The 71,878-nt window shown below is 43.6% G+C and overlaps 3 protein-coding genes and 1 long non-coding RNA gene across 4 annotated transcripts in view; all 4 read left to right on the top strand.

The window, feature by feature from the left end:
• Nucleotides 1-16,041: 16,041 nt before the first annotated feature.
• LOC309346643 lies at nt 16,042-17,093 on the top strand. Its single transcript, XR_014158717.1, has 2 exons — nt 16,042-16,286; nt 16,696-17,093. It is a non-coding gene; the product is annotated as an uncharacterized lncRNA (long non-coding RNA).
• A 5,293-nt stretch (nt 17,094-22,386) lies between these two features.
• On the top strand, nt 22,387-31,183 carry LOC309347215 (phospholipase A2 inhibitor NAI-like; the record flags this gene model as incomplete). The annotated part of the gene is made up of 5 exons (XM_081871555.1): nt 22,387-22,574; nt 23,492-23,614; nt 27,098-27,250; nt 28,799-28,945; nt 30,948-31,183. The coding sequence occupies exons 1-5, from the start codon at nt 22,523-22,525 to the stop codon at nt 31,181-31,183; spliced, it is 711 nt and encodes a 236-aa protein (XP_081727681.1). The 5' UTR covers nt 22,387-22,522.
• Nucleotides 31,184-36,904: 5,721 nt separating this feature from the next.
• On the top strand, nt 36,905-54,903 carry LOC309346072 (phospholipase A2 inhibitor NAI-like). Its single transcript, XM_081869749.1, has 5 exons — nt 36,905-37,161; nt 38,413-38,535; nt 45,572-45,724; nt 53,620-53,766; nt 54,672-54,903. The coding sequence occupies exons 1-5, from the start codon at nt 37,110-37,112 to the stop codon at nt 54,827-54,829; spliced, it is 633 nt and encodes a 210-aa protein (XP_081725875.1). The 5' UTR covers nt 36,905-37,109; the 3' UTR covers nt 54,830-54,903.
• A 14,388-nt stretch (nt 54,904-69,291) lies between these two features.
• Nucleotides 69,292-71,878, top strand: part of LOC309347744 (phospholipase A2 inhibitor gamma subunit B-like) — a gene marked incomplete at both ends in the record, with an annotated part of 3,067 nt that continues 480 nt past the window's right edge. Inside the window, 2 exons of the mRNA XM_081872515.1 lie at nt 69,292-69,427; nt 71,543-71,689. Coding sequence (XP_081728641.1) covers nt 69,292-69,427; nt 71,543-71,689 — 283 coding nt within the window. The remainder of the gene's footprint in view (nt 69,428-71,542; nt 71,690-71,878) is intronic.

A 71,878-nucleotide genomic window follows, 5' to 3' on the forward strand; every position in this document is an offset into this window, starting at 1 on the left:
TCAGTTGGTACATCACTTGCATATTTATTTCCCCCCACAAATCGTGTGTCTCTAAAGTCAGTCAAGTTGGAGTGTTCAATGAAGCTGAATATTCATTCATTTCTTTCTTTGTTTGTTTGTTGCTCTTCACAGCCTCACACACGCTTGAGGTGATGGGTGGTGTTTTTCTACCTCGGTTCCACCACCACCACCAAACTCTCCTTGGGGGTTGTTTTATACATGGATGGTGAATGCACAGGGGTTCGGGTTCAGGCTGTGGAGCGGGCATCCTGGGCTCGAGTTCCCTGTGGGTTTGGGCTTAGGCTTGGGTTCCAGCCTGATTTTTAAATTTTGTGTTCAAAAACATAGGGGTCGTCTTATACATGGGGGCGTCTTATGCACGGAAAAAATACAGCATACCGCCTGAGCCTAGATGGAGCGAGTGCAGAGCATTCACATCCCACGTGGGTCCTGATCCTCCCACTGCTGTAACCTCAGATCCCAAGAGACCCCAGAAAACATCACATCTGACCCGCTCTTCAGCATGAAACAGTTTGCCTGCCTTGTGCTCTACCCACCCCCCCACCCCTGCCACTCCAGCTTGCAAAAGGGGCACTTTTTTCCTGTTCACTTAGCTCATCTCCCACTGGAATTTTGTCTCTCCCTCCTGAAACACTGGCCTTTTGTCTCTGCTATCTCTCACCTCTGGGAGGGCTTTTCTGTGGTCCAGTGAATTCATGGCCTTCTTAAAGGGTTAATGGCTCAGCCATTCCAGTGATTACTCCTCTATGGTTTTTCTGCCAGTTGGCTTCCTACACACAGGAAAAAATAGTTTAAACTTCCAGTCCCCACTAACCCAGGAATTTAGGGGTTCGCCTAAATTCCAAACCTTTACTGGATCCAGATGCTTTAGGAGAGTCTTTCTCCAAAACATATAATATTATTTGAGGACAGAACTGCCAAAAGACTAGTTACAGAAAGGTTTTATTTGTACAAAAGAGTGAGTGGAGAATGCCTTGTTTTTCCAAATCAGGTTTGACTTTGCAGCCCAAACAGACACCAAACTGTTTCCAACCAAACAGTTTAGCCTAAATCAGGGCTAATCCCATGATAAGGAATGCCCTCTCTGATGAAGTGCATCTTCCTCTCTCATTATTGATTTTCAGGAGGAATCTTTAAAATCTCTATTCACCCAGGCATTTGAAGGCTGAATCACTGCTCCTTGGAGGCTTGAACTTATTAGCTGGGCTGGTTTGTTACTGTTTTCAGTATCCAACTTCTAATACCTTCTAATACCTCTTCCCTATGAATACCATCTATTTATCCTGCTTCCTGCTCTTTAACAAGTTGCTGATCTGTAACCAGGGCTGGATCTAGACACATCAAAGAAGTGTTTCACTTTAAAGCATTGTAAATTTAAACAAGGAAAACAGGTCGGGGGGAAATGGGACCCCACGTTGCCATTTGGTGGCACAATGTTATATTGCACATACAACGCATATAAATCACGTTTTCTTTATCAGTCTAGATGAGTTCCAGATCCGACTTCTTTATCCAGTAACACCTAAGCATAGGAATCTTCCATGCGGAACACTGTGAAAAAGCATTTAAGCATTCAGCCTGCACTCCTTTGCTAGGAATGGTGGGATATAAATTTTAAAAATGAAATATATATAGTCCATGAAGATAATAAAGGGGCTGCATAGTTTGTCAAAGTTTCCCCACTTTTGATTTCATGAAACTCCAGATACAGAAGCATATAGGAGCCACAGAAAGATGATAAATAGATAGATAGATGATGATAGATGATAGATAGATAGATAGATAGATAGATAGATAGATAGATAGATAGATAGATGATAGAGATAGATAGATAGATGATAGATAGATAGATAGATAGATAGATAGATAGATAGATAGATGATAGATAGATGATAGATAGATAGATAGATAGATAGATAGATAGATAGATGATAGATAGATAGATGATAGATAGACAGACAGACACATAGACTTATGGGGGAATTACTTTAGAAAAATAATTTGTTGAGCCTTCTTTGTAAAAACATTTGAATCACAGCATGGAAGCTAATTGTTCTGGCAATGTTTCATTGAATGCTTAGCCCTGCCAAATCCACAAGATGTTCCTGAGACATTGTAGACTTTTAATAATTCTTAATTAACTTAGTTATCTTAATTAACTTAGATTTGCTAAATGACCTCTCTGTAGAAGCTACTGTTCCTAAAATTCCCTCCACTTAGGACTGGAATTGAACAGGTGGCACAGTTTTGAATTGTTCCAAAAAAGGGGTAATCGTTTCAGGTATGCATTCAACAGCATCATTTCCACATCTGTTGAGTGTGTGTCAACCGCATGGTGAAAAAAATGCTGTTGAGCATTGTTCTTGTAGCTTTGCTTGTGCACCATTGCCTTTTCCAGTCATATTTGACCCATTATCATAGGCTTGAGTTCCACAATCAGGGAGAGTAATAGCATGTTCTTTCAGTGTTTCATTCATTGTTATCAACTGAGTAATTTCTCCCCCCCCCTTTTGTTGCTACTGTCTGCAAACTTGAGAAATTTCTCTTGAACTGCATACTGTGTTTCTTTCAAAAGTACATATCTCAAAAGAACTGTTTGTTCAATATGGGAAGAATCTGGTGTGGAATAATATTAATGCAAAGTACTTTGCAGATTGCCTTTCAAGCAAAATGTGCTGTTTCACAAAATTCAAGCATTCTGTAATAAATCATTTTGTGAGTCAGGGGACAGATAATGAACTTGAAGCCACTCACTCCTTTTCTGTGACTCCTCTACACTTGGCACATGTCCCTAAAGGATGGGGTCCTGCCTGGAGAGTAGTTCACTGAGTCCTTAAAAGTTTCCATTGTTTGAATCATCAATTCGATATGATGAACCACAAAAACCAGCCTCTTACCTGTAGTTCTCCATTACTGCTTTGAAATTTCAGAATGCAGGTATCTTTGGGGAATGTTTGAGGCAGAAAGAAGTGACCATTCATAATATATGTTTCTATTTCCTTTCGAGATGGAAACTTGCCTGTGATACTTCCCATCGCAAAGTCTATGCTTCTCACCTTCCATATTCACTTCCACATATGTCTGTGTCATAGAGCCTGCCGGTCACTTAATTAAATAGTTCAAAGTTGAAGTTAACTCTTTCTTGGCAAACCACGATTTTCAATGCAACAAGAGCTCCCAAAATAATTTGAGTTGTGCTCAGGGGTCAGAAAAGGCCCAAATTAAAAAAACACGGCATTGAATAATTATGCTATTTTCTATTGACAGTATCATTAAAACAGAGCACTGGGAAATATCTTCCGTGAGAAGATTTTTGGTTGAGTGGTTCTTTTTGTGTTTTACTTTTATTATACTTTTACCAATATAATTTGAGTCCATGCAAACAACAACTCTCCTAAATTTACCAGATGTAGTCAGTTCTTTGTCTGTTCATGATGATAATGGCAGCAATGAGCTGCTTCGTCCTCCTCTGCTTGAAGACAGATCACTGTCAGTGCCAGCACCTGCTGCCCTTCACATACCAATGGCAACCCCCTCAGTCGGTGGCGCATGTCACCTGCAGGAGAGCCAAGACAAGTCCTCCTTCTCAACTCTTTCACTGGGACTCCAGCACCACCTCTTTGGATCACCCTTCTCTGACTGAAGGCAGGCTCTTTGGATTGCCTGGAAGAAGTAAGTGGGTGCATGTTGACAGAAGAGAAAGTGAGCAAAGGAATATATAGTCTTATATAGTCTTACACTAGTGGCGCCCGCCCTGTGGAACACCCTCCCATCAGATGTCAAGGAAATAAACAACTACCGTGGTACCTCTAGTTATGAACTTAATTCGTTCTGGAGGTCTGTTCTTAACTTGAAACTGTTCTTAACCTGAGATACCACGTTAGCTAATGGGGCCTCCCACTGCTGCCGCACTGCCACCGCACGATTTCTGTTCTCATCCTGAAGCAAAGTTCTTAACCCGAGGTACTATTTCTGGGTTAGCGGAGTCTGTAACCTGAAGCATCTGTAACCTGAAGCGTCTGTAACCCGGGGTACCACTGTATCTGAAGGCAGCCCTGTTTAGGGAAGTTTTTAATGTTTGAAGATTTTATTCTGTTTTTAATATTCTGATGGAAGCCACCCAGAGTGGTTGGGGAAACCCAGCCAGATGGGTGGGGTATATATAAATTATTATATTATTGACCCTAAGCAGAGGTATGATGTACCATCTGACCCCCCTCTCCTGGGCCCTGTGGAGAGGCATGCAGTGGCTGCATTTGGACCCCAGGCCAGAGGTTTCACTAAAGGGCTCCATAGTCTTCCAATTTTCTCTCTCTTTTGCCTTTCCTTACTCAGCCAAATGAACAGCTTGGTGATTTTTTTTTTTTGGCGGGGGGGAGAATTGTGAAACCGTGCTTCTTTAGCAAGTACATTATGAATCCAGTCGTCTTCAGCAGGTACACTGGGTGAGCACCATTTCGAAGCAATCAAGATTTTGGCTAATGTTAGATTTCCCATGAGCTTCAACTGGCCAGAGCTTACATCAGCCTGCTGAACCAGGCCCTGTTCTCACAATGGCCAACCAGGTGCCTGTGAAAAGTCTAAAAGCAGGGATGCTAGTCAGAAAGGCTAAGTTTTTCTCACATTGTTGGAGGCAGTATGCTTCTATCAACTGCTGGGAATCGCAGGTGTGGAAAGCCTGCTTTTGCACTCAGGTCCTAATAGTAGGCTTGGTCTGAATTGATGGCTGAATCAGGGGTGTAGGGAGCTACAAGAATTGTTCCATCTCAGTGCTTGAGGTGGAACTTAAAGGACTGCACACTCCTTAAGGTATTTTGGGCTCACGTGGTTCAGGAATTTTTGGAAATACAAGGAAGTACAGTCAAACCTCAGAAGTCAAATGTAATCGGTTCCGGAAGGTTGTTCGACTTCCGGAACGTTTGATTTCTGAGGTGGGGCTTCCAATTGCCTCTTACAATCTGAGGAACGTTCAAAAACCTTCCACTTACTTCTGGGTTTTCAACATTTGGGAGCCAAAACGTTCAACAGTGGAGCAGCTCAAGAACCAAGGTTTGACTGTACTTTGAATGTGGCCTGGCAACAAACTGTCTCAGCAGCGTAGTGACATTTTCCCAGTAGCCTGCTGCTATGAGGAGTGTAGCTCTTGTGTTCTGCATTAGCTGCAGCCACCATACCTGATACAAGAGCAGCCCCACTGCATGTTGCCATAATCAAGTCTTGAAGTTACCACTACATGAACCACTGTGTCCAGGCTGCCAAGCAACTGACCTATCTCCAAGCCCCAGAAATCACTCATTCACAAGGCCTCCAGTTTTTCATGGTTCAAGCTCAGTTTGTTGGCTGCCATGCACCAGGGCAGCGAAGCAGCAATCCAGAGTTTGCAGAATGGAGATTCTAGGGTTGGGTATCTTCAACATATGGATGAGACTTCACTCGAAAACTCCAAAAGACTGTTCCCAACAGCTTGATGTTGAATATCCACTGCAAACCCTCCAGCATTCCTCAGAAGAAAATAGGGACATTTCTCACTCCCCAGTGACACTCAACACCCCCCCCATTTTTGTCCCCCCCAACCCAACCCATAGCAGTTTCTATCAGAAGATAGAACCACCAATTCACCAACAGGATACACATATACATCCTCCACTGTACTGAGAAAGCCCCTTAATCCCAATTTAATTTTATTTATTCTTTTGTAGATTTACAAAAAGAAAAGCATGCCCCAATAAAGAATTTTTTTTAAGTGGCAACATTAAACATGGACACATAACCTGTAAGACCTCTTTAGGGTCACATGAATTTCAGTGAGTCTTGTATAATGGAGTGCAGCTAGGGCCCCATTTGCATTATGCATTTAAAGCAGTATCATGCCACTTTGAAGAGTCATGGCTTCCCACAAAAGACACTAGGATACTTAGTTTATTAAGGGTGCTGAAAGTTATTAGGAGACCCACGTTGCCCTCACAGAGTGTCAGGGATGGGAAGGAGACCAAGGAGGACGGGTGTATTGGCGGGGAGGTGGGCAGAGGAGGATGATTTGGGGAAAGGGGCTAGTGATTTATGGGGTTCTTGTCTGGAACCCTGTGCCTATTTATTCCATTTTTTTCAAGGAACACCTTTAAAGGTTTTTGTTTATACAAGCCCATTCAGATATGGATACACTCTATTCTCTTTTGCTGTTCAGTCTAATGAGTTTTAAATATTTTAATGGTTTTAAGGGATTTTATTGCGAATATTAATATTTTTTATATTAGTTTTTATTTGGTATTACAAAGTAATGTTTACATTCAAAATCATAAATAAATAAAAATACACAAGATTCTCCTGAATCTTTTTACTTGCCTCTACCCCCCATGGGTTCCATACTTGTCCTTTTCTACTGCATATTTTAAGTCCAATTATTTGATTATCAATTATATATTAAGTCCTTGTTACCTTACAAGTGTTATTTAAGTCCTACTAAAGAGTTCAATTGTTTACAGTGGTCTCCCAAATATGATATAAATTTCCCCCATTCTTTGTTAAAATGTTGATCTTCTTGGTTTCTGATTTTCCCAGTCATCGCCAATCCACTCTGGTAGGGACCTTATCATCTTTCCATCCCCGGGCTAAAAGCATCCTAATGTTAATATTTCTTGTAAACCCCAGCAGTTTTTACTGCAATCAAAAGGCATATAAATTTTGTTTAATAAAAATAATCTTAAAAAATGCACATTAATTTTGTGGGGGCTAGAATGTAGACCCACAGGCCCAGGGGCCAAAGGCACCCCTCCTGGAATCTCTCTCTCTATGGTCCTTGGGATGCTCCTTAGCCACCTCCTCTCCCTAGGCCACACCCCTCACAATCTCCACTTCAGTCTCAGTCTCAGTCAGTTTTATTGCACATAGCCAAAGGCTGCCACAATGTACACAGAATTATTTGACAATTAAAAGAAAATATACTGAATTGATAAAAAAAGACTTACAACATTTATATTATTAAAACATTACATACTCTAAACAGAGCTATAAAAGTACCCCCATGTACAAATAAGAACATTAGACAATAAAATTCATAAGCTAAAATCACTTTAAACTCTACCTGAATGCTTTGGTCTGGCTGGATTGTGGCCCCTAAACTCTTGGTTGCTTGGAGGGAGGACAGAGAGTGGGGTGTGAATGTATCTAGAAAATAGCCTACCATGTAAAGGTGAATTTTACATGTTTCCATTGAAATCCGACCCTCCCAGAAGGTCACCAACTGCTTAGCCTGGAGCCAACTGCTTAGCCTGGCGGAGATGAAAAAATGCCGCCTTTGTTATAGCTGTAATCTGCGCCTCCATAGAAAGGGAGGTATCGAAGATTACACCCAAACTCTTAACGGACGATGCACCCCCGCAAGAGATGGGAGTTGCCCCCTCAATCCCATATCGCCCCGTCCCAGCCAGAGGACCTCTGTCTTCGAAGGATTTAACTTCAACTGGCTCCCACGTAACCATCCAGCCACAGCTTCCAGACATCTGGTCAGTGTGTCTGGGGCTGAGGAATGGAATGCGGAACGAGGGAGGAGCAGCCTAGTTGCAGTAGAAGCCTGAGCTCCGAAGAACATGGAGAAGGAAGGGGCAAGTTCAAAGGGGAAGACACAGACTGACAGTTTAAGCTCGGACTCAGAGGGAGGGCCACCGGAAATAGCCCATCCCATGACGCACAGGCAAGCAAGAATTAATGAGAGGCATGAACAGGAAAGGAAACGAAAGTGGGGCTTTATATGGAGGAAGAGGAAGGGGTGGAACTCAGACTTGGCAACAGCTAATTTGGAAGCAGATGCTGAGCGACTGAGCTCCAGAGTGATTTGTGTGTTTTGAGCAATAAACCTGAGTTAATTGTTGTCTCGCTTCTGTCACCATTACATTGAGGTGAAATGGGGAGTGCTACAGCTGCTGTGCTGTGCTGTGTAACCCCCACCAAAGCATCCCTTTCCTAGGTTGTGTGGCAACTGCACAAAGTGGCATGGCGGCAGCAGGTTTTGGCTAAATCTCATGAGATTTTAGCGAAAGCTCACCGGAAGATGGCGAGAGACCATTTCTCTGCCACCCATGGGATACTAACTCATTGTGAGAAAGACATCTATAAACTGGATTGTGTGCAGTAAAGGGGACTGCACAACCTTCAACAATTAAAGAGAAGAAACATTTAGAACAGGTGCAGAACCTGTGGCCTTCCAGATGTAGGAATGCTGGAGAAATTCCATTCCATTTGCATTTTAACAATATAATTCACACCGGATCTCTGTTATGCTTTGAAATTCACACTTCCTCAAGTTTTGTGGTGCAGTTCTCCAACTAAACAATGTGAAAAATAATGAAAATAAGGTCCATATAATGGCAGGGATAGCACCTTCCGTTTCGCTGCTTGAGACAAAACAGGAAGTGCAGCCCAGCCCTGTACACCCTGACGCATAATCTGAGTGTCGGAGTCAATAAGTGCTTCAGGCAGGACACCTGCATTCTCCTTGCTTTCTCTTTGAAACACGGTTCGTGATCCTGATTGTAACCATCTACAATGTTCATTAGGAAAATGAATATTGCACTGGAACTACAATGTTTGTGTATGGGCAACCAAGGAGGAGATCTGAAACCTCAATGCTATTTATGCTCAGGGACATATAGCGATATATGATTCTATAATTCTAAAAGTACACAGGTACTTAGAATCATATTATTCATCATAGCAGAAGTCATATGCTGGAAGTATAAACCTCCTACTGAAGTGAAACTGTAATTTGCTGTCGGACAATTTCAAACTTAGGTTTTCTAGAAGCATCTTTTAGTTTAAATAATCCAGAATTCTTGGAGAAAGAATGGATTCTCTTGGTATTTCCCCTTTTTCTACCCCTTAAAAAAAATAATCACACAGATAATTGCTTGTAAAAGGAAAAAATAACATTTACTAACTCAGAATACTTGTTGAAGAGTAACAGATATAGCAGCTTTGTCGGGGGGGGGGGCTTAAAATGGTGATCCAGTTACAAAGACATACTTTGGTCAAGATGATGATGGAGTCTGAGCTTTGGAGCTCAGACAAGCAGATGGTTCTACATTGCTGGATGGATGATGATGAGAGAGCAAAGATGGAGAGGAAGTGCCTATGTCCTCCCCCTGACAGGACACAGTGGGAGTGTCTCTCAGAGTTCTTTCTTGGAAACTTACAGGGAAAAACTCGGAGGGCTTCAGCTCCTGTCATGTGCCTCTCTACAAACACGCATTGTTGGTTTTGCTGCATGGTAAATATCTCACACTTCACAGGCATATGGCAGTCCTCTAAGTAGGTGGAGCACACTGTCCACAAGAGAGGCAAGAAAAGTCCACCTTCTCATTCACCTCTTGCCTTGCCCATTCATGCTATCTTTCACCAGGACTTCAGCACCACCTCTCTGGATTCATGGGGAGAGGTAGGCAGGGGCATGTTGGCAGAAGAGGAAGCAGACGGAGGAAGAGGCTTCATGGCATTTTATGTAGTCTTACAAAAATATAAACGCTAGTCTTCACACAATATAGGCAAACATTTCCTGATGTCCCCCTTGTGATCCCAAACAGAAGAACAATGTACTACCTCCCCCGCCCCACACAGGCCCTGTGGAGGGGCACGCAGTGGCTGCATTTGGCCCCCAGGTCAGCGGTTCCCCACTCCTGGTATAGATTACTAAAGGCCTCCATAGTTTCCCGATTTTCATTCTCCTTTGGCTTCCCTTACTCAGCCAAATGAACAGCTTGTTGATTTTAGAAAGAAATTGTGAAAGCATGTTTCTTCAGCAGGTACATTGTGAATCCCCTCGTCTTCAGCAAGTACATTGGATGAGCACCACTTTGAGGCAATCAAAATTTGGGCTAATGTTAGCTTTCCCACAAGCTTCAATTGGCACAGCTTCCATCAGCCTGCTGAACCAGTCCAGCTGTTCCAGAACCCTGTTGTTGCAATGGCCAGCAAGATGCCTGTGCAACCGTCAAAGCAGGACTGGACAGCAACACCAGTTGTCCCCATCCCGTCCCCCCGCTTGTGATTCCCACCAACTGACATCCACAGGAATACTGTCTCCAACACTTGAGGAAGAACATGGCCAAATTGGTTAGTAGGCATTGTTAGCCTTATCCTCCATTATTTTCTTCTAATCCTCAATCAAACACATCCACGTTGCTGCCGAACTTTACTTCTTGAGAGCAAATTCCAGAGTTTAACCATATGCTATTTCAAACAGTACAGTGGACCCTCGGGTTACGTTACCTTTGGGTAATGTATTTTTTGGGTTGAAAACGTAGCAAACCAGGAAGTGGGTTTGCCACTCAAGCACACGCAGAAGCGCTCTGTGCACCTCACACATGTGCAGAAGTGCTCCATGGCGCTGCACACATGTGGAGAACAGGCGCCTCAGGTTATGAAGATTTCGGGATACGGCCAGGCCTCCAGAACAGATCCCATTCATAACCAGAGGTACCATTGTACTTTCTTCCATCTTTCTCAAAGCTTCCAACATTCACTGTTATTGGCTGCCCACAAATTCTAGTACTGTGAGAAAGGAATAAAAGCTTTTCTCTCTCCTGTTGCACTAAAGGCTTCCTGTGAATTGAAAACTGACTAAACCTCAGGTGTGTAGGGAGCTACAAGAATTGCCCCAGTCAAAGGATCTCACTGCTTGAAAGCCATTTCCGAGCTTGGGGAGGAGAGGGGGTTGCGGGCTACCCCCTCCCACACACACGGGGGCTGGCCTTTTGCTCCCGCAAGAATAGGGAATCCCCGGGCATGCCTTCGACCCTGCCTGCCAATCGGCAGGCTGGGGAGGCGGGGCCTAGCCTATTTAAGGCCAGGCACGCCCGAGGACCACCCTCTTTCCCCTTTCCAGCTGAGCGGTTTTCCCATCCCACCCACCCTTTAGGCTTAGCTTAGGCTGACGCTTATTATAAATTGCCAGCATAGGCTAAGCTGCTCTGTGCAGGAGGCAGCTACATTGTTGCGATCCCTCCCGCTGCTGACTACCAGGTCTGCAGCATTACAGGGGAGAATCTATTGATGTAGCAGGTTTCTGAATGACAGGCTTTTAAAGTGTGGTTATTGGGGGAAATACTTTAAAAAATAATAATATAATAAAGGAGTCTTTGGAAATGCTGAGTACTGGTTTCAAAGTCCTGACTGCTGACTGCCTTTGAAATTAATTGGTGCAATTAGCAAACACTGTGGCTTATATTGTTATTTCAGGCAGCCATTACTAAGAATGCCAACCAAAGCGCTGGAAAGGGTAAGGCACCGGCAAAAGGTCCCAGCAAGGGGAAGGCTATTGCCAAAGGGACCAGCAGCAATGCCTTTTCACAGGTGGTATACATTCCTAGTGCGTTTCAGGAACAGCAGCCCCAACACAGCTCCACCGAGGACAGTGCAGGTTCCGGCTTGGAGGAGGAGCACATGGAACCTCAAATTGCTCAGCCAGCGGCCAGTGTGAACCCGGCCAACGTAGAGGTCCAAGAAGGTAAAAGAAAGTCCAAGAAGAAGCACACGTCTGCAAAGAAGAAAAGAAGTAAGCAGTCCGAGACGGAAGACGAGTCAGGTACATCATCCTCTGATTCGGATAGCGAGGGCCCCATGGATGGTTACTGGGGTTTTGGTGAAGGTAATCACGGGATCCCTCTTTGGGCACACGAGAGGAGGGCCAATTCCCATCGTAAGAGCTCAATGGGGTACTGGAATGGAAGGATGGGGTGTTGGTTGAGGATGTTAAGGTTTCCACCAATCAGTCCACCGATTTTATACTGGGGAACCATTTGTCCCAGAAGAGGAATAAGATCCTCAACGGGGACTATGTGGACATGTTTACCCTTCTCCCTCCTACTAAGGTAACGGGGAAAGGTGAAAAGAGGCGCTCTTTTGGTAAGCGGAGGTATAGGACACCTAGGGCAAAGCGCACCTTTGAGAATTGGTTGGATGGGTACCAGGTTTTCATGGGAGATGTTTGTGTGGCTTATCCTTGGCACTCCATGGATTTGGTTGCTTATTTGGCTCATGTGAGGCGGGCTCACACGCTCGCAGGGAAAATTGCCGCTTTAACATATGATGAGAATTTCTGTAGAAATGCTTCTCTCCTGCCTTCCACCCGATGGGATCTAAGGGATCCTAACTACTGGGGCGAGGACGTCAATCCCTACATAAAAAAGAAAAACCAGAATCAGCCAAGGCGGGTAAGACAGAGGCGAAACGGCGCCGGCAGTGCTGGGAGTTCAACAGGGGTGTATGCTCGCGACCCTCCTGTAAGTATCTTCATGAATGTGAGTGGTGCTTGGGAAACCACCCCGCCTCTGTGTGCTATAAGAATAAACAGCAGCCCTTTCGAGGGTGCAGGGGGTTCTTCCACAACAATAACAGAGGTGCCCCCGGATCCTCCCACCAGGGACCCAGTAACCGCCAGTAACTTGTATCTTGGTTTGGCCTCCTCCCCTATCCGTCTTCAGCCCCTCAAAACCCTGCTAGATCAATATCCTGATCGAAAAGCCGCACAATACCTTTGGGAGGGGTTCTCTATGGGGTTCAGAATCCCCGTGGCTTTCCCCCCCCTAACACCAGGGACCCACAAAATCAAAAATCAGTTAGGGAAAGGCCCGAGATAGTCAGGAAAAAGATAGAGAAAGAAATCAGTACAGGTAGGGTAGCAGGTCCCTTTGCCGAACCTCCCTTGGAAGGACTTCACCTATCCCCTCTGGGCATTGTAGCAAAAAAGACCCCAGGGGAATTCCGCATGATCCACAACCTCTCTTACCGAAGGGGAGGCTTGGTCAATGACGCGATCCCCCAGGAACTTTGTACAGTGAAATACGCCTCCTTTGACCAAGCAGTTAAAATGATTCACAGATTCGGGCAAGGGGCACTTCTAGCCAAATGTGACATTGAGTCGGCATTCCGTCTTCTTCCCGTCCATCCAGCTGACTTCCGTTGGTTGGGCTTTAGATTTGAGGGGGGCGTGACTTCCGGGTCGGCGCCATCGCCGAATGGCGGACTCCCTCCGAGCTCCGGAGGGAGCCTGCACGGCAGGGGCTGGGTCCTACCGCACCGGCGATGCGGGGACCCTTAAAAACCACGGCCACGGGGGCCGTGGACATGGAGACTCGGCTGACACCGTCAGCGCCCTCCCGACTCGTGAAGGAGCCTTTTTAAAGGCTACGGATCGGGTGCCGGGGAGAAGCGTGGTGTTTTGAGTCCTCTGCTATCCCTGCCGTGCGAAGCCGCATGCCATTCGGCGGAGAGCGCTGGCTTCTTCCTTTGAAAATTCGGACCTAAAAGAACAACCTGTAAGTAATTGGAACTTGGACTAAAAAGAGGGATAAAAATTTAAAAAATTTCGGAGCGAGCGGGGGAGGCGCAAAAAAGGAAGTCAGCCACCCCCTCCATTGTAGAAGGATCAAAGCAAAGGATCTGATAACTAAGATCGGAGTAACATCATTTTGGCAAGTTTTTAACCTCACGAGTGAAGAATATGAGATTGAGCTGGAGGAGGAAAGTAGAATTCGGACTTAAAAACAACCCCCCCTGGAACCCCGGGAGCGATCGATGACGGAGTTTGGAGAGGAGAAAGGCAAGTTTTGACAGCTGTCAAAGAGCTGTCAAAGCGGAAAATAAGATAGAGACTATGTTACAAGGACTTTGCTGGTTATATTTGTTATAAATTGGATACAAATTGTTTTAAATAAGGATTACAAAGTTACTAGGGCTAATGGATGCGATCTGGAAGAGAACTCAGTTTTTGCAATCCACCTAGAGGAGCCGAGGGATATTACAAGTTTTAGCTGGAAATTGGAACTGAACTGTTTATCTCCTGGGAAACTGCAGAAATGGAACATTATTATGACTACAGAGGCCACTACACCGAAGAAGACAATGGAATCATCTGTTGTGGAATGAAAGGAACTTGACGTAATGTTTTGTTTCTGAATAACAAGCCTCTGTAAAGGAACTAACTTTTGGAATTAGGACATTTGTGCAGGAAAACAGGGACAGAAAGAAATAGAAAGAGGAGTCTGATCAATAAGAACAACAAAATAACAAGAATTGGACCAAGTCAAAAGTGGGGACATTTGGGACATCCAGATTTGACAAGCTTAAGGATTATAATTTGGAGTTTTTCACTCCTGGATATAAAAATCTGGATGGAAAAAATGGGCCTCTCTTTGAGACAGAATCCTTCCATGATTGGACATTCGAAATTAAAGAGGACTGGCAAAGGACTATGATTTAGAGAGACGTGGAAATATCGGACATTGAGGAACATTGGGAACGCAACCGGGAAAAGGGGGGGTGGGAAATGTGGAATCCTTAAAGGCGTAAACTATGTTTTATTTAGGCTATATACATTTATATGGTATTCTAAAGTGGGGAACTCGTGGTGGGAATAAGCCGATTTTAGGGGAATGGAAAATAATGTTGTTGTTTTTTTTTTAAAAAAAAAATTGGGTTAAGGATAACAAGTTTGAATTGAGGAGAAGAACTTGTTGAGATCATTTGAGAGATTTGGAATACAAGGGGGGGAGGGAAGGGGAAGTCCTGAAAGGATGTAATTGGAAAAAGATTTGAAATTGGATGTTTTATTAATTTGTAATTAATTGGAAAATTTTAATAAATATTATTAAAAAAAAAAAAAAAAATAGATTTGAGGGGGGCGTATGTCATTGTCAAAGCAATGCCTATGGGCTGCTCCGTGGCTTGCTCAGCCTTTGAGTTGTTCAGTGCGTTTCTTGATTGGGCCCTACGCTTTAGGACAGGGTCATTGGGCATATCGCGTAACCTGGATGACTTTATTTTGGTGGCAGATAACAGGCAACGATGCTCCGCCCTCTTGGAGGCTTTCACAGCCCTGGCAGGGGAGCTGGGGGTGCCACTGGCCGCCGAGAAAACGGAGGATCCAGCCACTTCCTTGGTCTATCTAGGCATTGAGTTAGACACCATGGCCCAAATGTCTAGGTTGCCCCTGGAAAAACTGTTTGCTCTTAAGGCACTGATACAACAGCTATTGCCCCTAAAGAAGGTTACCCTAAGGCAAATTCAATCCCTGCTAGGTCACCTAAATTTCGCTTGTAGGGTAGTGGCGCCGGGTTGAACCGTTTGCGGCCGCCTGGCCAGATTGTCGGCAGGTCTCAGGGCACCACAGCATAGGGTGCGCCTCTCCAAAGAAGTCAAGGCAGATTTGGGAGTCTGGCTACAATTCCTCGACAAGTACAACGGTATATCCTTATGGCAAGATTCCATGGCACTCAATGCTGACTTCCAAGTCCAATCAGATGCGACAGGGTCCTTGGGTTTTGGAGTTTATTTCAGGGGGCAGTGGTGTGCCCAAAAGTGGCCTGCAGACTGGCAGGGCCAGCCCATTACTCAGGACCTTACATTCTTGGAATTTTTCCCTATTGTAGTGGCAGTACATCTTTGGGCAGAGCAGTTCCGCAATCATAGGGTTTGTTTCAACACAGATAACCAGGCAGTAGTAGCGGTTCTTTCCAGACAGTCTGCGCGATCCACCAGGGTGGGAAACTTGTTATGGTCCTTCGTCCTCCTGTGTCTTGAGCAGAATATATATTTTTCAGCCAAATTCGTACCTGGCATTAATAATGACATCGTGGATGCTCTGTCTCGTTTTCAGATGGAGCGCTTCCGCTCATTAGCACCGGATGTGGAAAAATCATCGATGCCTTTCCCGGAGCATCTCTGGAGTCTTGGGAGGAAGAGGTGATGAAGGGAGTATTCGGTGCAGTTGCCTCTTCCACAATGAGATCATACAATAAAGCGTGGGCTGACTTCCTAAAGTTCGCAATAGAATACCCAGCACGAGGCAGAACTTCATTCCCTCAATGAGGGAGGTCCTCCGCTACTTAGCCCACCTGAAGGAGCTGGGCAGGGCACCAAAGACTCTCAATATTCAGTCCGCAGGGATGTCATATTTTTGTAAAACCTTTTTCGCCACCGACCCATGCGCTGAATTTATAGTGTGCAAGACTTTAGAGGGTTGGGGCCGGCTCCAGCCTCCCAGCTCTGACAAGAGGAGGCCCATAACTTATGATATTCTGACCCAGATTCACAAACAATTACGTGCAATATGCTGGTCAAAATATGAAGCTCGCCTATTCTCTGCCGCTTATTCCATAGCCTTCTTTGGTGCCCTGTACATAAGGGAGGTAGTTTGTGAGGGAGGGGTTGCCCACTGCCAGAGGGGCATCCTCTTAAGTGATCTGACCCTATCAAGGAACGACCTAATCGTTCAAGTAAGGAGCTCTAAGACAGACCAACAGGGTAGGGGGGGTCCTCATCTGGTTACCAGCCACACAAGGTACTGGTCCCTGCCTGGTTAGGGATACAAGGCGTTTCCTCTACTTAAGACCCAATAGCCCCGGCCCCTTTTTGATTCACATGGATGGATCGCTCTTGGCTAGACACCACTTTACATGGGTGATGCGCATGGCTTTGGAGTATGCGGTCTGCCCGCGGCCGAATTTGCGGCTCACTCTTTTCGGATTGGGGCCGCTACCACTGCTGTGCACCTCGGGCTCTCCACAGAGAGGATAAAGGACCTGGGCCGGTGGAAATCTAATGCATACAGAGCTTACGTAAGAAAGAATCTATGACTAGCGGTTGTACTCCTGACCTTGGTTTTTCTGTCTATTTGCTTTTCAGAATTCAGGAAGGTGTGCATTTGGTTGGTGGGCCACAGCATTGTGCATTGGGCCAAGAATCGTGCCATGAGTACCGGGTTGGGGCAAAACTTGAACTTACCTGCAAATGTTGAGCTGGCGTGGATAGCGCGAAGAGGGATGCGCTGGAGCGAATTCAAGCCAGCCGTGATGGCGAGAGCCGCCTCTGAGGGCCCACCTGATGCCCTGGTTATCCAGTTGGGGAAAAATTACCTAGCGTACGACAAAGCTATTGACTTGAGATGGAACATTTTTGACGATTTTGCTGATCTGATGGCGGTTTACCCAAACATTACTATCTTGTGGTCCTCATTGCTCGAGAGGAGGACATGGAGGGATTGTTTGAGCCCGGTTGGAATCAATAAAGCAAGAAAGGTCTTGCAGCAGGCTATGGAGCGTAGAGTGGCGGCTCTAGGCGGGTGCGTCATTGGCCACCCAAGCATCCAGTACAGCAACAAGGCCCTCTACAGATGGGGTGGCGTGCATCTGTCAGATGCTGGAAACGATATTTGGTTGGGGGACATCATAGCAGGGATTAGGAATTGGTTACAGGTTTGAAGGTATTGGCGGCGAGCTTTGCTCGAGTGGCGGTTAGGCATTGGCAGGAGTTGATTGTTATGCAAATGAATGGGGGGAAGGAAGCGCCATCACCTTCCCCCAATGAAAAGGGTAGTCCGGTAGAGGTCTCCGGGGGGCATTGCCTTGTCCGAAACCTAGGGAGGTAAGGGCCTCCGGCACATCCCCGAGCGGTGACACCCATGGGATCCTAGTTGGCGTACTTCAACAGGACTCCCACGGCTTGTGGATAACCCTTCCCGGTCTCCATGCCGGGTAGTCGATAGGAGCCAATGCCTAAGGCCAATACCTTTCAATTCTGTAATCAATAAAAGTTGTGGCCTTTTTATGCCCATTAACCTTAAATAATGTGTCCAGTGTCTTCATTTCACATGGGGGATTGGGCCTTGCCACGCAACCACTGTGTCCAGGTTGCCAAGCAATTGACCTATCTCCAAGACCCAAGGCCTCCAGTTTTTCACGGTTCAAGCTCAGTTTGTTGGCTCTCATGCACCATGGCATCCAAGCACGAACCCAGAATTTCACTCCAAAACTCCAGTTGACTCTTCCCAACAGCTTCATATTGATGTTCAATAGCCACTGCATACCCTCCAACATTCCTCAGATGAAAAATGGACATTTCTCACTCCCCACAACTGACATTCCCCCCATTTTTGACCCCATACCCCCCCACAGCATTTTCAATCAGAAGAATGGCAAGTTCCACAAGCACATCATGAACAGGACACAGCACGTACATCCTCCACTGACCTGAGAATACCCCATTATCCCAGTTTTAATTTATTTCATGGTACATTTACGAAAGAAAAGCATGCACCAATAAATAAATTTTAGAAAGTGGCAACTTTAGACACAAACATAAAAGATTTTTTGGGTAGAAGAAAATCTAGACTCTTTGCACTCCTCCCTCTATGCCGCCCAGGGAGGCCTTGCCCTCCGCTTGACCCTCAGATGCAATGCATTAAGTGGAGAAGAGCCTCAGTTTTAGCAGCCTCTCTTGCTGTAACCTTTGCCATCTCTGCATATTCTATTTTAAAAAAAATGATATTTATTAGAGTTTCAAATAATACATAGAAGCATAAAAAAAATAATTCAAGATTTACAGCCCTTATTTTCAATAACTTTTTTCCGCAACTTCCCCTCGCCTCCCCTTCTTGTATTCCATGTCCAAATATTTGTTCAACAAGTTCTTGTCCCTAAATTTTTAACCTTAATTTGTTATTATATTTAATTCAATTTATATATCAACTTTTGACTTATATACATCAATCATTATACTTAAAGACTTTTTCTAAGATTGACCCAATTTCCCTTCCACGAATTCCCCATTTTTATACTAATAACAACGCAAAAAAAGAAAAAAATAGAAAAAATCAGAATATATTTGTACACCCTTTGGATTTCCAAACCCCACCCTCCCTTCCCCGGTTTCGATCCCCAAACCATTGTCCATTAGGTCCATCTGCTATCAGCCTGGAGACCTCACGTCTGAGGCCCTTAAATCTCTCTCAGTTACTCTCTGCCAGTTTTTTTGAAAGCCCTTTGTATTAAACACCAAGTCTCAGAGGGGCACTATCCTGATAATGTCCATGTTCCTTCCAGCCAGACCTCCATATTTAAAGGTGGAGCTCAAATCTTGTTTCTTAATCCTTTTAAGTCCAAATGTCCCAAAGGCTCCAACTTCCACCTTAATCAGATTTATAGTCCATGGATCTTCAGATCTCCACAGAAGGAGGTCTTTCCATTCCTCATCCTTCAATTCAAACCAAATTTTCATCATCCAGTCCTTATTTTCTTTTATATCCATCTTGACAGGCCTCCGGCTCTCCTTTGCCTTCTGCAGCATTACAGCCCCTCCTTCCTGCTCCTCCTGTTCAGCATATATCTCATTCTCCACTTCCTCAATTTTCTCAAATTTCTTTTCTTGTTCAGCTGCCTGGGCTTTGTACATCAAGTCCTTATCCAACTCAGTAGATTTATTTGCTGTTGACTTCAAGGTTATGGCACTTGTAGACAAAACATGACTTTGCTCTTGCAACTTTTGCAACTTTCCCAAGAGAAAAACAACCTCATCCAGATCAGCTAGTATTTTTCGACCTATTTCCATTCTTGTAATGTCCCTGAACCCCCTCTAGAGGGATTCTGGTTATTCAGTATTCCTTCCACTTCCAACCCAAAAGTCAGGATTTTCAACAATTTATAACTATATTGTAACTAATGTAACCAGCAAGAACATCAGAAACAAAGTTCTCTATTTTTTCCAACTTTGACAGCTAATTTGACAGCTGTCAAAATCTTCTATGTCTCCTCAACAGGCTCCTCTCGCGGATCACTCCCGGGTCCCGGGGGGGGGGGTGGCACTTTAGCTCACAAAGTTAGCTCTTATCCTCCAGCACAATTACTTATATAGTACTATCAATCCGTGCAATTAATAGCTTTATCCAATAAGAAAATGTTCTTTCGACCTTAGTTATTTAGTCCTTGCTTCAAATTGTTTACAAGGCAGGGAGACGGACTTCCTCTTTGCGCCTTCCCCGATCGTGCCGAATTCAAGCAAAAAAACCCTTTCTTTTATAAATCCAATTTCCGTATTACTCACGGGCTTTTACTTTAGGTCCAAATGTTCAAAGAAAGAAGTCAGCACTCTCCGACCATGGCATGCGGCTTCCCTCAGTAGGAGTAGCAGTCGACTCTCAGCACCACGCCTCTCTCCGTCCCCCATTCCGAAGCCTTTAAAAAGGCTCCTTCTCGGGTCAGGGAGGGCGCAGATGGTGCCCGCCGAGTCACCAGGTCCACAGGCCTCAGCTCCTGTGGTTTCTGAGGGTCCCCGCGTCGCCGCCGCGGCAGGACCCGTCTCCTACTGAGCCAATTCCCTCCGGAGCTCGGAGGGAATCCGCCATTAGGCGATGGCGCGAACCCGGAAGTCCCTCCATCTCTGCATATTCTAAGGCTTTCACCATCCATTCTTCCTTTCAGGGTATTCTCACAACTTTCCACCTCTGAGCATAAAGACCCCTTGCCACTATAGCTGCATACATAAACAGAGTTTGGAATTTTGCTGACCAATAACACCTGCCAGAAGGGTTCTGGACTCTTGGAAACATCACTTTGAATCCCCCCCCCATTATATATTATGCCCCCAAAGACCTTAGCCTTCCTACAGGTCTACAACATGTGACAGAATGGCCCTGTGCAATTCTTACATTTCCAACATTTTTTTGGTACATTCTTATATACTCGATCTAAGCTCTTCAGAGTGAAATAACATCGGTACATCATCTTATAATAATTCCCTCTTATAATATGAAGAAGAAGATGGTGAAGGAAGAGGACATGAGCCCAATGTCACTCTCCCCACCCCCTCCATTGTGATTACCAACATCTCAGAGTCCCATTCTTCTTAGAAGAAACAATGTGAAGAATCTAAGCTGACAGTATACATACATAATACAGTGGTACCTCAGGTTAAGCACTTACTTCAGGGTATTCTCACAACTTTCCAGCTTTGAGCATAAAGATCCCTTGATTTGGAATTTTGCTCATCAATATCCCCAGCCAGAAGGTTTCTGAACTCTTGGAAAAGTCAGTCTGATTTTTGATTTTTAAAAAATCATTATATAACATGTCCAAAAAGACCTTACCCTCCTTGCAGGTCCACCCCATGTGACAGAATGACCCCTTGCAATATTTACATTTCCAAAACTTATTAGGTACATTTTTATACATTTGAGCTAACCTCTTTGTGTTGAATGGTTGATTTAAATATTAAGGTTCCTTATTGTTTTACAAGATGGGTATCTCTTTAAAGGCCAGAGTAAATATCATGACCTAGTTTTATAGCTGTGAAACAGTATAGCAGATGCTGTTAAGTTGTGTTAATTAAGCTGTGGCAGCAATTGGATATAGTATACAGTAGTACCTCTGGTTAAGAACTTAATTTGTTCCGGAGGTCCGTTCTTAACCTGAAACTGTTCTTCACCTGAGGTACCACTTTAGCTAATGGGGACTCCCGCTTCCACCGAGCCACTGCCAACTGATTTTTGTTCTCATCCTGAAGCAAAGTTCTTAACCCGAGGTACTATTTCTGAGTTAGCAGAGCCAGTGACCTGAAGCATCAGTAACCCGAGGTACCACTGTACTAACATTGCACCAAGAAAACTCTCCCAGGACATCTGTGGTGCTGCCACTCTCCATCTCTCATTGTCCAAATGCCAAATCCACATCATTCACAATGTCTTTGAGTTTCATTAGCATCACAAGAGAAACCAAAGCAAAGGACGTGGAGCTGTGCTTGTGTATATCCAGTAAAAGATAGTCCCTTAAATCTGCAATCTCCTCTGGACACAGACCTGCAACCCCACCCCCACCTGCTCTTAACTCTGTTGTTGTTTAGTCGTTTAGTCGTGTCCGACTCTTCGTGACCCCCTGGACCAGAGCACCCCAGGCACTCCTGTCACCCACTGCCTCCCACAGTTTGGTCAAATTCATGTTAATGGCTTCGAGAACACTGTCCAACAATCTCGTCTTCTGTCGTACCCTTCTCCTGCCCTCAGTCTATCCCAGCATGAGGGTCTATTAGAGGGAGTCTTCTCTTCTCATGAGGTGGCCAAAGTATCAGAGCCTCAGCTTCAGAATCTGTCCTTCCAGTGAGCACTCAGGGCTGATTTCTTCAGAATGGAGAGGCTTGATCTTTTTGCAGTCCATGGGACTCTCTTAACTCTCAAACTTATTTTAAAAAGCAAGTGGACCAATTCCTTACCCCAAACAAGTGCATTTAATGGGAGTGAGGGGATCCAGGTCACTGTGCATTTTATTACTGTACCACAAAGGAAACTGTGGACAGACATTTGTCCCCCTTTCAAAAAAGTTCATACTGTCAGGGATACTGCCTTGGCTTCCAGAAGCCTAATCCAATTTCAGTGCTGTAACCTGATGGGACCCGTTTCCCCACATCCAGGGTTGAGAAATTGAGACTGGAACAGATTAGGAGGGACGTGTCCTTGGAAGGGGGAAGAGATTTAATTGGTTTTCAACACTGTGCTTTATATTATGGTATAGCATAATTAGAATTCTAGCAATTTATGACACTGTCCTGAATCCATTGTTCCTGGGTGCTGGCAAAGTACTCCTTGCAATCCTCTATAAATTCCTCCAACTAAGCCTTGTCATGCATCAGTTCCTTGCTTGGCCCAGTGCTGTTCTCAAACTCCTTCCTGCCTCTTCAGCTCTCTAGAATGATGAAGACACTCCTGATCTCCTGCCTCCTCTTGGCCCTGCTTCCTCCAGGTGAGCAGAACCACAGCTGCTGTGCTGTTCATCATGATTCCAGGAAGGAATGAAGCGGGGGGGGGGGGGTTGTTGCCAATATTCAATTTTTATTTAACCAAATGTGTACAGAGAGATGTGGCGTCCCCAAGTACATTGGGGGAACAAGAAAGGCAGTAGTTCACTCTTCAATAAACCAGAATCCTGGCTCATATTTAAAGCAAAGAGTAAGTTTCTTGCATTTGTAGAAATTTATGATAGGAGACAATGTATAGGCACTATTCTTCTCATATTTTGGAAGGGAATAACCTGGCCCCCCATGCAAACAATATGTTTCCTGATGTTACACACCACCCGAATCTCTGAGTGGAGTCAGATGCCAGGGGTACCAGATGTGCTTACCAGAGTCTGTCATGTTTGCTGGTGTTGATGGGAGTTGTAGTACAACAACTTCGGAAGGGTTAAAGGTTTTCCCACACCTTCTCTACTCAACCTGCAGGAGTCATCTTGGACAGTCATTCTCTGGTCTATGCAAGGCCCACCCCCATTCAGAATTTAAGAACTACAGAGGGAATATATATAGAAAGCATTATGTAGCTGAACAATGGTCCATCTATTCTAACCTTTTGTTCTTGCCATGGGTCCTATGGGAAGCCCCTAAGTAAGATCTGAGTGCAACAGCTCCCTTTCTGTGGTTTCCAGAAACTAGTATTCAGATGAATAGTGCCTCCAATGTTGCAGAAAAAATATATCACTTGAGGATGGTAACCATGTATTTATCTAGTCCGCTTTTGAAGCTATCCAAGTCAATGGCCTTTGCTACCTCTTGTAAGATGAAGTTTGGAGCAGAAAGTGTTGTGTTCATGTACCTTGACACAGACCTATTCCTCCTACACAGTTACTAATGTTTTCCAAATCCATTTCCCCCCTGTCTGCAGTGGCATCTCTGATATGTGAGTCTTGTTTCGGTCAAGGAAAATATTGCAGAAATGCCACCACTGAGGAGTGTGACGATTCCAGTGACCAGTCCTGCTTGTCTGCCAGTGGAGAAGGCAAACTGTGTAAGTGAGAAGAACTTCCATCCTCTTTGATCACCAAAACGTAAACCCCCTGACTCACTTTCTAAGACCATATCTTAGCCACAAGCCATGGAACATGACTTTTCATAAAGTAGTGTTCTAGGTTCTGCATTGCCTGTAGGAGCAGGGAAGAAATTCAAGTCAGTTCATATTTAAAGGTGCATTTACTCAATTGGCAGAGCAAAACAAAGCCATTCTTCAGAATCTGCCCTTCTCCCATTTTTGCAATCCAGTTGTCCAGCCATGTAATCAATAGACAAATGCACACACTAGGGTAAAGTTTGCATACAATAACGTACAGCAGCTTTTGTAGTTGGAGTCAGTCTGTCAGGTTCCCATCTCCCAGGCCAAGTGAAAAATGACCTGCAAGGGAGAGAGCTAGTTTGCCAGGATTCACAGCCATTATAGTCAACAAACATCCTGCCCCCCCCCCCTCAAGGGGGAAATCATGACTACCTGACTACTTAAATCAGTATGACCCTGCAGATAGGGCCTAAGAGTAAAAATTACATTCACACTAAATGTTGATGGGGGGTGGGGGGAGTTGGCAACTGATATGAAAATGTGGAGATATGAACTTAAAATAAGAAACCAAGAGAAACTGACACTGACATAATAATAATAATTTATTATTTGTACACCGCCCATCTGGCTGGGTTTCCCCAGCCACTCTGGGCGGCTTCCATAGAAACCAAAAATACACTAAAATATCACACGTTAAAAACTTCCCTGAACCGGGCTGACCTATTGCCCCTTCCTAATTGCCTGTGGTACATGCTCCCTTTATGAGCTCCAGCACCGACTCTCATTGGTCCAGTTACAGGGTGGATTTGATTTCAATCATGATTTAAATTATTAGTCAGTAAGACTTCATTTAATTTATTTATTTTTACGGAAAGACTCATTCTTGCTGGTATAATCTTAATATTTACAACGAGATGAAGGTTTCCTTTTTCGAATAATAAATTTTCAGAGTAGTTTTTACAGTTATATCAAAAATTGCTGATTTGGTTATACTATTAGAAATACATTGACAGATAATTATGAAATTTTCGTGAGGTTTAATAAATTAACTGTTTATATTTGGACAATTTTTCTGCTGTACTTTATTGGAAGTGAAAAATAATCATTTAATTAATAACAATTTAAACAATTTATTTAACTAAAACAATAACATTATAGCATATGTATCCATGTTTGTTAACTATTGTGGTTAAATATTTTTTAAAGAAATACATTGGAGGGAGTTATAGCGCACATGAAAAACTTAAAACAAATCCTTATTTCCTGATGAGGATAGCCTTTGAACTATAATGTAACTTAAATAGAAAACTATCTTTAGAAAGATTTTTCCACCAAAAGCATTTTTTTTAAAAAAATACAATTTAAATTTTAAAAGTCCAATTTAAATTTTAAAAATTCTGATTTAAATTTTAAAATCTGATTATTTTGATTTTTTAAAAAAATAATAATTGATTTTAATCCACCCTGTCCAGTTACCTGGGCAGCCACAAAACTTATTTCATTGATGAATTCCTTCCCATGAAACCTCCTGAACTGGTCCCATTCGATAAGGAGAAGGGTGGTAGAAACCTATGGACAGCCAAAGGTTCTCCATTCCTGACTCACATTCAACAAATAAATAAATAAAACTGGAGAAATCTCTTTCTGCTCCAAGCAGGGCCTGCTCAAGACAATTGGATACCTGAGGCAAACCATGAAATGTTCCCCACCCCGCAGACCCGGAAGAAAGGGTGACTGAAGATTCGGCCTGGGCAATTTATTGATATATCGCCCCAGGACCGGTATGAGGGGCAGACCGTGATGACAGCTTCACTCAGCAGTAAATTGGTGGGGGAAACCCTGCCTATTCTGAGTCCCTCTGCCTCCAGCACCCAGCACACTGAGGAAAAACTAAACAAGCTGCAGCCTGGAGCTGGAGGCAGAGGGACTCAGGAGGGGTGGCAGTTTCATGAAAGATATATTGCTAAGTGAAATCACCATCGTGGTCTGTCTCTCATACCGGAAGTGGGACAAAGAAGCTGCATAACGAGGCTTATAAAGATTATTCCTCCCTCCCTCCCTCCTTAAACTGCTTGGGTTAAGAGCACACCGCTGCCCTCGCCTCAGCCAAGCAATTTTGCGGAAACCCCAAATGAGCCAGTAGTGGGGCAGGGGCTCAGTTAAAGTGCTCCTTCTCCCCAGCTACAAGAGCCTGGGTGGAGTGCAGGCTCTGGCCAGAGACAGCCTTGGCTACCACCTGGTGCCTTTTTCAGCACAGGAGGAAAGACAGAGCCCACTCTGCCAATCAAAGGCAGCCAGGCACTGCAGGCAGCCCTGCAAGGCACAAGTAGGGTGGCTTTGCAGCCTGCGCTTTGCGAATGACCACCCCACAAGGAAAGAGGCAGTGTGCCTCCAAGGGCACAAGCGAGGCAGAGGGAGCCTCAGAAAGGAGCTCCGAGGTGGTATTTGATGCGGGTGGCGCTTTTATTTAAACCACAGAGCCTAGGACTTGCTGATCAGAATGTCAGAGGTTCAAATCCCTGCGACGAGGTGAGCTCCCGTTGCTCGGTCCCTGCTCCTGCCAACCTAGCAGTTCGAAAGCACGTCAAAGTACAAGTAGATAAATAGGTCAAGGTAAATAGGTCTGGCGTCAACGTAAATGGCATTTCTGTGCACTGCTCTGGTTCGCCAGAAGTGGCTTAGTCCGCTGGAACATGACCCGGAAGCTGTAAGCCGGCACCCTCGGCCAATAAAGCGAGATGAGCGTCGCAACTCCAGAGTCTGTCACGACTGGACCTAATCGTCAGGGGTCCTTTTACCTTTTAAACTTGTGATGGGGGAAATCTGAAACCAGCGAGATGAACTGTTTGAAAAGGACTGGAGTAGATTTGTACAAAATAAGAATAGACATTGCAAACATTTTAAAACATTTGCAGGATTGATTTAAAATATTTTTTAGGTTATGATTTGATACCTGTTTATAAATATTAGAAGTAAGTCTTTTAAGTATGGAGATAAAGTAAATAGGGTGATTTTGAAATGCAAAATAAAAGTGAATGCATAGGTCAGGGAGGGGGACGGGAGGAAGTCAATGCTCAATTTGAGCAAACATATATGTGATGTAGAAATTTTATTTGGTAGTTATAAACGAAAAAATAAATTTTAATAAACATTATATTAAAATAGAAAAAGGAAGGAGCTCCAAGGTCCCTGTCACGAACAACAGGGACATGGGGTGGCTCAGCTGGGGGAGAGGAACTGACGAGGAGGTGGCAGATCTTGCCTCCAAGGATCAAACCACAGCTTCAAAGGCAGCAGCATCAGGCAATGCTTTTCTTGGTGGTCAGATCCCCTGCCCCTCTGGATGCTGCCACATAAGGTGATCATCAACCCTTGCCTCATGGGTGGACCAGCCCTATCTCCAGGTCTAGTTGTTTCCTATTCCAATTCTTTCTTTTATAGCACTTTTGGGGTCAAGAGTGGTTCTCAAGTCCTGCATCGATACAGAGTTGTGTGAGGAAAACTATGCCAGTGTCTCCATAAGCTCAGCACTGTACCTCCACAGCAAGTCAACCTGCTGCAATACAGATATGTGCAACAGCGGACGTCCTGAATGTAAGTATCATCATCAGGAAAGCTGGTCCCGTAAAACTCAAGTAATGAGAGAGGTCAAAGAAAGACAAACAAGTTTTGGGCAGTATCCTGATGTCAGGGACTGGCTAGACAAGGAGGAGTGGTGGCAGCCAGTCGCTCCAGGAGGTGCCTGAGGGTGACACTAGGAAAGACGATTTATTTGAGCTTTATTTGGGGGGTTGAAAGTCATTCATTATTACTGTTAGAGACTTCTGACAGGAGCTTCACAAGATCATTTTTGATAGCGTGCAAACCCACTCACCATGACAAGGTGATGATCCAGCGAGTGAGAAGGCAGTATGATACCTCTGGATTGGCCAGGCCTTCTACAAACATCTGCAACATGGGCTCCTGTCTTCGCCAACAGAACAGTGCTTTCTAAGAGGATATTTGTATTATTAAACAACATAGCATAGTAAAAGAAAGACTGCAGATAGAACAAAACCAAAATCCATATATCAATAACAAGATTACTTGAACAGCATGCAGCATTCATGAGCAAATATTACAAGGAAGCTTACCAGTTCTACCTTAGTCCTAGAAACATTCCTCACATGATGTTACTCACAGTCCCTCTCCTGCAGCAGCTTCTGATATTTACAACCCTACCCTTTCCTTCAAAGAGCTTAAGGTGTCGTGTCTGGCTCTCCTGCTCACCATTTTAGCCTCAAACACCCGTGTAAAATAAGTCAGGCTAAGGGGCAGTGTCTGGCCCCAGGTCACACAGCAAGTGACGTGGCTCAAGTACAGATTTGACCTCTGGTCTCCTCACACCCTTGTTCCTGATGTACATGTTCACATTCCCTTGTTCCTGATGTAGATCTTCACTCACCCCTCCTTCCTTGGTGGGAGGAGGCACCATTTTGTGGTTCACCTTAGCATTCCCAACACCCTAGTGTAAGCTTTTATTGTAAACGCTATAACAACACTAGGACAAAGAATTCTGGGAGTGGTAGTTTCTTAGGGGTGCTGAGGGTTAATTGGAAAACCCCTATTCCCCTCACAGAGCTATGGATTAGCAAACAAACCCCACACAATAGCTCTTATTAGCTGGCATTTTTTCTTAGGTGAAATCATTATTTTACCAAAACTAATCACATGTTTTCCCAGAAGTGATTTTTAAGGATAAAACTACTAAGAGCTTTCTTTCTCTTTCCCACTCTAAGGAAGAGGGCCATCTTGTAGAATTTTATCATCATTTGTGTGCATCCATGGCTACCATTTTGTCTCTCAGAATGCCCCCCAGTGGTGCTCAGTGCTAAGCCCATTTACTTAAAGTGATATCCCTGTGCTTGAAATGTTTGCTGTGAATGTGGCCCCAGTCAGAAATCTCTTGCACCATGCCTTAATGTATCCCTGGATGAATGGAGCATGGCTGAAGCACTCCACTTGCAGAAGTGCTGGAAGGTAGTAGGCATCCATCTTGGAAGCAGTACAATTCCCACCCCTCACATACAACAAGTTGTGGTTTGCATCTGCAAAAGAAATACATTGACTAATTGCAATGTTGGTGTGGTGATTGTTTTCCAGTGCCTGAGACTGAGACAAGGGAGCCCAATGGGCTGAGGTGCCCGAGTTGCATCAACATCTTTTCAGATGAGTGTGAGAGCAATAAGACGGTCAGCTGCAGAAATGATGAGGATCAATGCTTCTACCTTGGGGCTAGCATGGAATTCGGTGAGTCTCGTATGATTTTGTTAAATAAAAATACATCTTTAAATTTGCATTTTAAATTGGGGGGGAGGGGTAGGATGGAGACCCACATGGCCAGGGGCCAAAGGCATCCCTCTAGGACTCTCTCTCTCTGGCCTTTGGGATCCTCCTTAGCCACACTTCCATTCCCTAGGCCATGCCCCTCAGAAGCCTCACTTCATACCCTACCTGTATGCTTTGGCCTGGCTGGATTGTTGCCCCTGAATCTTGGTTACCGGGAGGGAGAACAGAGAGGGGGGTTTGAATGTATCTAGAAAATAGCCTGCCGTGTAAAGGTGAATTTTACATATGTTTCCATTGGCATGTGGACCTCCCAGAAGGTCACCCAGACTGGAAAAAGGCTCGGTCTGAGAAAAGTTGCCCACCCTTCTGTTTGAGAGAGTGGGATTTGGATTCCAAAAATGTGTGTGTGTGTTTTTCCCAACAGGGGGAAGCAGCATTCTGGGCGCTGTCCGAGGCTGTGCAACAGCTAGTTTGTGTGACTACCTTGATGGGTTGCAAGAGACTGATATTGGATCATTGGGATTTGAGATCATTCAAACAGAGTGCACTGAAGCAATGGGCGATGATGCCACAGAAGACACCACCGTTTCGCCTAGGGGTTGAAGAAGGGGTGGTCTCAGCCTGAGGACTCCCAGGTTTTCTTTCTAGAAGTCTAGAAGCTCCTCCTCAAAGAAAGGTTGTATTTGACTTTCATGCGCAAATGAGGTCATTGAATCATGTCCAAAATAAATATATATGGCAAATCATGTATGTTGTATCATTTTACCAAAAGGAACATTTGTTGGGGAAAATAATAGTGCTTGGAGATGGCAGATAGCTTTGGCAGCGGGCAGGGATGACTTTCAGGTCCTACCTATTTGAATCAATAATTAGTCGACTTTGGGTGGTGCATCCCATTTCTCCACTTAAGGTAAAATGGGGAGAAAAAAGAAATGAAAGGAAGATAAAGTCCCTACCAGAGAAGAATGGCAGACTTTGGGCTGCCTTGCTGTCAAGAGTGGTCTATCCCATTTCGCCACTAGAGGTAAAATGGGGAGTGCAACAGCAGATGTGCTGCACAACCCCCACCAAAGCTAATACTTCAGGAATTTCTTTAAGAATCAATCAATGAGTACAGCATATTTTCTTCTGCAAAACCATGTAAATACTCTAAGGTATTTACTTTAAAGTTTGGTGTGGCCTGTCCCTCTTCTACAAATTCAGATACATTTAAAGTGTCGTTTTGAAATTCCTGGGGGAGATTAATCAATGACAGTCCTATACTGGGACACATTTTAGTCATGTAACAGCTCAGACTGAATGTTGAGGCAGACAATTCGGCCTCACAGTTAAAGAGAGCCAGCAAGCTTTGCCTCCATTTTTTAGGGGGACTCGGGTTTCTCCTGGTTCCACAAAAGTTTGAGTTAACTCTTTCTTAGTAAAAACACAATTTTCACAGAGTGTCAGGCCTAATGAATACAACAGCTCATTTCCTGTGGGTTTTACTCCATGAAATCAGTTGCCAAGGCGAAAGATTAACAAACACCTCGCATCTGCCTAAGTCTCCTCTCCAGGGCTTTTTCCATGACTGAGACGGGGTACAGCTGATCTCACCTCTACTCTTTTCATGTCCCTCCTGGGGTTTGGGTTTTTTTTGGGGGGGGAGTAGCCTGTTGCAGGAGGAGGAGCAGGAGACACCTGTGACCAGAGGCACCAACCTGAGCCCCAGTATGTGGGTGCCCCCCCACAAGCACAACATGATGGTATGACATCACATCATGCCATCACCTGCTGCCCTGCAAGTAGAGATGTGCATTGATGCTCGGAAAAGTTGTATTTATTAGATATTATCCTCCCTTCCTCATGTTTGTAAGTTCAGCAGAGTGTATCCCCTTGCTGCTTAAAAAGTCTTTCCTCCCCCCCCCTTAAAACAATCACACAGATTCTTGCTTGCAAAAGGTAAAGATAACATATACTCATTCAGAATACTTGTTGAAGAGTAACAGATACAGCAGCTTTGTCCAGAGGCTTAAAATGGTGACCCAGTTACAAAGAGATACTTTGGTCAAGCTGATGGTGGAGTATGAGCTTTGGAGCTCAGACAAGCAAATGGTTCTACATTGCTGGAAGAATGATGATGAGAGAGCAAAAAGGAAGAGGAAGTGCCCACACCCTCAACAAACGGGGCACAGTGGGAGTGTCATTCAGAGTTCCTTCTAGGAACCATACAGGAAAATACTCAGAGGGCTTCAGCTCCTCTCATTTGCGTGGACAGGCGGAGTCCCCAGATCCCGAGTGGTCCCCCCGTCATGTGGAATAACGACTCTAGACAACGTGCTATGGGATTAAATTGGCCACAACTTTATTAAATTTCAAATGTGGGTAGACCTTGGCTCAGGCATTGGGCGTTCTCCCTCCCTAGTCCCCAGCCGGGGACCTAGGGAGCATCAGGGTTATCCAGTGTGTGTGGGGGGGGATGGGCCGGCTCTGGAGAACATATGTTCAAGCAGAGATAGCCGCCCCCGTTATGCCGCCGCAGGGGAGAGCAATGACGACCTTTCGGCGTACGGCCAAAGCCTCCCTTCAAAAACCCCTTTAACGGGGAACCCTGGTATCGCCGCCGCAAAGAGGAAGATGGACTAAAGGATTCCGCCCAAGGCCTGATACCGCCAAAGTTGTGACGTTTTGCTACGGGAAAGGCGAAACCTGCCAATGCAGGGAAATTCCTTTCCGGCCCTTTAACAGCGACCTTATCGTAGCAGCGCCCGCATACCTGTGGAGACAGGTTAACCTGCAAAACCTATGAAGAAAAGTTAACCTGCAAAAGAAGACATTAACTGAGGGTGGGTAGGGTGGGAGAAGCTCTGGAGCCAAGTGAGGATTAACAATTAAGATCCACCCTCTATTGTGTGGGCAGGTAATCCCTCCCCTTACCTGGCCTGGTTTCCCTGGCAACACTTCCCCCAGGTGGGATTGGACAACTCGCTGGGGTAGGCGGGGACCTCCAGGTATCCCACCTGAGGGAAGGCAAAGCCTATGCTGATGGGGCCACTCCAGATCCAGGGCTGCACGCGTCCACGCAAAAGGCGCCCCCCGTTTTAAGTGGGGAGCGGTCATTGCCTATCTAGCAAACAGGCATTGTTGGTTTTGCTGCATGGTAAATATCCCACACTTCACAGGCAGGTGGCAGTCCCCTCATAGAGCAGAGCACATAGTTCACAGGAGAGGCAAGGAAAGTCCGCCTTCTCATTCACCTCTCACCATGCCCAGTCACGCTACCTTTCACCAGGACTTCAGCACCAATTCTCTATTTCCATGGGGTCAAGAAAGCAGCGGCATATTGACAGAAGAGGAAGCAGAGGGAGGAAGAGGCCCCGTGGCATTTTATGTAGTCAAAATATAAATGCTAGTCTTCACACAATATATGCAAATATATGCATTATGTTATGGTTTTCAGAACTCATAGGGTTAAGGAGTTCTGTGTGACGTCTGTCCATTCTGACGTGTGATTTGGAAGGTGGGAGGAGTTTTTCCTTGTTGTCTTTTTGTCTTCGAGAGAGATGGCAGCCATAGCCATGAGTGCTAGAAGTCCGGGAGTGTCTGTCTGAGAGATGTCGTTTTGTTATTTTACTACTGCAATAAAGGACTGATAAATAAACACACTAATGCTTGGTGTGTTTGCATGGATCTAAATGAAAGAGAAGCAACAGTTTTCCGCTGTGTTTTACTCTGCACTAGTGGCGAACGGAAGCAGATCGGCGCAGCTGAGGGGGAAACGTGCCGGACCAAGAACGCTGTAAGCAGGGGCTAATTGGGATCGTAAAGCAATTAGCCACGTCACGCCACAATTAATTAAGAGCCCAGTCACGCTACCTTTCACCAGGACTTCAGCACCAATTCTCTATTTCCATGGGGTCAAGAAAGCAGCGGCATGTTGACAGAAGAGGAAGCAGAGGGAGGAAGAGGCCCCGTGGCATTTTATGTAGTCAAAATATAAATGCTAGTCTTCACACAATATATGCAAACATTTTCTGATGTCCCCCTTGTGATCCCAAACAGGGATGTACTACCTCCCCCCCCCATAGGCCCTGTGGAGGGGCATGCAGTGGCTGCATTTGGCCCCCAGGCCAGTGATTCCCCACTCCTGGTATAGATTACTCAAGGCCGCCATAGTTTCCCGTTTTTCTCTCTCCTTTGGCTTCCCTTACTCAGACAAATGAACAGCTTGGTGATTTTAGAAAGAAATTGTGAAACCATGTTTCTTCAGCAGAAGTGCTCCACAGCACCGCACACATGTGCAGAAAGGGGGCCTCAGGTTATGAAGATTTTGGGATATGGCCAGGCCTCCGGAAAAGATCCCATTCGTAACCACTGTACTTTCTTCCATCTTTCTCTTTTTAAAAAAAAAAAAAATATTAACAGGCCAATCACATCACATTATTCAAATCACATTGGTTCCGAATTATACAGCCAAATTTTAAATTTTTGAAGATACCCATATATCAAGCTCCGCATGAGTCCAAAATTCCGGATAAGTCCAGACATCACTTATTTTACTGCATTAATTAATCAGTTCTATCCAGTTCAATCCGGATAGTCCTTTATTACTTTTTTTCCCATCTTGTTGTAGTCGTACATTCCTTTCTTTGCGATCTCTGATGATTCTCACAAGCAGGCTGAAAGCTGGCATCTCTGTGTGGGTTCTCTTCAGAAGCTATATCAGCCCAGGACAACCTCTGTTTGACACTTCCGTAAACAAAATTAATCTTCGGTTTGTCCTTTATTTTTCCAGGCTAGCCAAATAAATCAAATAGATCAGGGGGCTCTGTCAGGTCAAACTTTCAATTCCGTCACTCCTTCTCTTTCCAACATTCCTGATTCTCCTCCCCCATCTTTCTTTCTCCGGCAGCCTGTCCTCACCGTTCACCAATTTCTCTCCTTTTGTATTCCACATTCCCACACAGTTCTTAAAATCCTGCTTATGATTCTTAACAAATGCAATGATCTTGTTTCTTTCTGGGGTGAAGGGTTATTTTTATCACATCATATAAAGAAGAAAAAAGGGTTTTCCCTCCACCCACCCCCCTTTGTTCCAAACATACAGTCTCTTGGTGGTGACACATCAAAAGATTTACTTATCCGTCCGTCGCTCCCGGTTGCAGAGATCCATTACTCAGCAGCCTTAGCGTCGAGCTTTGCTTGATAAATGTGCTTCAGCCTCATTTCCAATCATCTGTTTCCAATTATAATTCTGAGCTGAAGCAACCAGCACACGCTAATTGGAATCGGCGTCAGGAAGAGCTGACTTCACTGAGGGCTCGTGCCAAGTGTTCAGCACCCCCATCTCTCGGATCAGGGGGTGCATTGTGAACACCGCTGGCAAGACAGGGTCCCACCACATCCTGGGGGAAGGGAAGGCTGCCTACTTCCCATAGCAGCCCCTAAATTACCTCGTGTGGGTCAGAGAGATGTTATTGTCGGCCATCTTCCAACGCGCCACCTGGTGGCCCTCCTTTCTTCCATCTTTCTCAAATCTTCTGGCATTCACTGCCATTGGCTGCCCACAAATTCTAGTGTTATAAGAAAGGAATAACAGCTTTTCTCTGTCCTGTTGCACTAATGGCTTCCTGTGAATTGAAGGCTGACTAAACCTCAGATGTGTAGGGAGCTGCAAGAATTGCCCCATCAAATTGCCCCATCCCTGCTTGAGGTGTAGCATAAGGGTTTGCACACTCCTCGAGGCCCTTTGGGCTCACATTGCTCAGGAATCTGTGGAAATAGACATAAGCACCTTGAATGTTACCTGGCAGCAAATTGGCAACCAGTGCCAATTTCTCAGCAACAGAGTGACATGTGGCCAGTAGTCTGCTGCTATGAGCACTCTGGCTGTTGTGTTCTGCAATAGCTGCAGCTTCTGGACCTGATACAAAGACAGCCCCACTGCATACTGCCAATGTCAAGTCTTTAGGTTACCAGTGCATGAACCCCTGTGTCCAGGCTGCCAAGCAATTGACCTATCTCCAAGACCCAGAAATCACTTAGTCATAAGCCTCTAGTTTTTCATGGGTCAAGCTCAGTTTATAGGCTGTTATGCACCATGGCATCCAGGCACCAATCCAGAGTTTGTGTTACGGAGTTTCTAGAGTTGGGTATCTTCAACATATGGAAGACACTTCACTCCAGAACTCCAAATGACTGTTCCCAACACCTTCATATTGATGTTCAATAGCCACTGCATACCGTCCAGCATTCCTCAGATGAAAATAGGGACATTTCTCACTCCCCACAACTGACACTCCCACCATTTTTGTCCCCCCATGCCCACATACAGCATCTTCTGTCAGAAGAATGGCAAGTTCCACAACCACATCATGCACAGGACACAGCACGTACAGCCTCCACTGATCAAAGAAAACCTCATAATCCCAATTTTATTTTATTTCATGCTTTGGTACATTTACAAAAAGAAAAGCATGCATTAATAAATAAATTTTAGAAGGTGGCAACATTAGACAAACACACACACACACACACATATATATATATACACACACAGTGGTACCTCGGGTTAAATATGCTTCAGGTTACATACGCTTCAGGTTACAGAATCTGCTAACCCAGAAATATTACCTCGGTTTAAGAACTTTGCTTCAGGATGAGAACAGCAGCAGCAAAATGCTCCATTAGCTAAAGTAATGCTTCAGGTTAAGAACAGTTCCAAGTTAAGAACGGACCTCCGGAACAAATTAAGTACGTAACCAGAGGTACCACTCTGTGTGTGGGGGGGGGGAGGGGGGAATCTAGACTCCTTTCACTCCCCCCTCCATGCCGTCCAGGGAGGCTTTGCCCTCTGCCTACCCCTCAGATCCAATGCATTACGTGGGGAAGGGCCTCAGTTGTAGTAGCCTCTCCTCCTTTACCTTTGCCATCTCTGCTAATAATAATAATAATAATAATAATAATAATAATAATAATAATAATAATTTAATAATCATTTATTATTTATACCCCACCCATTTGGCAGGGTTTCCCCAGCCACTCTGGGCGGCTTCCAGCAGAATATTAAAACACAATTCTAAGGCTTTCACCATCCATTCTTCCTTTCAGGGTATTCTCACAACTTTCCACCTCTGAGCATAAAGACCCCTTGCCACTGTCGCTGCATATCTAAATACAGCTGCATATATAAGGCAAATGACGTGGAGCTGAGCTTGTGTATATCCAGCCCCAGTAAAAGATAGTTCCTTAAATACACAAGCTACTCTGGACAAAGACCTGCATTTCCCCATCCCACCTGCTCTTAAATGTAGCCAACTTATTTTAAAGAGCAAGTGGACCAATTCTTTAGCCCAAAAACAAGTGCATTTAACGGGACAGAGGAAATCTAGATTGTAAGTCACTGTGCATTTTATTACTGTACAACAAAGGAAACTGGAAAGACACTTACCAAAAATAAATAAATTCGTGATTCTGACTATCAGAGAAATCTGGCAAAATTGCCTGGACTTCTGGAAATCTAATCCAATTTCACTGCTGAGCTTTGAATTCTGGTGTCACCTGATGGGGCTTCACTTCCTGGGTGGTGAAATTGAGGGTGCCACAGGTTAAAGGGGGGACATGTCATTTGAGCTCTTGGAAGGGGGAAGAGATTGATTTACCCCAAATGCAACTGAATTTAATGGGAGTGAGGGGATCCGGGTCACTGTGCATTTTATTACTGTACCAAAAAGGAAACTGTTGACAGACATTTGTCCCCCTTTCAAAAAAGTTCATGCTGTCAGGGAAACCGCCTTGGCTTCCAGAAACCTAATCCAATTTCAGTGCTGTAACCTGATGGGACTCATTTCCCCACATGCAGGATTGAGAAATTGAGGCTGGCACAGATTAGGAGGGACGTGTCCTTGGAGTTCTTGGAAGGGGGAAGAGATTTAATTGCTTTTCAACACTGTGCTTTATATTATGGTATAGCACAATTAGAATTCTAGCAATTTGTTGCACTGCCCTGAATCCATTGTTCCTGGGTGCTGGCAAATTGCTTCTTGAAATCCTCTACAAATTCCTCCAACTAAGCCTCAGTTCCTTGCTTGTTCTCAGACTCAGTTCAGTGCTGTTCTCGAACTCCTTCTTGGCTCTTCAGCCCTCAGGAATGATGAAGAAACTCCTGATCTCCTGCCTCCTCTTGACCCTTCTGAATCCAGGTGAGCAGAACCACAGCTGCTGTGCTGTTCATCCTGTTTCCAGGAAGGAACTAAGTGGGGGGTCAGCCATTAAAGCAGGAGAAGAAAGGAACAAGGACTTGTGCTTCCTTTGAAAGGGAGAGGAATAAAGGATATGTTCAAGCTACAAGGGATCTTCAATCAGGATAGTTTGTTCCCAATATTTGTTTTTATTTAACCAAATACATACTGAGAGGTGCAGTATCCCCAAGTCCATTGGGGGAGCAATGGGGGCAGTTGCCCATTCTTTGATAAACCAGAATCCTAGGTTTCATCTACAACAAAGAGTATGTTTCTTGAACTTTTTTCCTGTTTGCTTACCTCATCGTCCACTCAAATTCTACCCCTTCCTCCTGAAATTTTGTTCTCAATATTAAATTTTACCAAATGCATACAGAGGCGTGGCATCCCCAAGTACATTGGGGGAGCAAAAGAGGCAGTAGTTCACTCTTCAATAAACCAGAATCCTACCTTAAATTTAAAGCATTTTTTCAAAGAGGGCCAGATTTGATGAAGAGAAAAGCCGTTGGGGCTGACCAAAGGGCCAACCAAAGTTGTTAACCTTTTATTTTGGAGCGGAATTATCCTGCCCCCACCCCATGCAATCTTTTAGTTTGCTGGTATTACACACCACCCCAATCTCTGAGTGGAGTCCAAGGTTCCAGGGGTACCAGATGTGCTTACCAGAGTCTGTCATGTTTGCTGGTACTGATGGGAGTTGTAGTACAACAACTTAAGGACGGTTAAAGGTTTCTCCACACCTTCTCTACTGGTCCTCTCCCTCAGCCTGCAGGAGCTATCTTGGACAATCATTCTCTGGTCTATGCAAGGCCCACCCCCATTCAGAGTATAAGATCTACTGAAGGAATATATATAGAAAGCATTATGTAGCTGAATAATGGTCCATCTAGTCTAGCATCTTGTTCTTGCCATGGGTCCTATGGGAAGCCCGTAAGAAAGATCTGAGTGCAACAGCTCCCTTTCTGCAGTTTCCAGTAACTAGTATTCAGACAAATAGTGCCTCCAATGTTGGAGGAAAAAATATATCAATAGAGGATAGTAAACATGAATTTATCCAGTCCACTTTTGAAGCTATCGAAGTCGGTAGCCTTTGCTGCCTCTCGTAAGATGGCGTTTGTAGCAGAAAGTGTTGTGTTCATGTACCTTAACGCAGACCTATTTCTCCTACACAGTTACTAAAGTTTTCTAAACCCATTTCCCCCCTGTCTGCAGTGGCGTCTCTGACATGTGAGTCTTGTTGGAATGAAGGAAAAGATTGCAAAAACGCCACCACTGAGGAGTGTGACGAGTCCAGTGATCAGTCCTGCATGTCTGCCCTTGGAGTAGGCAAACTGTGTAAGTGAGAAGAACCTTCAACCTCTTTGAGCACCAAAACGTAAACCCCCTGACTCACTTTCAAAAGCCATATCTTAGCAACAAGCCATGGAACATGACTTTTCATAAAGTAGTGTTCTAGGTTCTGCATTGCCTGTAGGAGCAGGGAAGAAATTCAAGTCAGTTCATATTTAAAGCTACGTTTACTCAATTGGCAGAGCAAAACAAAGCCATCCTTCAGAATCTGCCCTTCTCCCATTTTTGCAGTTCACCTGTCCAGCCATGTAATCAATAGACAAATGCACATACTAGGGTAAAGTGTGCATATAAGAAGCTAAACCAAGTCAATCAACAGTCACCTAATTCATAAGAAGAGCTAAAAATAAAGATAGAAAAGATGGATATCAGTAACAGCAATGAAACAAGCCAAACAATACCCCAACCCAAGTTTCGGTTCAGAAGCCTCAGCTTTTGTAGTTGGAGTCAGTCTGTTGGTTCCCATCTCCCAGGCCTGCAAGGCAGAGAGCTAGTTCGCCAGGATTCACAGCCAATATGGTCAACAAACATCCCCCCCACCCCCATGGGGGAAACCATGACTGCTTAAATCAGTATGACCCTGCAGACAGGGCCTAAGAGTGAAAATAACATTAACACGAAATGTTGATGGGGGTGGGGGAGTTGGAAACTGATATGAAAATGTGGAGAAATGAACTTCCCATGAAACCTCCTGAACTGATCCCATTCAATAAGGAGAAGGGTGGTAGAAACCTCTGGACAGCCAAAGGTTCTCCATTCCTGACTCACATTCAACAAATAGATGAAACTGGAGAAATCTCTTTCTGCTCCAAGCAGGGCCTGCTCAACACAACTGGATACCTGAGGCAAACCATAAAATGCTCCCCACCCCGCAGACCTGGAAGAAAGGGTGACTGAAGATTAGGCCTGGGCGATTTATTGATATATCACCCCAGGACCGGTATGAAGGGCAGACCGTAATGACAGCTTCACTCAGCAGTAAATTGGTGGGGGAAACCCTGCCTATTCTGAGTCCCTCTGCCTCCAGCACACCGAGGAAAAACTAAACAAGCTGCAGCCTGGAGCAGGAGGGGTGGCAGTTTCATGAAAGATATATCGCTAAGTGAAATCACCATCATGGTCTGTCTCTCATACCGGCAGTGGGAGAAAGAAGCTGCATGACGAGGCTTATAAAGGTTATTCCTCCCTCCCTCCCTCCTTAAACTGCTTGGGTTAAGAGCACACCGCTGCCCTCGCCTCAGCCAAGCAATTTTGCAAAAACCACAAATGACCACTGGCTCACATGAGCCAGTAGTGGGGCGGGGGCTCAGTTAAAGTGCTCTCCCTCCCCAGCTGCAAGAGCCTGGGTGGAGTGCAGGCTCCAGGCAGAGACAGCCTTGGCTGCCACCTGGCTGCCTTTTTCAGCACAGGAGGAAAGACTGAGCCCAGTCTGCCAGTCAAAGGCAGCCAGGCAGTGCAGGCAGCCCTGCAAGGCACAGGTAGGGTGGCTTTGAATCCTGCGCTTTGCGAATGACCACCCCACAAGGAAAGAGGCAGTGTGCCTGCACGGACACCCGTGAGGCGGAGGGAGCCTCAGAAAGGAGCTCCGAGGTGGTATTTGATTAAATGTATAGAATTCAAGATAAGGAATATTGAAAATGTAAGGAGAGGGAAGGGAACTTCTTTCATATGTGGTGGGTGCGTCCTAAGATTAAAGCCTACTGGGATGTGATATATAATGAACTGAAAAAGATTTTCAAAAATCATTTTAGTAAAAAAAACTAGAGGCTTTTTTATTAGGGATAATAGGTGAAAAAATTCCCCAAAAGACATAAATATATTTATGTATGCTACCGCGGCAGAAAGGATACTTTTAGCCCAGAAATGGAAGCAGCAGGAACTTCCAACGTTGGAAGAATGATAGACAAAGATGATTGAATACGCCAAGCTGGCGAGACTGACGGGGGAAATCCGAAACCAGCGAGACAAAGTGTTTGAAAAGGACTGGAGTAAATTTGTACAATATATGAATGAACATTACAAACTTTTTAAAACATTTACAGGATTGATTTAAAATATTTTGTTAGGTTATGATTTGATACCTGGATATAAATATTAGAAGTACAGTGGTGCCCCGCAAGACGAATGCCTCGCAAGACGGAAAACCCGCTAGACGAAAGGGTTTTCCGTTTTTTGTTGTGTTTTTTTAATAAAATTTTAATTGGGTTTTCACATTTTATAATAACAAACAACACTTATGACTTCCCCCCACCCCCCCTCATACATCCCACTTCCCCAATTTAATTCAGCAAGTTCTTATTCCTTTCTCTAAACATTCTCATTATTTTCCAACTTAGTTCTTCTTATTAGGCCTAATATTATTACCCTATTTTCTTATATACAATAAATCCTTTTTCTAAGATCAATCAAGATTTTTAAACCATAAATTTCCCCTTTTTAAATTGAAATATAAATCAGCTTTACAATAACCAAAAGTCACAGAATTTTCAAGAGTCTGTTTTCCCCCCTCCCTCACTGCCCGGGTATCTGTCCCTTCCCCAATAACTATCCTCTCATGGAACTCCTAGCCCGGATTCCTCACATCCACGGCTCTCATGTCCATCTGAGTCTGTCTCTGGCTTTTCTGTTGATAGTCCTTTTTGCTGGTCTTCAGATCTCGAAGGAAGTCAGTCGCAGTTGCTTCATCTTCTCTCAGTTCAAACCTAATTAAAGAAACTTGTTGCCAAGGTTCTGCCAGAAGTCCCCCAGATTCCAAGTCGTCAAGGCCAGAAAAGAGGAGGAAGTCCCAGTTATATTTCTTTACTTCTTTAATTTTCAACATTATATAGTTTCCGGGGGCTTCCTCCTTAACTTTTCTCTTCAATCTCATCTCTTCATAATTTGTAATCCAAAAGGTTTCTTTGTTCCCTGGCAACATGGATTTCCACAGTTTCCCTTCTCCAACTTCTCCGACTTCCTTTTCCACCAACTCCAAAGATGTCATTTCTAGGTCAGCTGCAGAGTCTTTCAAAAACAAATCTTTAGTTCCATCAACCGAGTTGTTTGTTTCAAAAATCAAGGTCGTGTATTGTTCTTGCAAAATTCCCACAAGAAAAGAAGCTCTCTCTATTTGTGCTAGTAGTTTTCCTTCTGCAGCCATTGTAATGTCACTGGTTTCCCCTAGGGGGATTGCCATTGTTCAAAGTTCTCCACCAGCAATCCTTTACCCTGTTGTTTATTTACTTTGTTTCAAGTCAGATCTGCTTATATGTAACACTTTTAAACCAAAGCGATTTTAAAATGCTGGCGGGCGGCAGCGCTGCCGCCTGCCAGCATTTTAAAATCGCCCCGGGACAGCGGATGAATTCTCCGCTGTCCCGGGAAGGCAGGCGGGGGGAAGCAAAGACTCCCCCCCCGCCGGCCTTCAGATGAGGTCCGGGGACAGACTGTCCCCGGACCTGGTCTGAAGGCGGTTTCCATAGGAACGCATTGATTGATTTTCAATGCATTCCTATGGGATTTCGTGCTTCGCAAGACGAAAAATTCGCTAGACGACAAAAATTGCGGAACGAATTAATTTCGTCTTGCGAGGCACCACTGTAAGTCTTTTAAGTATGGAGATAAAGTAAACAGGGTGATTTAGAAATGAGAAGATAAAAGTGATTGCATATGGAAGTCAGGGAGGGGGACGGGAGGAAGTCAATGCTCAATTTGAGCAAACATATATGTGATGTAGAAATTTTATTTGGTAGTTATAAAGGAAAAAAGAAATTTTATTAAACACTACATTAAAAAAGAAAAAGGAAGGAGCTCCAAGATCCCTGCAACAAACAACAGGGACATGGGGTGGCTCAGCTGGGGGAGAGGAACTGACGAGGAGGTGGCAGATCTTGCCTCCAAGGATCATGCCACAGCTTCAAAGGCAGCAGCATCATAGAATCATAGAGTTGGAAGAGACCACAAGGGCCATCAAGTCTAACCCCCTGCCAAGAAGGAAACACCATCAGAGCACTCCTGACATATGGTTGTCAAGCCTCTGCTTAAAGACCTCCAAAGAAGGAGACTCCACCACACTCCTTGGCAGCAAATTCCACTGTCAAACAGCTCTTACTGTCAGGAAGTTCTTCCTAATGTTTAGGTGGAATCTTCTTTCTTGTAGTTTGGATCCATTGCTCTGTGTCCGCTTATCTGGAGCAGCAGAAAACAACCTTTCTCCCTCCTCTATGTGACATCCTTTTATATATTTGAACATGGCTATCATATCACCCCTTAACCTCCTCTTCTCCAGGCTAAACATGCCCAGCTCCCTTAGCCGTTCCTCATAAGGCATCGTTTCCAGGCCTTTGACCATTTTGGTTGCCCTCCTCTGGACACGTTCCAGTTTGTCAGTGTCCTTCTTGAACTGTGGTGCCCAGAACTGGACACAGTACTCCAGGTGAGGTCTGACCAGAGCAGAATACAGTGGCACTATTACTTCCCTTGATCTAGATGCTATACTCCTATTGATGCAGCCCAGAATTGCATTGGCTTTTTTAGCTGCCGCATTACACTGTTGGCTCATGTCAAGTTTGTGGTCAACCAAGACTCCTAGATCCTTTTCACATGTACTGCTCTCAAGCCAGGTGTCACCCATCTTGTATTTGTGCCTCTCATTTTGTTTTTTGCCCAAGTGCAATACTTTACATTTCTCCCTGTTAAAATTCATCTTGTTTGTTTTGGCCCAGTTCTCTAATCTGTCAAGGTCGTTTTGAAGTGTGATCCTGTCCTCGGGGGTGTTAGCCACCCCTCCCAGTTTGGTGTCATCTGCAAATTTGATCAGGATGCCCTTGAGTCCATCATCCAAGTCGTTGATAAAGATGTTGAATAAGACCGGGCCCAAGACAGAACCCTGTGGCACCCCACTAGTCACTCTTCTCCAGGATGAAGAGGAACCATTGATGAGCACCCTTTGGGTTCGGTCAGTCAGCCAGTTACAAATCCACTGAGTGGTAGCATAGTCAAGACCACATTTTACCAGCTTCTTTACAAGAATATCATGGGGCACCTTGTCAAATGCCTTGCTGAAATCAAGGTAGGCTACATCCACTGTGTTCCCTTCATCTACCAGGGTTGTAATTCTGTCAAAAAACGAGATCAGGTTAGTCTGACATGGTTTATTTTTCAGAAATCCATGCTGACTATTGGTGATCACAGCATTCCTTTCTAGGTGCTCACAGACTGTTTGCTTAATGATCTGCTCCAGAATCTTCCCTGGTATTGATGTCAGACTGACTGGGCGGTAATTATTTGGGTCCTCGCTTTCCCCCTTTTTGAAAATAGGGACAACATTTGCCCTCCTCCAGTCTGCCGGGACTTCGCCTGTTCTCCAGGAATTCTCAAAGATGACTGCCAGTGGTTCTGAGATCACATCTGCCAGTTCTTTTAATACTCTTGGATGCAGTTCATCTGGCCCTGGAGACTTGAATACATCTAGACTAGCCAAGTATTCCTGTACTATCTCCTTAGTTAGTCTGGGCTGTGTTTCCTCTGCTGAATCATTTGCTCCAAATTCTTCAGGTTGGGCATTGTTTTCTTTATCGGAGAAGACTGAAGCAAAGAAGGCATTGAGGAGTTCAGCCCTTTCTGTGTCCCCTGTTTGCATTTCACCATCTTCTCCTCTGAGTGACACCACTGTTTCTTTGTTCTTCCTTTTGCTATGAACATACCCATAAAAGCCTTTTTATGTTGCTTTTAACCTCTCTAGCAAGCCTGAGTTCATTCTGTGCTTTAGCTTTTCTGACTTTGTGTCTACACGTACTGGCTATTTGTTTGAATTCCTCTTTGGTGGTTTCCCCCCTTTTCCATTTTTTGTCTTAATTCAGTTAAAAGTTCTTTAGATAGCCACCCTGGCTTCTTTAAGCACCCTCCATGTTTCTGTCTCATTGGTATTGCCTGAAGTTGTGCTTTTACTATCTCCCTCTTAACAAACTCCCAGCCATCATGAACTCCCTTTCCTTTTAGTATTACTGTTCATGGGATCTCACCCAGCACTTCCCTAAGTTTTATGAAGTCGGCTTTCTTAAAGTCAAGAAATTGAGTCCTAGTATGCTTGGCTGCTCCTTTCCGCTGTATAGTAAACTTCAGAAGAGCATGATCACTCGCGCCTAATGATCCTTCCACTTCTACCCCACTAACCAGGTCATCAACATGGGTTAGGACCAGATCTAAAATGGCTGTTCCTCTTGTTGCTTCTCCCACTTTCTGGACAATGAAGTTGTCTGCAAGGCCAGTGAGGAATCTGTTTGACCTTATGCTCTTGGCTGAGTTTGACATCCAGCAAATATCCGGGTAATTGAAGTCCCCCATTACTACTATCTCCCTTCCTTTTGCATGCTTGGCCATCTGTTCCAGGAAGGCATCATCTATGTCCTACATTTGGCTTGGGGATCTATAGTAAACGCCCACAATGAGGTCACTCTTATTCTTCTCTCCCTTAATTTTGACCCAAATGCTCTCACTTTGGCTTTGAGGTTCTAAATCTTGGATCTCTTCACAGGTATACACATCCCTGACATATAAAGCCACTCCTCCTCCTTTCTCGTCTGGTCTGTTTCTCTGAAATATATTATATCCCTCCATTATTACATTCCAATCGTGGGACTTATCCCACCAGGTTTCAGTGATGCCTATTATGTCATATTCAGGCAATGCTTTTCTTGGCAGTCAGATCGCATGCCCCTGTGGATCCTGCCACATAAAGGTAAAGGGACCCCTGACCATTAGGTCCAGTCGTGACCGACTTTGGGGTTGCGGCACTCAACTCGCTTTACTGGCCAAGGGAGCCGGCGTACAGGGTCCGGGTCATGTGCCAGCATGACTAAGCCGCTTCTGGCATACCAGAGCAGCGTATGGAAACACCGTTTACCTTCCCACCGGAGTGGTACCTATTTATCTAATTGCACTTTGACGTGCTTTTAAACTGCTAGGTGGGCAGGAGCCTCATGGGTGGACCAGCCCTATCTCCAGGTCTAGTTATTTCCTTTTCCAATTTTTTCTTTTATAGCACTTTTGGGGTCAACAATGGTTATCAAGTCCTGCATCGATACAGAGTTGTGCGATGCAGACTATGCCAGTTCCTCCATAACCTCATCAATGTACATCCACAGCAAGATATCCTGCTGCAAGACAGATATGTGCAACAGCGGACCTCCTGAAAGTAAGTATCATCATCAGGAAAGGTGCTACTGGAAGGAATTTTTTTATTTTGTTTTGATCATCAGGAAAGATGATCTCACAAAACTCAAGCAATGAGAGAGGTCAAAGAAAGACAAACAAGTTTTTGGCAGTATCCTGATGTCAGGGACTGGCTAGACAAGGAGGAGTGGTGGCATCCAGTCGCTCCAGGAGGTGCCTGAGGGTGGCACTAGGAAAGAAGATTTCAAACCTGATTCAGACTGGTGGGACAGGGAGGAGCCACTGACAGAGGGAACCAGCAGGGAAGCATTGGAGCCATAGTATGGGGGTGGTGGGAACTAATAGAACAAAACCCCAAATCCCAATAAGCAGATTACCTGAACAACATACAGCATCTATTAGCAAAAATTACAAGGGAGCATCACAGTTTTACCTTAGTCCTAGAAACACCCCTCCCGTAATTTTACTCACAGTTCCTCTCCTACAGCAGCTTCTGGTATTTATATCCTATGCTTTCCTCCAAAACGCTTTAGCTCCTGCTCACCATTTTAGCCTCAAAATATCCAGTTAAATAGGTTAAACTGAGAAATGGTTCCTGGCCCCAGGCCACTCAGCAAGTGTCATGGCTACAGTGGAATTTGAACCTTGGTCTCCTAGATTCTGGTCCAACCCTCTAACCACTACACTTCACTGGTTCATTGGTTTCCCAGAGTTCTAGCCCCCAAACCTAGAGTGACCCATTTTCTTTCATGCATTTTCATTTGTAGAGATTTTTTTTAGTGGGACAGGCCTCTGTCCTTCTTGTATGGGAAGGAACTGATTTCTTTTAGGTTTGCATTCAGGGAATTAATATCTTCAGGTTAAAGCAAATGCTAAGAAAGATATAGTCGATGCAATGGGCTCCAGTGCCACCTAATTACTAAGCAATAGAGGAACACTATCTACACAAAGGGGAGAACCAGGTGGTGCAAAGAATAAAAGGTTTTTTAAAAAATACATTTGTTGCTCCACTCACTTTCACAACAGGCCCTGCCACTGGCATGTGGTCTTGAGAAGCTTGCCCTGAAGGAAATGTGGCCCTCAATGAAAACAGTTAATACGAAGGTTCAAACTGTAAGCCTCGGCTAGGCCCCTAGCATACACCAGCTGCTGACGCAGGCCTGTATCACCATCACCAGATGTTCACAGATGTTCATATATCACCAGATGTTCACATTCCCTTGTTCCTGATGTAGCTCTTCACCCACCCCTCCTTCCTTGGTGGGAGGAGGCACTATTTTATGGTTCGCCTTAGCATTCACAACACCCTGGTGTAAGCTTTTTTGTAAAAACTATAACAACACTAGGACAAAGAATTCTGGGAGTGTTAGATTTTTAAGGGTGTTGAGAGTTAATTGGAAACCCCTATTCCCCTCACAGAGCTATGGATTAGCAAACAAACCCCACACAATTGCTCTTATTAGCTGGCATTTTTTCTTAGGTGAAATCATTATTTTACCAAAACTAAGCACATGTTGTCCCAGAAGTGTTTTTAAAGTATAAAACTACTAAGAGCTTTATTTCTCTTTCCCGCTCTAAGGAAGAGGGCCATTTTGTAGAATGTTATCATCGTTTGTGTGCATCTGTGGCTGCCATTTTGTCTCTCAGAATGCCCCCCAATGCTGCTCAGTGCTAAGCCCAATTGCTTAAAGTGGTATCCCTGTGCTTGAAATGTATGCTGTGAAGCTGGAACTTGGTCCAGATCCCCTCTCTTTTTTGTGGATTATTTTTGGATTACAGAGAGAACCTGAAAAATCATTTTTTGCTTTTTGTCTTTCATTCCCTTTGGAACTGCTCTTTTTTTTTTTTACCCTCCTTCTGCCCTTCTTGGTTTTTGCCTTTTCCTTTGTCTTTCCCCATCCCCCCTCCCCTCTGCCCCACCCCCCTCCTTGCTCTAACAGGAATAGCAACCAGAAAAGTCTTTGAATAAAGCTTCCATCACGTGGAAGTGGATTAGGCCAAGCAAGTGGCTGAAGACTGACTAAAGGAAGGAGAAATAAATTTCCATAATTTAGAAAACTGAAATAATATAACAAAATTTGGTCTTTGAACAATCTACAGTTCCATATCTAATCTTCACAGTTTTCCACTCAATCTTTATAAATCCGTCTTCCACCCACCCGCTCTTTTCCCTCCGCCTGCTCCCATGCTCTCCATCCCTCATCCCTCTGGCCGTGCTCTCCATCCCTCACCCCTCTGGCCTCTCTCCCTCAAAATATCTCTTGGAAATCTAAGGGTAACAACTTCTTAAGGTGGGGATAGTACACTCTTATATTGTGTAAATGATCATTAAGTTTGTGATTTCGCCTGCTTAGCGGAATTTAGATGAGAAATAGAAGAGATTGAAACAAGGGAGTGCAAAATATTGGATTCCAAACAAAGCAGTCCCATTCCGATTTAACAGAATGGACTAATCACTGTGTTGCAATCCGGTTTAAAGGCAGATCAGTAAACCACTTGTTGAAATAATTAAGATCACATAAGATTGTGCGCCCTCTAGGGGAGAGTCGCAAGAAGTTAAATCAAATTTTGTTTATATTTAAAGAAAGGGGGAGATGGCGGGTAAGGACGGGAAGAAGTCAGTGGGAACACCACTAGAGAGGAGAACCTCACGACAGGAGGAAATTAGAGACTTAGATGTATTATGGATGAAAATAAAAGAAGAATTTAAACAGAACGAAATCCACATAGAGAAAAAATTAGGAGAGATGCAGGAATTGATTGATAAAAAAATAGAGGGTGTGGTAGGAGAATTGTCAAACAAGATAAAAGAGCTAACGACCCGAACAAAGTCCCTAGAAGACTCAAATAAAAAAATACAAAGAGAGATAAAAGATCAGAGAAAGGAAGCTGAGAAAACAAAGGAGAACTTTGGAGAACTAAGTAAGACCCAGGACCAAGTCTTGGACAATCTAGCATTGATGGAAATGAAACAAAAACAGCTAAATTTAAAATTTAGGGGAGTAGGGGAAGAAATCAACGAAGATATTAAAGGAAAAATGATTAAAGAACTGGCGAAGTGGCTAACCTTGAAGGAAGAAGAAGTCGCCCAAGCAATAGAAAACGCCTTCAGAATAAAGATAAGACCTAAACAAAACAAATTGAAAAAGGTTCCAGGAGATTGCTTGGTGATTTTTAAATCGATAGAGATGAGAAACATAATTTTGAGAGAGAGCTATCAGAAAAAACTAGTAATCGATGGAAGACCAATAATCATCTTCAAAGAAATACCGATTAGGCTTCTGCGCAAGAGAGAAAGTTACAAACAATTAGTCAACATTCTTAAAAAAAATGGAATACAACACAGGTGGGAATTCCCAGAAGGGATTTCCTTTTTCTATAAGGAAAAAAGATTTAAGATTACAGAAAGTCAGGAAGTCAGTAAATTTCTACGCAGATACGAGAGAGACCTAGGGAAGATGGAGGATAGAGGCGGGGGGAGGGGGAGGGAGGGAGGAGAGGGGTGGTGCGGGACCAGGGAGGAGGGGGGAGAGAGGGGACCGGAGGGAGAAGATGAAGGGGAGGGGGAGGGGGATGTGACAGGGGATGAAGAAGGGGGTGAGGGGGAAGAAGAAACAGAAAGTGAAACCACCCGAATTTAAATCGGGAAAACTCAAATTAGCAAATTACTGACTCACTACTAGACAAAAGTTATAATGAATCTTAAAATTTTAACATGGAATGTAAATGGTTTGAATGACAAAACTAAAAGGAATAAAATTGTAAATGTTTTGAAAAAGAAAAAATTGGATGTAATCTGTATGCAAGAGACTCATGTAGCCAAAAAGCACAAACACGTTTTGTTAAATAAGAACCTAGGAACAGAATTTATAAGTTCCGCGGCAGAGAAAAAAAAGGCGTAGTAACATATGTTAATGAAAAATGGGAACCTAAACTGATCTACAAAGATGAAGAAGGAAGGATACTGGGAGTACAAATTAGTTTTCAGGGGGAAAAAATCAATGTTGTAAATATATATGCCCCAAACTCAAACAGATCAGAGTTTTTTAAGAAACTGGAACAGGTTTTAATAAAACTAGAAAATAATAGGATGATATTATTGGGAGACTTCAATGCAGTGTCAATACCAGAAATTGACAGACAAACAGAAAAGAAAAAACGAAACCAAGGAAAGCTACCAAAATCATTCCAAGACTTGGAAGAGAATATGGATCTAACAGACATTTGGAGACATAAGCACCCAACAGAAAAGCAGTTCACGTTTTTTTCAGAGGTACACAAAAGTTGGGGCAGAATAGACCAAATATGGACCTTGAGGGAACTTACATTAAGAGCCACTAAATGTGAAATCCAACCGAGAACCCTCTCCAATCATAATTCAATAACATTGGAAATAAAAGGTGTAATGCAGGGAGGTTTCAGATGGAGGTTAAACGAACATTTATTAGACAATGATGAGGTTATTGAAAAAGCCAAAGTACCTTAAAAGAGTACTTTGATTTGAATTTCAACGTAGGAATAAATTCAGAAGTAGTATGGGATGCCAGTAAGGCAGTTCTAAGAGGTTTCTTCATCCAACAAAATAGTCACAAGAAGAAAATAAGACAGCAAAAGAAGGAAGAAATTCTCAGACAACTTAGGGAGTCTGAGAAAAAATTAACAGACAACCCGAAAGATGAACAAAGTATACAAACAATAAAAATATTACAAACACAATATTCGATGTTAACGAACCAAGAAATTGAATGGAAAGTCAAGCTAATGAGGCAGAGATATTTTGAATCAGCAAATAAAACTGGGAAATTATTAGCCTGGCAACTGAGGAAAAGACAAAAACAAAATGTGATAAACAAAATAAAAGTAGGGGAGGAACTGACAGAAGACCCAAAAAAGATACAGGAAAATTTTCTCAAATTTTATGAGAAGTTATACAAAAAAGGAGAAGAAGACCTAATCCAGATAGAAGAGTACCTCAAGAACTGTGAAGGAAAGACTGTAACAGAAGAAGAAAGGTTTCAATTAAACAGACCCATAAGAATAGAAGAGATCCAGGATGCGATCAAAAAAATGAAGATAGGGAAAGCACCAGGACCGGATGGCTTATCGACGAAATATTATAAAGTTTTGGGAAATCAATTGGCTCCAGCGCTTTGTAAGACCATGAATAATATTCTGAGAGGAGGAAAAATACCTGAGTCTTGGAGGGAGGCATTTATAACGTTAATTCCAAAACCGGACACAGACAAATTGAACATCAAAAATTACAGGCCAATATCTCTATTAAATAATGATTATAAAATATATGCAGACATTATGGCAAATAGATTGAAAAAGTGTTTAACAAATTTAATCCATAAAGATCAGGCGGGTTTCCTCCCGAACAGGTTTTTGAAAGACAATGTGAGACACGTCATTAATATAATTGAATATCTGGAGATCAATAATGAGATACCAGCGGCACTGATTTTCATAGACGCCGAAAAGGCGTTCGATAATGTCTCTTGGGCGTTTTTAATAAAATCTATGGAAAAGGCAGGGATAGAGGGAGAATTCCTGAAAGGAATACATGCAATATACTCAACCCAATTTGCCAAACTGGTAATAAATAACAACCTCACAAATACATTTAAAATAGAGAAGGGAACAAGGCAGGGGTGCCCCCTCTCCCCGCTTTTATTCATCATGGTGTTAGAAGTACTGGCGAGTAAATTAAGATCGATACCAGAAATTCAAGGAATTAAAATAGGATTGAAGGAGTATAAGTTGAAAGCCTATGCGGACGATCTGATGTTATCCCTGGAAGAGCCGCAAAGAAGTATCGGCAAAGCGTTAGAGACTTTAGAAGAATACGGTAAATCATCAGGCTTCAAATTGAATAAACTAAAGACAAAGATGTTAATAAAGAATTTAGGAAAGGTAGAAAAAGAAAAATTAGAGAGAAAATATGGAATAATGGTAGCCAAAAAAATAAAATATTTAGGAATATGGCTTACATCAAAAAACATAAACTTAATTGAAGATAATTATTCGACAACATGGAAAGAAATCAAAAAAGATATGGATGTCTGGAACAGAGTCAATCTCTCATGGATGGTTAGGATGGAGGCAATAAAGATGAATGTCCTTCCAAAAATGCTGTTTTTATTCCAAAACATTCCTGTAATTAGGGGGCCTAAATTATTCAAAGATTGGCAGAAAACCCTTTCAAGATTCATATGGCAGGGAAGGAGGCCAAGGATCAGATTTAAATTACTTACGGATCGAAAGGAGAGAGGAGGATTCGCAGTCCCTAACTTAAAATTATATTATGAAGCCGCCTGCCTATGCTGGGTTAAGGATTGGATAACCTTGGAAGATACCGATTTATTGGATTTGGAAGGGGCAGACAACAGGTTTGGCTGGCACGCCTACCTGTGGTCAAATAAGGAGAAAGCTCACAAAGGGTTCTCAAACCACATTATCAGGGGTCCATTGTACGAAGCTTGGGAAAAAAACAAAAAACTGTTAGAATGGAGAACACCTTGGTGGCTGTCCCCAATAAACATCTTAACAATTAAAAAAATAAATATGGAAGAGCAAAAATTGACATATGAAGATTTATTAATAAGATCGGAAGACAGCTGGAAATTAAGACCATATGAGGAGCTGAAGGGGAAGTTGACAAGCTGGCTACAGTACCATCAAATCAATGCAATATGGACAGAAGACAAAAAAATTGGAATGAATGACAAGAAATCGAAATTTCAGATAGAAATAATTGAAAGCAAATCTAAGTTATTATCCAAAATGTACAATATATTATTAGAATGGGACACAAAAGACGAAGAAATTAAGGAAGCTATGGTGAAGTGGGCAATAGACCTGGGGCATAATATAGAATATGAAAAATGGGCAAAACTGTGGAATGAGGGAATAAAATTCACGGCGAGTGTGGCAATCAGGGAAAATCTAGAGAAGATGATATATAGATGGTATATAACACCAGAGAAATTAAATAAGATGTATAAGACTGGAAATAAGGCCTGCTGGAAATGCAAAACAAAAGAAGGCAATTTTATACATATGTGGTGGACATGTGAGGAAATAAAAAAATTCTGGGATGCGATATATAATGAGTTAAAAAAAATATTTAGATATACGTTCCCTAAAAAACCAGAGGCCTTCTTATTAGGTATTATTGGGGAGGAAATTAGGAAGGAAGATAAAACTTTATTCCAATATTCAACAGCAGCGGCCAGAATGTTAATAGCCCAAAAATGGAAAACCAAAAATATACCAACGGTGAGGGAGTGGCAAACGAAACTATATGACTTTGTCGAATTGGCAAAAATGACGCAGAGAATCAGAAACCAAAAGAGTACAAAGTTGAATAATGACTGGATTAAATTTATGGCTTATATAGAAGGTAATTATAGAAACCTACCAACTATAGCAGGTTTATTATAAAACTTCCGATGTATAAACTAATAACCAATATCAGCTGTAAAAACTAAACTTTTAAAAATAGGAATCCGAAATCAGGCGGGAAGGAAGTCAGATAGTATGTGTTATGTATTGGTGTAATTTTTATTTCATTTTTCATTTTATTGTGTTGGTGCATCTTTACCTTTTTTCTATTTAATGTTTATGTGCTATTTTTTTTTTCTGTGTGTGTGATGATTGAAACTCAATAAAAAGAATTTTTTTTAAAAAAAGAAAGAAATGTATGCTGTGAATGTGGCCCCAGTTAGAAATCTCTTGCACCATGCATTAATGTAGCCCTGGATAAATGGAGCATGGCTGAAGTGCTGGAAGGTAGTATGCATCCAACTTGGAAGGAGTACAATTCCTACAACTCACATACAGCAAGTTGTGGTTTGCATCTGCAAAAGAAATACATTGACTTACTGCAATGTTGGTGTGGTGATTGTTTTCCAGTGCCTGAGAGTGAGACAAGGGAGCCCAATGGGCTGAAGTGCCCGAGTTGCATCAACATTTTGTTAGACGAGTGCGAGGGCTTGAAGACCGTCAGCTGCAGAAATGAGGAGGATCAATGCTTCTACGTTGGGGGTCGCATGAAGTTCGGTGAGTCTTGTATGATGGAGTGCAGCTAGTGCCCCATCTGTACTATGCAGTTAAAGCAGTATCACGCCACTTTGAGCCGTCATAGCTTCCTCTAAAAGATGCTAGGATACTTTGTTTATTAAGGGTGCTGAAAGTTATTAGGAGACCTACATTGCCTTCACAGAGTAAGGGGATGGGCAGGAGCCCAAGGAGGAGGGATGTGTGTGCAGGGAGGTGGGAGGAGGAGGAGAATACAGGGAAGGGGCTAGTGATTTCTGCGGTTCTTGTCTGGAACCATATGCCTCTTTATTCCATTTTTTCCCCAGCAACACCTTAAAAGCCCATTCAGATAGGCACATTCTCTATTCCCTTTTGCTGTTCATTCCAATGAGTTTTAAATGTTTTAATGGTTTTAACTGCTAATATAAATATTTCTTGTAAACCCCTAGCAGGATTTACTGCAAACAAGCGGTCTACAGATTTTGTTAAATAAAAATACATCTTAAAATTTGCACTTTAAATTGGAGGGGGGCAGGATGGAAACCCACAGGCCCAGGGGCCAAAGGCATTCCTCTTGGACTCTTTCTCTCTGGCCCTTCGGCTCCTACTTAGCAACACCTCCTTTCCCTAGGCCACACCACTCACAAGCCCCACTTCATACCCTACCTGTATACTTTGGCCTGGCTGGATTGTTGCCCCTGAACTCTTGTTAACCTGGAGGGAGGACAGAGAGGGGTGTGTGAATGTATGTATAAAATGGCCTGCCATGTAAAGGTGAATTTTACTTCTGTTTTCATTGGCATGTGGACCTCCCAGAAGGTCACCCAGACTGGAAAAAGGCTCTTGGTCTGAGAAAGGTTGCCCACCCTTCTGTTTGAGGGAGAGGGTTTTGGATTCAAAAAATATGTGTGTGTTTTTCCCAACAGGGGGAAGCAGCCTGAGGGGCGCTATCCGAGGCTGTGGAACAGCTAGTTTGTGTGACTACTATGAGGGGTTGCTGGAGACTGATCTTGAATCATTAGGAATTGAGATCACTCAATTTGAGTGCACTGAAGCAATGGACGAGGATTCCAATGAGCTGTAGCTGAGAGAAGGCAAACCACCACCGCCCAGAAGAACACACCATTTATGGAAATTGGAGGCCTAGTGGTTGAAGCAGGGGAGGTCTCAGCCTGAGGACACAAAGGCTTTCTTTCCAGAAGTCTAGAAGCTCCTCCTGAAAGAAAGACTGTACTTGACTTTCAGGTGCAAATGAGGTCATTGAATCATGTCCAAAATAAATATATATGGTTAATCATGTGTGTTGTATCATTTTACCAAAAGCAACATTTCTTGGGCAAAATAATAGTGCTTGGAGGTGGGAAATAGCTTTGGCAGCGGGCAGGGGTGAAATCCCCGACCAGACTTTCAGGTCGAATTTTAATCAATTAATATTAGTCGACTTTGGGTGGTGCATCCCATTTCTCCACTTAAGGTAAAATGGGGAGGAAAAAGAAATGGAAGGAAGATAAAGTCCCTAGCTGAGAAGAATGGCAGACTTTGGGCTGCCTTGCTGTCAAGAGTGGTCTATCCCATTTCGCCACTAGAGGTAAAATGGGGAGTGCCACAGCAGATGTGCTGCGCAACCCCCACCAAAGCTAATACTTCAGGAATTCTTTAAGAATCAGTCAATGAGTGCAGCATATTTTCTTCTGCAAAACCATGTAAATATTGTTCTAGGACCAATCAGACTGCTTTATTTTGGATCATACTCAACTCAGTACATAACAGTGAGAGTTCATTCTTGGAAACTTACAGGAAGAAACTCAGAGGGCTTCAGCTCCTGTCATTTGCCTATCTAGCAAACATGCATTGTTGGTTTAGTTGCATGGTAAATATCCCACACTTCACAGGCGGGTGGCAGTCCCCTCAGATGGCGGAGCACATCACCTGCAGGAGAGGCAAGGAAAGTCCACCTTCTCATTCACCTCTCACCCTGAGCACTCACGCTATCTTTCACCAGGACTTCAGCGCCACGTCTCTAGATCCATGGGGAGAAGTAGGCAGGGGCATGTTAGCAGATGAGGAAGCAGACGGAGGAAGAGGCCTCATGGAATTCTATGTAGTCTTACAAAAATATAAATGCTAGTCTTCACACAATATAGGCAAACATTTTCTGATGTCCCCCTTGTGATCCCAAACAGAAGAACGATGTACTACCTTCCTCCCCCATAGGCCCTGTGGAGGGGCAGGCAGTGGCTGCATTTGGCCCCCAGGTCAGCGGTTCCCCACTCCTGGTATAGATTATTAAAGGCCTCCATAGTTTCCTGATTTTCATTCTTCTTTGGCTTCCCTTACTCAGCCAAATGAACAGCTTGGTGATTTTAGAAAGAAATTGTGAAACCATGTTTCTTCAGCAGGTACATTGTGAATCCCCTCGTCTTCAGCAGGTACATTGGGTGAGCACCACTTTGAGGCAATCAAAATTTGTGCTAATGTTAGATTTCCCACAAGCTTCAACTGGCACAGCTTGCATCAGCCTGCTGAACCAGTCCAGCTGTTCCAGAACCCTGTTGTCGCAATGGCCAGCAAGATGCCTGTGCAAAGCCTCAAAGCAGGACTGGACAGCAACACCAGTTGTCCCCATCCCGTCCCCCCGCTTGTGATTCCCACCAACTGACATTCACAGGAATACTGTCTCCAACACTTGAGGAAGAACATGGCCAAATTGGTTAGTAGCCATTGATAGCCTTATCCTCCGTCATTTTCTTCTAATCCTCAATCAAACACATCCGTGATGCTGCCCATCTTTACTTCCTGAGAGCAAATTCCAGAGTTTAACCATATGCTATTTCAAACACTACAGTGGACCCTTGGGTAATGTAACTTTTGGGTTGAGGAGGTAGCAAACCAGGAAGTGGGTTTGCCACTCAAGCGCATTGGCTACCCATAAATTCTAGTACTGTGAGAAAGGAATAAAAGCTTTTCTCTCTCCTGTTGCACTAAAGGCTTCCTCTGAATTGAAAGCTGACTAAACCTCAGGTGTGTAGGGAGCTACAAGAATTGCCCCAGTCAAAGGATCTCAGTGCTTGAGGTGTAGCATAAGTGTTTGTGCATTCCTCAAGGCACTTTTGGCTCACATTGCTCAGGGATCAGTGGAAATAAACATAAGCACCTTGAATGTGACCTGGAAGAAAAATGGCAACAAGTGCCGCAGTCTCAGCAGCAAAGTGACACGTAGGCAGTAGCCTGCTGCTATGAGCACTCTGGCTGTTGTGTTCTGCACTAGCTGCAGCTTCTGGACCTGATACAAAGACAGCCCCAAGGCATGCTGGCATGATCAAGTCTTGAAGTTACCAGTGCATGAACCACTGTGTCCAGGCTGCCAAGCAATTGGCACTGCATACCCTCCAACATTCCTCAGATGAAAACATGGACATTTCTCACTCCCCACAACTGACACTCCCCCCATTTTTGTCCCCCCCATGGCCCCCCCCAGCATTTTCAATAAGAAGAATGGCAAGTTCCACAACCACATCACGAACAGGACACAGCACGTACATCCTCCACTAGCCTGAGAATACCCCATAATCCCAGTTTTATTTTATTTCATGTTTGGTACATTTATGAAAGAAAAGCATGCACCAATAAATAAATTTTAGAAAGTGGCAACATTAGTAATAATAATAATAATAATAATAATAATAATAATAATAATTTATTATTTGTACCCCGCCCATCTGGCTGGGTTTCCCCAGCCACTCTGGGCGGCTTCCAACAGAGATGAAAAATACACTAAAATGTCACATATTAAAAACTTCCCTGAACAGGGCTGCCTTCAGATGTCTTCTGAATGTCAGGTAGTTGTTTATCGCTTTGACATCTGATGGGAGGGCATTCCACAGGGCGGGCGCCACTACCGAGAAGGCCCTCTGCCTGGTTCCCTGTAACTTGGCCTCTCGCAGTGAGGGAACCACCAGACACAAACATAAAAGATTTTTGGGGGTAGAAGGGAAATCTAGACTCTTTGCACTCCCCCCTCTATGCCGCCCAGGGAGGACTTGCCCTCTGCTTGCCCCTCAGATCCAATGCATTATGTGGGGAAGAGCCTCAGTTTTAGCAGCCTCTCCTGCTGTAACCTTTGCCATCTCTGCATATTCTAGGGCGTTCACCATCCATTCTTCCTTTCAGGGTATTCTCACAACTTTCCACCTCTGAGCATAAAGATGCCTTGCCAATATAGTTGCATACATAAACAGAGTTTGGAATTTTGTTGACCAATATCGCCTGCCAGAAGGGTTCTGGACTCTTGGAAAAGTCAGTTTGATTCCCCTGCCTCCCCATTATATATCATGCCCCCAAAGACCTTAGCCTTCCTACAGGTCTACCACATGTGACACAATGGCCCCATGCAATTCTTACATTTCCAACATTTTTTGGTACATTCTTATATATTTGATCTAAGCTCTTCAGAGTTAAATAACATCGGTACATCATCTTATAATAATTCCCTCTTATAATATGAAGAAGAAGATGGTGAGGGAAGAGGACATGAGCCCAATGTCACTCTCCCCACCCCCTCCATTGTGATTACCAACATCTCAGAGTCCCATTCTTCTTAGAAGAAACAATGTGAAGAATCTAAGCTTACAGTAAATTATATAGAAGCATTATATATTACACAAATATATACATAATACAGTGGTACCTCAGGTTAAAAACTTATTTCAGGGTATTCTCACAATTTTCCAGCAGTGAGCATAAAGATCCCTTGATTTGGAATTTTGCTGATCAATATCCCCAGCCAGAAGGGTTCTGGACTCTTGGAAAAGTCAGCCTGATTTTTGATTTTTAAAAAATCATTATAGAACATGCCCAAAAAGAACTTACCCTCCTTGCAGGCCCATCCCATGTGACAGAATGACCCCTTGCAATATTTACATTTCCAACACTTATTAGGTACATTCGTATACATTTGAGCTAACCTCAAGGGGGCCACCAGGGGCGCATTGGAAGATGGCCGACAATAACATCTCTCTTACCCACATGAGGTAATTAAGAGGCTGCTATGGGAAGTATGCAGTCTTCCTGGCCCCACCCAAGGGGATGGGGGGGGGACTGCCTTGCCAGCGGTGTCCATAATTCACCCCCGGATTCGAAAGAAGGGGGTGCGGACACTTGGCACAAGCCCTTGTGTGAAGTCAGCTCTTCCCGGATGCTGTCTCCAATCAGCGCACTGGTTCATTTAGCTCGAAACATATAATTGGAAATATATAATTGGAAAGAAGCTAAAGCACATACATCAAGCGAAGATTGGGAGATAAGACTGCTGGTTAATGGATCTCTGGGAGCGGAGTGACGGGCAGGACAAATAAATCAAGTGATGAATCACCATTAAAAGACTGGTATGTTTGGTGCGAAATGGAAAGGGGGGTGGAGGAAAAAACTTTTCTTTTTCTTTGCCTTATGTGAGTATTAATAACCCTCCACCCCAGAATGAAGAATCTTTGCAATTTCTTAATCGCAAGCAGGAATTCAAGAACTGTGTGGAGTGAATTATCGATCAAAGAGAGGATTGGTAAACATCAGAGAACGGAGGAAAGTTTTATGACACTGTTTCAAATGGCACAGGCTTGCCTAAGAAGGATGGGGGGGAGGACCAGGGTCATTGGAATGTGAATGCTTTTAGGAATGTGATCTAGACCTTGGCAGAGCCTTCTGAGATATGTCTGGCAAGCGTGGAAAAACCAACCGGACAGACCGAGGGAAAGTCTCTTTACAGAGGTGTGGAAATGGCGGCTGTCCTTATGTGATATAATTTTTGGAGAGTGGAAAACCCACACAGAGGATGTTTGTTTTCAACCCGCTTGAGAAGATTATTAGAGATCACAAAGAAAGGAATATATGATAACAACAAGAAGATGAGGAAAGTAACAAAGAGACTATCTGGACAGAACTGGACAGAATTGTCTAATTAAAGCAGCAATATAAGTGATGTTTGGACACCTTTTCGGAGCTTGATGTATGGGTACCACCAACAAAAATTTGAAAATTTGGCTGTATAATTTGGAACTAATGTGATTTGGAAATAATGTGATTTGATTGGCCTGTTAATAAAAATTATATTTTAAAAAAAGAAAGAAACTGTTCTTAACCTGAGTTACTGTTAGGGTGTGAAACCTAAGACGCTGGCAAGTTAGCAATGTCATGTGACTTTAAGTAGTCAAGCTTGTTAAGTTGTTAAGTTGCTCAGTATATAAAGAGTGTTTGTTTTCTCTGCCTGTGGGGGCATGAAGCAAAAATGTCTGAAAGCTCTGGAGGTGTTTCTGTTATCTGTCTGCAATAAACCTGTCTTTGGAAAGACAGGCTTCCCTGTGTCGTTATTCCTTTGCTGCTGAGACTCTGAAGCTTGTACTGCAACAAGAATCTCTGCACTGGACTTAATTAATACTCTGCAAAGAGAACTGTTGCTGGTTGCGCAGCGGAAGCGTTTACTGGACCAGTACACAGACTCTCTTAGGTTATGGCTCCTTCTACATTTCTACAGCTGTATTGTGTGCAGAGAAAGTGAAAGCAGCTTTCGGATGAGAGAAGACCGGCTTGGTCGTAAATCCAGCTCTTAAAGGAACTGAGAGGCTGCAGAAAGTTGAGAGAGCTGCGTAAGTGAAGAGACGGAGGGAAAAAAAAGTTTAAAAGGCTTCAGAGGAGGCTGGAGGCATCTGAAAAGTGAGTAAAACAAATCCCAAGGGGAAAGAGAAGCAAGGGCACACAGAGGGAGTAGCAGCCGACCCCAAGAATGGCAGTGGAAAATTTCCAGGTTCCCTTTACAAAGTTGAACTCTGCTAATTACGTACAGTGGTCTAAGAGGGCTCAAGTCTGGTTGGAAGCCAAAGAAGTGTGGGCTGACTATGTCCAGAGGCAAAAGCCATTTGTGGCTGTTGCAGCAGATGCCACAGCAGAGCAACAGGCTGCTGCACATGCTCAGAACAGGGAACATGATAAAATGGACACTAAAGCTAGATGCATGTTGATGGTATCGATAGATGATTCCCAATTACCTCATGTGGAAAATTTAAGGTCTGCATTTGAAATTTGGGAAGCTCTTAGGCGAATTCACCATAGAGCCACGCCCGGAGAGAAGGTGAACATTATACGTGCTTTGTATGAGTTGAAACTGAAGCCAGGGAATAGTGTGGTTGAACACACGTCACAGATGACTGAGTATTTCAACCGACTGTCATCTCTAGGTGTGAATTTTCCTGAAAATATTAAAGTTTATACTCTGCTTAGCAGCCTGCATGCAGGGTTTGAAAACTTAGTACTAACTTTACAAGTTTTGCCAGAGGACCAGCTGAATATGAATTATGTGACTGGTAGATTGTGTGAGCAAGAATATCAACATCATCGAAAACGTATTGATAATTCAAATACCCCAAGGGTTGGATGTTCAGATAATTCCCAGTGTGGGGGAACTAGCAGGCAGAGCTGTAAGGAAGCCTCACAAGTGTCTGCTATGGCCAGCAAGTCATGTTTTCAATGTGGCAGCAGGTTTCATTTGATAGCAAAGTGTCCAGAAAAGCAACAGGAATTTCAACAGTCCAAGGCCAGTTTCCGGAGCTACAGGGGAAGACGACGTGAGAACTACAAGAATCAACGATCCAGAGGGGGAGCAGGTGCTGATAAGGGACTATCTGCAATGGCAGCACAACAGAGTCCTAAAAGGAGCCAACAAACCTTGAAGTGGATAATTGACAGTGGAGCCAGTCACAGTTTAGTTCCAGCGACATCTAGTGGCAGCTTGATGAACTGCAAGACATTGCCAGTTGCAATGTGACTATAGCAGACAATAGTAAACGAGAAATGAACCTTAAAGGCACAATTTATGTTAACTGTTTGCAAACTAACCTTCCTGTTTTTGTTCTTCCAGGAATGAAGAATGGACTTTTGAGTGTGTCATGCCTGGTAAAAAGTGGTTTTAAGGTTGAGTTTGAAAATGATGTGTGCACCATTTCGAAACAGGGGAAGGAGCTAGTTAAAATTCCCTGTGAGGATGGGCTTTTTGTTTTGGATGAAGAGCAGTTAGCAGCAGGTAGATGTTCAACAGGTGAAGCACAAGCTAAGTGTGTAAATAAGGCTCCTCATACAGGTTGTGCACATCTACTACACAGAAGGTTAGCTCATATATGCTTTAAGTATGTAAGCAAGATGCCAGATTTAGCTGAGGAGTGTAACATTAAACCCTGTCCAAATTTTCTGGATTGTTGTGCTTGTAAACATGCTAAGGTTAAGACATGTAACTATCCTAGATCTGATAGAGTAAGCAAGAAACCCTTTGAACTTGTGCACACAGACGTGTGTGGCCCTATGCCAGTCAAATCGCTTGGAGGTGCGAGATTTATGCAAATTTTGGTGGATGATTTTTCAAGGGCTAGTTGGGTTTTCTTTCTGAAAGAAAAATCACAAGCAGCTTCCATCCTGATGGATTGGATTGAAGAAGTCGAATGTAAATTTGACACCAGGGTGCGTAAAATACAATCAGATCGTGGTGGGGAATATGTGAACCACACGCTGGAGACGTGGTTAAAAAGGAAAGGTATAGTTCATAGACTTACCAATCCCTATTCACCACAGGAGAATGCAGTTGCCGAAAGAAAATTTCGAACATTACAGGAAGCCATTGCTGCTTTGCTGTTTGATTCTGGACTTCCACAGCGTTTTTGGGCTGAGGCTGCACTGTATGCGAATTATACTTTTAACAGAGTGTACAATAGCACAGTAGACAACACTCCTTACTTCATGCTATTTGGGAAAAAACCAAAAATTGATCATCTAAGAGTTTTTGGATGTCGTGCTTATGTGCTGGTGCCTAGGGCACAACGTAGGAAAGGCGATCCTAGATCTAAAGAAATGTTTTTCTGTGGTTATCAAGCAAACACAAAAGGTTGGAGATTTGTGAATGTAGAAGGCAATCAAACAAAAATCACAATCAGCAGAAGTGCGGAATTTTGTGAACAGGATGGTTGGAATAAAATTCATGGAAATCCTGACATACTATTTGATGTGGTGAACAGTAACAATGAAACTCAGGCCCCAGGGCAGGTATTAGTTCCAGAACAGGCTGAGGAATTTGAGTCTGAGGACGAGGGTGAGAAATCGTCTAGTTCACCCAAGTCTGTAAAGTCAGAATCTTCTAGCTCTAAAAGTTCACCTGTACAGCAAGAGAGACCTGTAAAGTCAGAATCTTCTAGCTCTAAAAGTTCACCTGTACAGCAAGAGAGACGTGTAAAGTCAGAATCAGAAAGTTCTTCAACTACTAGTGACAAACAGGTGACGACTAGTGATTCTGGGTCAGAGGGGGAAACTGAAGGAACATCACAGGAACTGTTAAGGCGTTCCAAGCGTGCCAACAAAGGTAAACCTCCTGAAAGGTACCAAGCTATTAGTGTTTGGGCTGGTTTGGCAAATTGCGAACCTGAAAGTTTTGAGGAGGTTGAGCAATTACCCCAGGAGGAGGCCAGTAGGTGGCGTGAGACCATGCAAAAAGAGTTGAATTCTATGAAAGAACTGGGTGTGTTTTCCATCACCAAACTGCCAGAAGGTACCAAGGCAGTAAGTTGTAGGTGGGTGTACAGGATAAAGACAACAGCGATGGGGAAACCAGAGTACAAAGCAAGGCTTGTAGCTCGAGGTTTTACGCAAAGAAAGGGGTTACATTATTCCGAAGTCTATGCGCCCACTTCAAGGAGTGAAACCCTACGGGCACTATTAGCAGTTGCTGCTCAGAAAGGGTTCAAAGTGAATCAATTTGATGTCTCTACAGCTTATCTTCATTCAGACTTGGCTGAAGAGCTCTACATGGAGCTACCGCCAGGATTGAAAGTTGGTAAATCAAATCAGGTATGGAAACTACATAAATCTATTTATGGACTCAAGCAATCTGCTCATAATTGGAATGAGTGTTTGAATGACGTTTTGGTAGGCATTGGTTTTAGCAGGAGCAAGGCTGACAATTGCTTATATTTCAGAGGTTCAGGAGATGCTCGAGAATCTTTGCTTGTTTATGTAGATGACCTGATTTATACTTCAAAGACACAAGAACAAGTAAAAAAACTAGCCAAAGAGTTAAATAAATACTTCAAAGTTAAGAATCTTGGTGATGTAAAGGTCTATCTTGGTGTTCAGATAGATAGGACCAAAAATGGCAGTTTTCTACTGAATCAAAAAGGCAAGATATTGCAAATGTTGAAAAAGTTTGGCATGACGGAGTGTGCAGGTGTTAGAACACCAATGGAAATGGGTTTTGTAAAAGATAATGAGTTCAAGGATAGTGCTGAATTCAAGCGTGCTGAAATCTTTCAGTCAGCTCTGGGAAGCTTACTTCATCTTTCGCAATGGAGTAGACCAGATATTGCTTACGCTGTTAACTTACTCAGCAGAGAAGCTTCAAAACCTAGTGTAAATGCATGGAAAGGAATTCAAAGAGTGTTAAGATATTTACAATAAACCAAAGATTTTTGCCTTGAATTATCTTCTGAAGGACAAGCACAGATTACTTGTTTTGCAGATAGTGATTGGGCAAATTTAAAGGATAGAAAATCAGTGTCTGGCTGTGTAATAAAATTTGGTAACTCTCTGATTGGGTGGAGATCCAAGAAACAGAACCTGATTGCTTTGTCGTCAACAGAAGCTGAGTTCTGTGCCTTATCTGAGTTATGTAGAGATCTAGAATTTTACAAATGCTTGGCACAAGAGATGTATGAAAAGGCCATCACTCCAATCACTGTATGGAGTGATAATCAACCGTGTCTTAAGTTAGCACAAAATGGGCAGTTTAAAGGTCGTACAAAACATTTGGATATCCGCTTTCAAAATGTTTGTCAAACGGTAAAAGCAGGAATTGTTAAATTAAATTACTGTCCCAGTCATGAAAATCAAGCTGATGGTTTTACAAAACCGCTTGGGTTTCAGCGGCATGAAAACTTTTGTGAAGAAATGGGTCTGAAGTAATTTTGTTTTTGTATTGCCAGCGAGAGGGGGTGTTAGGGTGTGAAACCTAAGACACTGGCAAGTTAGCAATGTCATGTGACTTTAAGTAGTCAAGCTTGTTAAGTTGTTAAGTTGCTCAGTATATAAAGAGTGTTTGTTTTCTCTGCCTGTGGGGGCGTGAAGCAAAAATGTCTGAAAGCTCTGGAGGTGTTTCTGTTATCTGTCTGCAATAAACCTGTCTTTGGAAAGACAGGCTTCCCTATGTCGTTATTCCTTTGCTGCTGAGACTCTGAAGCTTGTACTGCAACAAGAATCTCTGCACTGGACTTAATTAATACTCTGCAAAGAGAACTGTTGCTGGTTGCGCAGCGGAAGCGTTTACTGGACCAGTACACAGACTCTCTTAGTTACCACTTTAGCTAATGGGGCCTCCAGCTGCCACCGAGCCGCCGCCGCCTGATTTCTGTTCTCATCCTGAAGCAAAGTTCTTAACCCGAGGTACTATTTCTGAGTTAGCAGAGCCTGTAACCTGAAGCATCTGTAACCCGAGGTACCACTGTACTAACATTGCAACAAGAAAACTCTCCCAGGACATCTGTGGTGCTGCCACTCTCCATCTCTCATTGTCCAAATGCCAAATCCACATCATTCACGATGTCTTTGAGTTTCATCAGCATCACAAGAGAAACCAAAGCAAAGGACGTGGAGCTGTGCTTGCGTATATCCAACCCCAGTAAAAGATAGTCCCTTAAATCTGCAATCTCCTCTGCACACAGACCTGCAATCCCCCCCACCTGCTCTTAACTCTGTTGTTTAGTCGTTTAGTCGTGTCCGACTCTTCATGACCCCCTGGACCAGAGCACCCCAGGCACTCCTGTCACCCACTGCCTCCCACAGTTTGGTCAAATTCATGTTAATGGCTTCGAGAACACTGTCCAACAATCTTGTCTTCTGTCATACCCTTCTCCTACCCTCAATCTTTCCCAGCATCAGGGTCTTTTCCAGGGAGTCTTCTCTTCTCATGAGGTGGCCAAAGTATCGGAGCCTCAGCTTCAGGATCTGTCCTTCCAGTGAGCACTCAGGGCTGATTTCTTCAGAATGGAGAGGTTTGATCTTTCTGCAGTCCATGGGACTCTCTTAACTCTAATCAACTTATTTTAAAGAGCAAGTGGACCAATTCAAACAAGTGCATTTAATGGGATGGAGGGGATCCGGGTCACTGTGCATTTTATTACTGTACCACAAAGGAAACTGTGGAGAGACATTTGTCCCCCTTTCAAATAAGTTCATACTGTCAGGGATACTGCCTTGGCTTCCAGAAGCCTAACCCAATTTCAATACTGTAACCTGATGGGACCCGTTTCCCCACATCCAGGGTTGAGAAATTGAGGCTGGCACAGATTAGGAGGGACGTGTCCTTGGAAGGGGGAAGAGATTTAATTGCTTTTCAACACTGTGCTTTACATTATGGCATAGCATAATTAGAATTCTAGCAATTTGTGACTCTGTCCTGAATCCATTGTTCCTGGGTGCTGGCAAAGTACTCCTTGCAATCCTCTACAAATTACTCCAACTAAGCCTCTTCATGCATCAGTTCCTTGCTTGGCCCAGTGCTGTTCTCAAACTCCTTCCTGCCTTTTCAGCTCTCTAGAATGATGAAGACACTCCTGATCTCCTGCCTCCTCTTGGCCCTGCTTCCTCCAGGTGAGCAGAACCACAGCCGCTGGGCTGTTCGTCATGATTCCAGGAAGGAACGAAGCGGGGGGGGGGGGTCAGCCATTAAAGCAGCATGAGGAAGGAACCAGGACTTGTGGTTCCTTTGAAAGGAAGAGGAATAAAGCACAAGGCCAGATGGATTTGGATTTGATATCCCACTTCATCACTACCCGAAGGAGTCTCAAAGCGGCTAACATTCTCCTTTCCCTTCCTCCCCCACAACAAACACTCTGTGAGGTGAGTGGGGCTGAGAGACGTCAGAGAAGTGTGACTGGCCTAAGGTCACCCAGCAGCTGCATGTGGAGGAGCGGAGATGCGAACCTGGTTCCCCAGATTACGAGACTACCACTCTTAACCACTACACCACACTGGCTCTCAATGATTACAAAGGATCCTCAATGATATATTGTTTTGTTCCCAATATTCAATTTTTATTTAACCAAATGCCTACAGAGAGGTGTGGCATCCCCAACTACATTGAGGGAGCGAGAAAGGCAGTAGTTCACTCTTCGATGAACCAGAATCCTAGCTCATATTTAAAGCAAAGAGTAAGTTTCTTGCATTTGTAGAAATTTATGATAGGAGACAATGTATAGGCACTATTCTTCTCATATTTTGGAGCGGAATTACCCTGCCCCCCCCCCATGCAAACTTTAAGTTTCCTGGTGTTAAATGCCACTCCAATCTCTGAGTGGAGTCAGGTCACAGGAGTACCAGATGTGCTTACCAGAGTCTGTCATGTTTGCTGGTGCTGATGGGAGTTGTAGTACAACAACTTCGGGAGGGTTAAGGGTTTCCCCACACCTTCTCTACTGGTCCTCTCCCTCAGACTGCAGGAGTCATCTTGGACAATCATTCTCTGCTCTATGCAACGCCCACCCCCATTCAGAGTTTCAGAACTACAGAGGGAATATATATAGAAAGCATTATGTAGCTGAACAATGGTCCATCTAGTCTAGCCTCTTGTTCTTGCCATGGGTCCTATGGGAAGCCCCTAAGAAAGATCTGAGTGCAACAGCTCCCTTTCTGTGGTTTCCAGTAACTAGTATTCAAACAAATAGTGCCTACAATATTGCAGGGGGGGGGGGAATCAATTGAGGATGGTAACCATGTACGTTTCTAGTCCGCTTTTGAAACTATCCAAGTCAGTGGCCTTTGCTGCCTCTCGTAAGATGAAGTTTGTAGCAGAAAGTGTTGTGTTCATGTACCATGATGCAGACCTATTCCTCCTACACAGTTACTAATGTTTTCTAAACCCATTTCCCCCCTGTCTGCAGTGGCATCTCTGATATGTGAGGCTTGTTACAATCAAGGAAAACATTGCATAAATCCCACCACTGAGGAGTGTGACGATTCCAGTGACCAGTCCTGCTTGTCTGCCAGTGGAGCATTTAAATCACGATTTAGACAACTACTCTGTAAGACTTGATTTAAATTATTTATTTTTACAGAAAGACTCATTCTTGCTGGCATAATCTTAATATTTACAGCGAGATGAAGGTTTTGTTTTTGGAATAATAAATTTTTGAGTAGTTTTTACAGTTATATCAAAAAATACTGATTTGGTTATACTATTAGAAATACACTCACAGATAATTATGAAATTTTTGTAAGGTTTAATAAATTAACTGTTTATATTTGGACAACTTTTCTGCTGTACTTTATTGGAAGGAAAAAATAATCATTTCATTAATAACAATTTAAACAATTTATTTAACTAAAACAATAACACTATACGTATCCATGTTTGTTAACTGATGTGGTTTAATGATTTTTTAAGAAATACCTTGGAGGGAGTTACAGCACACATGAAAAACTTAAAACAAATCCTTATTTCCTGATGAGGATAGCCTTTGGACTATAATGTAACTTAAATGGAAAACTATCTTTAGAAAGATTTTTCCACCAACAACATTTTAAATTTTAAAAGTCCAATTTAAATTTAAATTTTGATTTAAATTTAAAAATCTGATTATTTTGATTTTTAAAAAAATAATAATTGATTTTTATCCACCCTGTCCAGTTACCTGGGCAGTCACAAAACTTATTTCATTGATGAATTCCTTCCCATGAAACCTCCTGAACTGGTCTTAGAAGTGGCTTAGTCCTGCTGGAACATGACCCAGAAGCTATACGCCACCACCCTCGGCCAATAAAGCAAGATGAGCATCGCAACCCCAGAGTCAGTCATTACTGGACCTAATGGTCAGGGGTCCCTTTACCTTTTAAACTTGCAATGGGGGAAATCTGAAACCAGCGAGACTGGAGTAGATTTGTACAAAATAAAAATAGACATTGTAAACATTTTAAAACATTTGCAGGATTGATTTAAAATATTTTGTTAGGTTATGATTTGATACCTATTTATAAATATTAGAAGTCTTTTAAGTATGGAGATAAAGTAAATAGGATGATTTAGAAATGCGAAATAAAAGTGATTGCATATGGAAGTCAGGGAGGAGGATGGGAGGAAGTCAAAGCTCAATTTGAGCATAGATATATGTGATGAAGAAATTTTATTTGCTTGTTATAAAGGGAAAAATAAATTTTAATAAACATTATATTAAAATAGAAAAAGGAAGGAGCTCCAAGGTCCCTGCCACGAACAACAGGAACATGGGGTGGCTCAGCTGGGGGAGAGGAACTGACGAGGAGGTGGCAGATCTTGCCTCCAAGGATCACACCACAGCTTCAAAGGGAGCAGCATCAGGCAATGCTTTTCTTGGTGGTCAGATCCCCTGCCCCTGTGGATGCTGCCACATAAGGTGACCATCAACCCTTGCCTCATGAGTGGACCAGCCCTATCTCCAGGACTAGCTATTTCCTATTCCAATTCTTTCTTTTATAGCACTTTTGCCGTCAACAATGGTTCTCAAGTCCTGCATCAATACAGAGTTGTGTGATGCAGACTATTCCAGTGTCTCCATAACCTCATCACTGTACACCCAGAGCAAGCTCTCCTGCTGCAAGACAGATATGTGCAACAGCGGACCTCCTGAAAGTAAGTACAATAATCAGGAAAGCTGGTCTCACAAAACTCAAACAATGAGAGAGGTCAAAGAAAGACAAACAAGTTTTTGGCAGTATCCTGATGTCAGGGACTGGCTAGACAAGGAGGAGCGGTGGCAGCCAGTCGCTCCAGGAGATGCCTGAGGGCGACACTAGGAAAGAAGATTTCAAACCTAATTCAGACTGGTGGGACAGGGAGAAGCTACTGACAGAGGGAACCAGCAGGGAAGCATTGGAGCCATAGTATGGGGGTGGCAGGAACTAATAGAACAAAACCTAAAATCCCAGTAAGAAGATTACCTGAACAACATACAGCCTCTATTAGCAAAAATTACAAGGGAGCACCACAGTTTTACCTTAGTGCCAGAAACGCCCCTCCCATAATGTTACTCACAGTTCCTCTCCAACAGCTGCTTCTGGTATTTACATCCTATGCTTTCCTCCAAAAAGCTTGAGCTCCCACTCACCATTTTAGCCTCAAAATATCCAGTGAAATAGGTTAAGCTGAGAGATGGTTCCTGGCCCCAGGCCACTCAGCAAGTGTCATGGCTACAGTGGAATTTGAACCCTGGTCTCCTAGATTCTAGTCCAACCCTCTAACCACTACAACTCACTGCCTCATTGGTTTCCCAGAGTTCTAGCCCCCAAACCTAGAGTGACCCATTTTCTTTGATGCATTTGCATTTGTAGAGATATATTTGTGGGACAGGCCTCTGTCCTTCTTGTAGAGGAAGGAACTGATTTATTTTTTGTTTGCATTCAGGGAATTAATATCTTCAGGTTAAAGCAAATGCTAAGAAAGATGTATTAGATGCAATGGGCTCCAGTGCCACCTAATTAGTAAGCTATAGAGGAACACTATCTACACAAAGGGGAGAAGAACCAGGTGGTGCAAAGAATAAAAAGTATAAAAAATTACATTTGTTGCTCCACTCACTTTCACAACAGGCCCTGTCACTGGCATGTGGCCCTGAGAAGCTTGCCTAGAAGGAAATGTGGCCCTCACTGAAACAGTTAATACGAAGGTTCAATCTGTAAGCCCCAGCTAGGCTCCTGGCGTACACCAGCTGCTGACGCAGGCCTGTATCACCATCCTTTTCAAACTAGAGACAGAACCTGGGGTTGGGATTTGAACCAAGAACCCCAAAGCTGGAAGCTGCGCTGAGCTGGAGCCTGGCTTAGTGAGCTAGCATGAATTGCATCCTGAGACCCTCAGGTGCAGAGGAAGATAGGAATAACAGCACACCAGTTCTGGTGTTCCTTGGTTTGGTATCCAATAGTTTGTTCACAGGCTGCAATAATGGATGTTTTTAGCTTGGTCCAGTGTTCCTCGATCTTATCAAGGAATTGTGAAAGCAGGTGGTCCTTAAGAGTCCTTTGGAAGCAATCCCACTTAATGAGATCTTGAAGGGCTTGAGTGTTCATTTTGCGCCTTGGTTTCCTTCCTTGAAGCCGGTGTTGAGGTAAAATTTGATAGCCATCGTGGAGCGTATTAGTTGGTGATTTGTCCAGCAGTTGTTGGCACTCATCATAGCTCTGGTAAGGAGAGTTAATTGGAAAACCCCTATTCCCCTCACAGAGCTATGGATTAGCAAACAAACCCCACACAATAGCTCTTATTAGCTGGCATTTTTTCTTAGGTGAAATCATGATTTTACCAAAACTAAGCACATGTTGTCCCAGAAGTGTTTTTTAAGGATAAAACTACGAAAAGCTTTCTTTCTCTTTACCACTCTACGAGGGCCATTTTGTAGAATTTTATCATCATTTCTGTGCATCCATGGCTACCATTTTGTCTCTCAGAATGCCCCCCAGTGGTGCTCAGCGCTAAGCCCAATTGCTTAAAGTGGTATCCCTTTGCTTGAAATGTATGCTGTGAATGTGGCCCCAGTCAGAAATCTCTTGCACCATGCATTAATGTAGCCCTGGATGAATGGAGCATGGCTGAAGCACTCCACTTGCAGAAGTGCTATAAGGTGGTACGCATCCATCTTGGAAGAAGAAGCACAATTCCCACCCCTCACATACAGCAAGTTGTGGTTTGCATCTGCAAAAGAAATACATTGACTAATTGCAATGTTGGTGTGGTGTGGTGATTGTTTTCCAGTGCCTGAGAGTGAGACGAGGGAGCCCAATGGGCTGAAGTGCTCGAGTTGCTTCTCCATCTCTTCAGACGAGTGTGAGGGCAATAAGACCGTCAGCTGCAGAAATGAGGAGGATCAATGCTTATACATTGGGGCTCGCCTGAACATCGGTGAGTCTTGTATGATGGAGTGCAGGTAATGCCCCATCTGTACTATACATTTAAAGCATAGATTTTGTTAAATAAAAATACATCTTAAAATTTGCACTTTAAATTGGGGGGGAGGAGTAGGATGGAGACCCACAGGCCTAGGGGCCAAAGGTATTCCTCTAGGACTTTCTCTCTCTGGCCTTTGGGATC

Source organism: Podarcis erhardii (assembly GCF_964252035.2).
Source record: "Podarcis erhardii genome assembly, chromosome: 7".
NCBI classification, from domain to species: Eukaryota; Metazoa; Chordata; class Lepidosauria; order Squamata; family Lacertidae; genus Podarcis; species Podarcis erhardii.

Coding starts and splice junctions, on each gene's coding strand:
- LOC309346072 (XM_081869749.1), top strand. CDS start 37,110: ATGATGAAGAAACTCCTGATCTCCTGCCTCCTCTTGACCCTTCTGAAT. Junction 38,536..45,571: donor CCTTGGAGTAGGCAAACTGT/GTAAGTGAGAAG, acceptor TTTCTTTTATAG/CACTTTTGGGGTCAACAATG. Junction 45,725..53,619: donor CAACAGCGGACCTCCTGAAA/GTAAGTATCATC, acceptor ATTGTTTTCCAG/TGCCTGAGAGTGAGACAAGG.